This window comes from Thunnus thynnus, chromosome 1 (assembly GCF_963924715.1).
Source record: "Thunnus thynnus chromosome 1, fThuThy2.1, whole genome shotgun sequence".
Lineage (NCBI taxonomy): Eukaryota > Metazoa > Chordata > Actinopteri > Scombriformes > Scombridae > Thunnus > Thunnus thynnus.
In genome coordinates, this window is record NC_089517.1 from 29,920,970 (window position 1) to 29,993,058 (window position 72,089).

General features: G+C 39.4%; 1 protein-coding gene across 1 annotated transcript; it reads left to right on the plus strand.

The window, feature by feature from the left end:
* The first annotated feature begins 2,409 nt into the window (after positions 1–2,409).
* Positions 2,410–46,158, plus strand: tox3 (TOX high mobility group box family member 3). Its single transcript, XM_067594980.1, has 7 exons — positions 2,410–3,287; positions 25,823–25,888; positions 36,006–36,257; positions 42,576–42,839; positions 43,047–43,277; positions 43,457–43,537; positions 43,719–46,158. The coding sequence occupies exons 1-7, from the start codon at positions 3,186–3,188 to the stop codon at positions 44,559–44,561; spliced, it is 1,839 nt and encodes a 612-aa protein (XP_067451081.1). The 5' UTR covers positions 2,410–3,185; the 3' UTR covers positions 44,562–46,158.
* The last annotated feature ends 25,931 nt before the right edge of the window (positions 46,159–72,089 follow it).

Consider the following 72,089-nt stretch of genomic DNA (forward strand, 5'->3'; position numbering starts at 1 on the left):
CAAAAACTCAGCTTTGCTTCATCATGACTGTGTAGGTGTGTTTCGATAAGATTTGACAACCCCACAACTGTAATTTTCATTTAAATTCTGAATCGTGATTGGTCCATAGAAATATGTGACATCACCTTTTTCTGAATCCTGCATACCTCAAACCATTGAGAAGAGCACAGACAAAACAAAAAAATACAGAAGATCTTTCCTGTAAAAATAACCAAAACTGTTCAAACTTTGGCTGAAAATTGTATGTTTATTTAGGATCCCATCATTCACACTAATAAGCTGATTAAGAAAACGGATTTACATGACCTTTAATAATATGTTAACGCTATAGAGCTGGCAGATCAGAAAACACACATAAAAGTCCATTTGGGTTAGTCTGTTAAACTGACAAACTAACATTTTGGTATGAGGACAGTCATCAAGTTCACAAAATAGTTTCATTTCCCAAATAATACAGTCAGAATAACAAGAACAGGATGTATTGTTTCCTCAGTGGCCTCTAAGCACCACTGCCTCCACCCCATCCATTAGCTGTGGTACTTTCGCATATTTTTCTTTTTCCTAATTTTTTCATAATAACCAAATAGCCTATTAAAATTGCATTTAACCATTATTTTTGTATGGAGCCAGGGAACATTTCTAACTGACATCTGGTTTGTGGAGACAGACTGTAACATTAAAACTTCAAGCAGTAGATGGCCGAATCTGAATGATTACATTGTACTACTGTGAATAAAACTATGAACTAGCTATGTATAACTAGTGAAAGTGCAGATACTGTAAATTAAAGAGCAAATGTTGCTGACATTAAGACTAGATAATTAGAGGCAGGAGCCCAGGTGAGGTTTAACATCTTTAAATAAAATAACAGTAGCAATTAGCAAACACCCACAACTCGCCAAATGAAAACACAGATGACTGTCAGTAATAGTGCTAGTGTTACTTGGTAACAGGGATATGTGCAGCTAGAGGCAGAGAAAAGGCAGTGTGGTGCAACTTGGCTTTTTCAGTTTTCTAAAAACAATAATGCAACCAAACTAACAAACAAAAAGCATTGTCTTAGTAATACAATTAAAAACAGGATTTACTGCAGGATCAGTAACTCTAACAAACTGTAGAAACCTTGTTCTTTTTCACTCTTCTTTCAAGTTTTTAGTTAATAATTTGTTTTATCTCTGAAATAAAATTGGCTAACTCTACAATGTGGTAGATACGATCGATCCTCAGATCGCAATCAGAATCAGCTTAACTGGCCAAGTATCTTTTAACTCACAAGGAATTTGTCTCCAGTGGCTCTCAATGTTCTCACATACAAGATACACATACACAAGACATACAGCTAAACAAGTACCGCAGGCTAACAGAAATAAGCAGAAATAAACATATAGCAATTATGTGCAGGCATGTAAGTGGAAAATGAAGAAAAAAATAAATATAAAAAATAAATAAAATAAAAAGCATATACACACACAACAATGAACAACATACATAAAATGTCTATAAACAGGTCAAACTGTCACTGTTAACTATGTATACAGTAGTGCAAATAGTATGGTTAATGTAATAAGTTACATTTGGATATACAGTGAGTTATGAACATTATATACATGTAGATATATACACATTTCCTCTGGTATATACAGTCATTTACAACAGTTTGTACATGTTTATTGCACAGTTTGAAATGTATGGAGATAAGAGAAAGACTGAAGAGAACAACAGAAACAACTGAAGTTTTTTTAGGTCAGAATCTCAGCTGTCATATAAACACATGCAGACACTCTCCCTCCACACATGGTATGTTGGCAGTTTAGCTGTTTGAAGTGAATAAACAGCAAAAACATCCCAGTGGTCAAATTCACATAAAAAAGACAAGGAGAAAATTTGCCTGGTATAGGGTATAATCTGAATTCACTTGAGATGTTGAACACTTGAATTTGAAATGCACATTATTAAACACTGAAACAAACACAGTATGAGTTTCTGTACAATCCCCTTCTGTTTCTCTGGTGAAAAAAATAACATAGGCCAAGCTCATTTTTAGCATGGTAAAGACGAAAAAATCGTAAAAATGGAGTGAAATTTAAATATCCTTTGGCTTTTACCTATTACTGAAAATGGAACAGTCATGATGTGATTGAAAGAACATAGACTGAAACAACCATTTGGCATTGACATGTAGGTTGTAGTATCATTTTTAAGTGCTTACACAGAACATAGAAAGGGATACTGTGGTAACATGTTGATTACAGATGAGGATTATATATAATAAAATACACACAGACATGCAAAATAACTGTATATATAATTTTTAATTACTTACAGAGTAAGGTAATTGCAATTAATTATCATATACCAACAGGTCACATGGACTTAAATGCAGTGCTTTCATGGGAGTGGCTTAGTGTGTTTGGGGAGTGGCTGGCTTGTTCACACATTCTGCCTTGTTCACTACGATAGGCAGAGCCGAGAGCTGAACTGGGATACTCAGTGTAGTACATACATCATATTCACTAATTGCACCATCTGTGGAGTGTTGTTGTGCTTGTTTTACAAACCCTCCAAACGCTGTACAGTATTTAGCAGATGGGCTCATGCGGCCAGTGAGCTACTTCTGACTCAAACTGCTTCACCAGCTAGTTTTCTAAGTTGGAGAAATAAACTTCTCAGACAGAGACGCGCGGCGGAGGATACGGACGCAGAGTAGCGCAGTGTTTTGACGTGCGGACTTACTTTGCGGTTATCATTACCACTTTATTACAGTCTTCATTTTTTTTCTCCTTTTTTCCTGCATCTGAAGGGGGAGGAAAAGGAGGTGGACCCACGCTCAGTCGCCGGTCTCGTGGCTTCTTTGTATACAGCAGCAGCTGTGTGTAAATGCATGGGCACACAGCGCCTGCTGCTCCTTGAGGGACAGCTTATTGGGCTCAGTCCAACCTTCATGTGTGCTTGCTCAGAAATGAAGCGGCTCAACCAGGCGTAGAAGAGGAATATCGAAACTTTACCTAAACCTGTTTTCTTCGCCACCCCAGTATCTCATTCACCCCAACAAAGCCTGGGTCAGTTTCACCGCCTCTCTTTCTCCGTCTCCCTCTGTGCGCTTGGATTGTAAACGGCAGAAACAAATTGAGCTCCGTGCAGAGTAGGCTACAGCTACAGCTGCGCGGCTCCCTCACACACACATCATGGATGTAAGATTTTATCCGACTGCCGGTGGAAATTCTATTCCAGGAGATCCACCAAACCTGGATTTTGCCCACTGTTTGGGCTACTACAACTTCAACAAGGTGAGAAACTCCTCTGTTTTCGCGGTGTAGTCTTGTATGCCCACGTTGGTGCTGAAATCTCACCAGTGCGCCGTAACCCCGGGCTAATCTAGCTTTAATTAATGCAAATCTGTTCAAAATTAAGTACATTTAAAACTAGTGGTATGTTCATTTTAATAGTTGCCTCCACTTGTTTCCTCCCGACTTAAACCACTAATCATTGCTGTCTTTCTGGAGTTGCTTAATTAATCCCCCCCTCCTCCCCTCACACACACACACATACACACACACACACACACACACACACACAGACACACACACAGCAACAAACTTTGCTGTCGTTTATTAGTGATGGAAATGATAGCACAAGTGTAGTGACACTGTGCTACTTTACAGCCTCGTTGCACTGCCAAACTCTCACCAGAGTGATGTGATTCACAGTCATGGGCGCTGTTGGCTATACAGTTTCATGTTCTTGAACATCAGTGGTGGATCATTGCATCAGCACCCTACAATCTTGCATTAGAATGTGATAAAAGTAAGATACAGTGTATCAAGTGTCAAATAAAGCGCTCTGCTGGACTGTGATCATGTTTAATGACTCTCATGATGCAGTCAAATAGCATGTTATAGAAGCACTTGTCTGTCCTTTGGCATGTAGATGTGCTAGTGTGTTATTTTTTATCACAATCACAATGGACAACAACATAAAAGCCATTCTCACAAATTATAGGGTATTTAACTAGCTTCAATACACCAGGATTGCTGTTGATAAGTTCAGTACTTGCAGATATGATTGAAAATGAACACTTATTATCTGGAAACAACTTCACAGCTTACACACACACACACACACACACACACACACACAAAGAGAAATAACGTACATTTAATGTTTAGTATGAATGTGCTCATTATCAGCATTGCGCTGCATTGTGAACTTATCTTATACATGGCAACAGTAAACCTTCAGACTGTCATACTAATTAGTCCCTCCAGGATATCACAGAGTATTTTTTGTGATTGCGGCCAAAAATGCTTGATTTTGCAGTAGCTTTTCTCAAAATTTATTGTGTTTTATGTGCTTTTTTGTGGTACAATTGTGGGAATTAGGAAAAATTGCAAGCAAAGGAAAATAGTGTGGTTTTGGTTTAAAAAAACAAAAAAACCCCAAACAAACAAAAAAAAACTACCAATGAAGAGTCATATGTAATCACTTCTGGCGCGCTGCAATGACGTAAATTACCATGACATGAAATGTGACACTTGGTCCAAGTCACAAGGAGTCTGTTGATATGGCCATTTCATGCGGAAAAGTTGCGGTAATTTAGCAAATTTGCAAGCTCTTGCGTTAATATTTGCAATCACAAAATCACAGTTTTTTGGGGGGGACTATTTAATGTGGAGGAATCGCGGGAATTTAGCAAAATTGCAAGCTGCTGCAAATATTCTGGAGATTGGTTGAATTTGCATATTGCGATCGCAAGATAAACACCACTACAAAAATGAGCTACAATTTGAAATATCAAGAACACTAAAGAACACCATGAAAGTAGATTAACTTTATAAATTAACTTTACATAAATTAACTAAGTGAACAAAAATAAATAAATACATTTTGCTGAGGACCAGTCTACATATTAAGTAAGTAAACAAAATTACTGTATTTAGTAGTGGCTGGGGCCTTTATTTACCTCAACTGCAGAGGGCACCAGGCTTTATTGAAAGCAGGCTTATATTAGAGAGAGGCCTTTATTTCTAATTCCCTCTATTTGATAAGCACATTTGCTCATATTTTAGTATGAAGCCTCCTTGTTTTCTGATCTGCTGCTGTTTGCTCTGTTAAATTTTTGTACAGCTTTACTGGTAATTACAGTAATCCGCACCAGAGACTTCTGCTGGCTTAGCCGGCTAACTTCCGGTTAGCTCTCTGCTAACTTGAATGGGGATAAAATAATTTAATTGTGCGACTCTTCTAGACTTTCCCAAGGTTATTGGACCAAATAGATCAAATTCTGATAGTGAAACAAGTCATTTTGGGGGGTTGTGTGAGTTTTGTTACATTACTAACATAATGAGAGATCAACAGCCTGCGTCTGCAGTGGTGGCATCGGGTTGGTTGGAATGGCGAGGACACAGAAGACGGAACTGTGTCTTGAGACTATGGACATCTGTGTTGCGGTTTTGCTCTCAGTTTCAGAACCTTTACACACCTACTTAATATTGTTTATAAATTGTTTTATTCACTTCCCAGCACTGTTTCTAAGTTGGAAATGTCATTAACATTCTTGAGGTATGACAAGTTTATTAACTCCCTAACGTCATGTAAAACACAGTTGATGGTTTGTGATATGTTGTCAGTGATGTAACACTTGAACTGTTGGACCCCTAGATCCATCAGCAGCTTGACTCCCATTTTCTCCAGTAAGAGGGAATATCACTGTGACAGAAAAAATTACACAACTACTGCATGCTGTTTTTATAAAGTCTAAACAAAGGTACCCACACCCCTCCTCACACACACATACACACGCACAAACTACCCCCTCCCAAATTATTCAGCCTCATAGTGCAGCCCTGTTTGCCCTTGCAATCTGATGCTGCTCAAAACAGTTACCAGGTTTGTCTCACTGTTTCATCAGCTCTTTGTCATGTGGCCAAGTTGTCATATGTGCCCAATTTCATCATGTCTTCATCAGCCTTGAGAAATTTTAACTACATTGCTTTGAATTGGTGTAAGAGTTGAAGTGCGATTTTATTCCTGCTCATAAATTCCCCAGGTCAAGTGAAATTTTCCATCTGTAACAGTAATTGGCCACAATGCAAAAGGAGGCAGGGCGGGAGAAGGAGGGTTGTGAGAAGGTGCTTATCCAGTATCTCTACCAGCTATGTTGGAGAGGGAGTGGGAGAAGGAGGGAGAGCGAGCACAAAGCATGCATTTCATGCTAATTACAATGCCTTTCCGTGGCGAACAAATAGCCTCTTTTGCATGCATCTTTCAAATAAGCCTCCGATTTATTTGAATCAACTCGTTGAAAGGTAGCACAATGGAGAGCAGTTAGTCATCCAAAAGATGCGTCATGCTTACAAGTCAGACAGAACTGAAGTATTACTTCTTTAATCTATTTATAAGCTGTCACAGCATCTTTGCAAACAGCAAAACTTTCACTTGATTCACAGTTTTTATTTGAAACAGGCAATACCCTCTCAAAAAGCTGGCACAGGAAATGTTCAATTTTAATGACAACAGAGGCAGAAGGACCCAGAGGCACTTTGAAACATCAGAGATTCTTTTAAATTTACAGAAAAATCCAAACGAGTGGCACAGACTTAATTAGGTGCTGCAGTCATGACTAATGAAGCTTCCTGTTTTTTGGCACTGAGATGAAGAAGAAACAGTGCTGCTGAAGAGAAACATGCCGCAACCTCACACAGCCGAATAAGGCTTATAAAATATATTAAGCAAGAAAAATTACCTACTATAACCTGGTTCTCCCTTCATCAACACTGTCCTTAAAGATGTATAGGTTTATTACTGTGATATCATTTGTAAACATGTAATGCAGAGTGTTCAGGTGTGTGACAAGGCTGTCACAGCAGGGTCCGTTTCTCTTAAACTACCTTGACTTGAGGTTGAACACGTATCAGCTATGCTCAAGGGCATTAACCTGCCAAGGCCCCTTTTTTTCACTGATTGCTTGTTACTTTGAGAACTGAGCAGTTGTGTTGTTTTCAATTTACCTGTGATAACGACTCTTGCTTTTATTGGCTCTTTGGCTTGTGTTGAGAACACCTGGTTGTAGTCAGTAAAATTTATAAGACCTGCCTTTTTAAAGTTTGGAAAACTTTAAATGAATACATGGGTTTATGTATTTATGCATCTAGTTTTCATTTTTCTAATTTTTCATTTTGGTTATGCCAGTGATGTGAGACATTTAAAGTTATGTGTTTTTTTCTGGGCAAGCTCTTTAGTCATGCACTGTGTTAACCAAAGACAAGGAGCTGTTTGGATTTGTCTGGTTTTGGTATTTGTAAAAGTCAAATGTGATTGACTTTAATGGTTTCATGAAAGGGACCCAGTCTTATTCCCATATTTATGGCCATCTGGTCTTTTTTTGGTCTAAGGTTTAATAATGTTTCAGATACAGTATCTATTTAGTGTAGGCTTTCATTACCTCCAGGCGCAGAGGGACTGAAATTACCAACAGATGTTAATACAAACTCTTTACCTTCACTGGTGCTAACGTTTGAGGTTTATTCGAAAAACTAATTCCAGCACCACCAAGACTCATAATTCTTTGTAGTCAGGAGTTGACCTGACATCAGATTTTTTTAATGGCACTAATGTAGGGCTACAAATAAAATGTCAGAAAATGGTGAAAAATGTTGATCACCATTTCCCAAAGTCCAAGATGCAACCTCAAATTTCTTGTTTTGTCTCGACCAACAGTCCACAAAGATATTCAGTTTACTATCATAGAAGACTAAAGACACCAGAAAATATTCCAATTCAAGAAGCTGGAACCAGAGATTTTTGGCATTTTTTCCTAAAAAAATGACTCAAAACAATTAATCGATCATCAAAACAGTTGGCGATTAATTTTCTGTCGATCAACTAATCATTGCAGCTCTACACTAATGTAGAGACACATGGACAAACATATAGATACATACCTTCATAGCACATGTAGATGAAAATGTGCTAACTAAAATAATCCTGTTGGTGTTGAAAGCTGTAAAGGCAACATACAACTTTTGTGCACTTTTGTGATGCAACAGGCTAGAAGTCATTATTAACTTCTAAACTGACAGCTTCTTTTGACTTTAATACAACAAAAAGGAAAAGTTACTCGATGACAGATCTTCCATTGCTGCACATAATGTACTTTTGAAGCACTCTTTGAGAATGTGTATATACTCTGTATTTTATTATCCACTCACCTTTGATATGAAAGTGTAACTGCTGTAAAGACAGTGATTAGGAAGTTGTTCAGACTGTTCGACTTAACATGATGATGAATGGCTGCAGCTGCAATTATCAGAGGATTTTATTGAGCCTGTAAAATGCACTGTAGGTGAAACAGAAGCCTGCTCATGGTTGATGTGGCTGCTACTGACCCATGTATATGTAAAGAAACCAAAAGTAACAAAGACTGAAGGAACTGAGGGAAGTGAATTACTGTACTTTCTCAGCAGCAAACTCTCTGGGCAATAACCTTTCATTGTGTCCAAACCACAGTGGGCCAGGCTTCTTTTGTCTCTGCCGTCCCTGCTGTTTTACAGGGAGGGAAGGGGTTAACACTCTGCTCAACCAGGGGGCCTTGTGCATCTCTCCAGTGTACACAGCTGGTGCCATTTCATCACACACATTCTAAACATATCCAAACACTACTTTAAATGTGTGTGTGTGTGTGTGTGCGGTGCTGGTGTGTGTTGGGGTGGGGGGAGTGTAACCTCAGAGGTTGTCTGCTTTGTCAAGCTTAACAGTTGATGGATATGACTCCAAGGTACATGTTAAATGTTAAAAATGTCACAAGAAGTGAATAGCTGATGTGTTTTGCTGAGTCTTTTAATTGTAGCTTGTCAGGAGATGTAGTGCAACAGATTTATTAAACACCTAATTTTCCCACTGAGATTAGAGTGTGTTATTTTTAGTCTGCCTGCTCCAAGACACACTATACTTGGAGTTCCTGCCACTAAGAATGACTGCTCTGTCTGACTGTTCTGTGATCTGCCACACTACACGTATGCCTACACAGAGCAGATGTTCACATTTAGTTAATGCATGGCTCTCTACTTCCTGCATGATGTCGTAGCATGGATGTCTGCTGAACAAAACTGATGATTGTTGCTATGATAGTACGAGAGAGTCATATTGCTGGAAACTATATGTTTATGAAAACTTGCTTTTAAGGGATTCACAGTGATTTTTTTTTCTAAAGAAAATATCCACACCAGAGCTGTAACGGCCTCATATTAAACCATGAGCCTGATAGTTTCTGATTGCTGTGGCACCGCATTTTCACAGCTGTCACTCTTTACTTTGTTGATCATGTTGAGACGTTGACATATGGCATGTATGCACGCGCACACACACCAACTAAGTCCCTCAGAATTTGTTTCAACTCATTTCTACTTGTATTACCTGTATAATGTGTTGATTCGAACCAACAGTCTGAACCTGTGGGAGACATAAGACCAGATTGTCTGCTTTGTTTATGAGGTGAATATGACAAAGGCTCTGAAATCTTAGACAGACATAGACCATTACCCAGATCAGCACTCGTAAAGGCCTTCTCTAATCCTGCCATCACTGCTCATAAATCCACTTCATTACATCTCCTCGTGCATTACTCAGTGTGGTTCATTTAAGCAGACCTCACACTCTTAAAACTGTTTCTCATCTGGTGGGCTGTGGACTAAAAGGGCATCATGTGTCATTCTGGCATAGCTGTAGACAAAGTATATATGTATATGTGATCTCATGACCATGTAAAGCCAGTAAAGAATGCTTAGGCTACATGTTGTATGTCTTCATAGAGAAGGCTACCATTTGTGCATACATTATTCTTTTTTCCTTGAGGATAACCTCTGGCAGTGCTATTCCCTACAGAGCTTTACAGGTCCACACTGAACAAAACACCCTGCTTCTTCTTGTAGCTTGTAGCTATTGTTTCAAAAACATCTCTTTCAGTAATACAGAGTTGTAGCATTTAGTGTTGTTATTTAAATGTCCTATAAATGGTTTACTTGAGTTAAAGAGGACTTGAATATCAAAACATAAGTTTTCTTCCAGATTGCTTTAAGAGCTATTTCATCAGATTCACAATAGTGAGTTTATGCAGTACAATGCAATCTGCTACGCAAATGAAAATTACTCCTTCCCCTATTATTTCTTTTCTCCAAAATATGTAATTATTTGCTGCTTCATTACAGTGCAAATGAAACATGACACAGTAATAATTCTAATGTTTAATTTATTTTGATGATGATTAAACCATGTATAACCTCACTCACTTAAATTGAAGTTGTGTAACAGAACAAAAACGTTTTGTTTTGTTTTTTTTCTTTTGTGGGGAGATACACAGTCACAGAAGCTAAGTCATGGTTCCACACAGAAAATGAACTTTCCTATAAGAAAGTTGTTAACCTTACCTGCAGGTCCTTATAAAGGAGGAAAAGTCAGCGAGGGGTTGAGTTTTAGTTTGAGGATTTGATGATCTTTAGATAAGACCGAGATACTACTTGACTCAAGTACCACAAACACTTCAGAAACTAGAGTTTCGCAAAGCTGTATATACTGACATGAAAAATATTAAATCTACTGTGGGTTTGTTTATCTTGTAAGTTCAAAGGTAAAATTAACCTTCTGTAGGCGTTTTGAAGGAGTCTTCTCATTTTTTGGTGAATACTGTGCCCCTTTTGTGCCCCACAAGAGATATTTTTCCACCATGATAAACCGTTTTAATCTGGTTTTGGCTCACTACATCTTTGACAGCCTCAACCTTGCTGACTTATTAAAAGTAAGGGAAAAACTCCCTGTGCCCCCAGAAACTGCTTTTACCGTGAATTAAGCAGTTTTCAAAAGGACCAGTCAATCACTTCTGGTTGGCTGATTCAATAAGTGTTGTGTCCCTATAGTGGTTAGCCTCACCGTTAAGTCACATTCATTTTTAAAGCTTTCCAGAGAGGCAGCCATTCCATGTTTCATAGATCTAATGTCCAATTCTCTTAATGGGCTCACAGACTGTATCAAAACATTCAGCTGTTTTCCTTTTAACCTGACTTGCTTGATTTAAGCCCTCAGCTCTTTTCAAGGAGCATAGGCCACTGACAAATGTCCTCCATCTCACACAGTTATGAGTAATATTTTTAGGCTGGACCAGTTGAATTCACTGCTGCTATCTCTGTATTAGACTTCTTTCCTCCAGCTGTCCCTGCTATTTACTTTAAAGTCAGTTTCCAATCGGGTAAAAGCAGAATATAGCATTTTCAAAATTGAGATATTATTCCTCTAACAGATAAATTACTCCTGTCAACTAAACAGAAATTGTTGGCTGAGTGCAGGATTTCTTTCTAAAGCAGCCTACACATAGAAATATTAGTCACTGTTCCAACAATTGTTCATGTGTCAGGTTGAGTGAGAATTTCTTTCTCATTAAGAGTGTATGGGCGGCAGGTGTGTGTAGTATTACATGTTACGCAGTGTGATTAATCCACCCTCTTTCACCTGCCCCCCTCCCACATCACACATTCCCATAATGCAGTGTGTTACCAGGTTGCACTAAAAGGACTGACTATAGTAGCAGGTGTGCAAATATCCCTCAGACCTGTTGGACAAACAGCTTAAATAATGGAGGTAAATAAAACTTTTGTTTGAATGGTCGAATAGACGGCATGTTGGAACACACTGCTGCAGTGTTCAAAGAAGACTAACTTTAAGTAAAACTTGTTTATCACACAGAATAACATGTTGGCACCACTTTGTCAAATGTTTTAAAATAGTTGAGCCTTTTCTATTCCAATAACAGAAGTACATTTTGACATTTGTGTTTTATTTTTCATCTTTAGCAACAAGGTAACAGAATAAAATGAAATAATGAGAAGATGTTTGGCAAAAGTTTGATTTTTGATTTTAAAAAATAGACTCATGTATTTGCTGCCAAGGTGAAAAAAATAATCTTGGTTACTGTTTTGTCCCCGTTTTGCATGCTTCTGTTCACCCTGGTGAGTTTTCCCATGAGTATCTTCTAGTTGTCACTGATTGTCGAACGCTCCCTCTCAAACATAATGTCTGTTTGTGGCAGCAGGGTAGTATTAACGTCTATCTGAGCAGTTACTGCCATAGCAATAATACTGCTGCCTATAAACCTACTTCACCCTCTAAATGAGATTTAATAGTTGCCTAGAATTGGAAAACTGCCATCTCACCCTGCCACAGTTTGATTGGATCTTTTAAATACGTGCGTTAGACTGGTAAGAATATTCTATTGCATGAATACAGTGTTTTTCCTTTTAAAAATATCCTTTGCCATAATTCATGTTAAGTTTGAATGATATCAAGATATCAAGAGAGTATGCTGATGGAGGGTTGTCTAGCTGTAAATCCATCGTGTTGAACAAGTTTATTTAAAACAATCACTCATTCCCAATTTATGTCTTTTTTTATTTTTTGTTTGTTGTGTCCAATATAAAAAATGTATTGTGTTGATAAAAGAAACACAACCTTGGCAGCATTTGTTTCCTACTATTTGCCAGTGCATATTCGTTGTGTATGAACATATTTTCTAGGAAACAGTGTTTATGATGACTGTGACATCATTCTTACATCATTCTTTGAACTTTAATTGTCCAACAGTTGCCTTCACTTGAATGATCAAAGCTCTCAACATGTCACTGAAATATCACTTTGAGAATTCTTTGTCAGATTTACCGTTTGATGAAAATCCTCCAGTATTCATGAATCTATCCAGCTTTCATTCAGTTACATGATTAAAAGGAACAATGGACATTGCCTCAGTAAAAACTCCAGCCACATAATAAGGGTCCAGTCCCTGAAACCTCAACTGGGATTATGAATAGGGTCCATGAAATTCTTGAGCCGACTTCTGATATTTCAGGAGTTGAAGCTGAGCCTCATTCACAGCATGTCCTTGTTTATTGTGATGTGTGTGTTTCTGCTGGCTTGTGAACTCTCGCATGTGGTCATAGTGTGGGATGGCAGAAGTAGAAACAAGATCAAGGTCTGCAGGCTTCAGCATTGGCAGGGTTTCCCTCACTGGATTGCCACTGACAATTCTTTCAAATGACATTCCTTCCAAGGAAACTGATCTAGTTCCTCGTCTTTGGAGGTTCTGACTCCCGGTGTAACTTTTCAAATACCTGCACAGCCTAGGAAAAGGGATCTCTCTCTCTTTTTTAATAGGCTTCAGTACATTTGTGTCTTACCCGCTGATAAACAAGAAGAGAAGCTGAATGATTACACTGTTTCAAAGGCATTACAGGCAGCTGATTAAAGTGTTAGGCCGGAGTTATCCAAGGTTAACCGTCCATAATGAAACACTTTGAAAATAATGATACGCTGCATGGTTTTATGAAGGCTTGTGGCTGCTCAGCTCAGCAGTGGTGACCTTCAGCAGTTCCACGAGCTAATCGGAGCGATCCCGCGGCACCCCTGTAGATCCGAGACTCCATTAGCTTCTGATATGCATCTAGGAGAGCAGACCTCGTACAAGGTCTTTCTCTGATGCTGTTGTTGTGGCATTAAGGTCGCTGACCATCTTCTATTCCAACTCTCATCATGAGGCATGTCCGCCACCACATGTGGCACCACAGGCCAAAATGAAGTTGTTAGAAAAGAGCGTTTTTTACATTATGATCAATCAGCTGCTTGTCCAGAGAAACTTATAATGAGTTAAAACTAAAAGAAACTTCAGTTCTGAGATCAACAACATAACACAGTAACAGCTATGGTGCATTTGAAACCAGGTTGCGTAACAAAAATAATCATTTGAACAAGGTTACATCACTTGAGAGTTTTTGTGTTATTGCAGGGCATGTGGCCTGTTATCAAAAACAGCTGCGTATTGTAAACCTGGGTAGTCTGGATTACACTCTTGCCAGTTATTAAGCTTCATATTGAAAACTGGCTGCTATCCATGCCATACGATTACTAAGTAATACCTATTTAGAAACAGAAACAACAGTATTAGCTTTGGCTAACAAATGTAATATCTTTGGGGTGTTATAGTACATATTAAACACTGCCTGAAATATATGTTAATCTTTATGAAAAGTGTTTGCCTCTTATTACTAAAGAACAAAAAAGGAGGTTTTGAGATAATGAGACTGTAACACATCTTTTTAGTTTTATTCTTATGAATAAAACAGACATCATATTTCCTCTTACTGGGTTTGTTGATATACTCTCACAGATATACTTCCACAGGTCTGACAGGCATATTGCTAAATGACAAATATGTAAACTTTGGCTCATGGAATTATGTTGGTTTGGTGTTATCAATAATTACTCATTCAACAGTCAGTAAATTGTGTTAAAATACAATCAGTTGTGAAATAGCATTCTTTAGTATTCTAAGTATTTTGCTGAATTGTGTTATTTTCTGCTGTATGGGGGATATGGGGGATGCATGGAACTATATAAATAGATGTATTATCCTGTTGGCATGCTGAACATATTGAGAGAAAATCCTATCAGCTTTAGTTGATTGAGCAGTGAAGTGTCAACAAATTTAGCTGAACATGTTATAAATATGCACCCAGCTTACAGTAAGATTCCCAGTCCGAGCATAGCCACTGGTTTCTGTTTGATTGTTTTGTGGTGGAGAGATGACAAGTAAAGAGACAGCTCTATGTTCGGCTTCAGTATTAGTGTGTATTGATATTTTCAGAAGAATACATGCCTTACAGGAACTAATTAACAAATAAGAATAATTGCCCGGTTCTTTCATTCATCACCACAGTCTCTCATAACAGGCAAGCTTCAAGCAGAAACAACAAAGTAGTACATAAATCAAAGTAGTTTCCTTTGCCAAGCCAGAACCCCCTGGGAGGTACCTTGGTGCTTAATTAAAATCCAGAAGGATCATGTTTTAAGTGTAGGTGAGCGAGCACTGAATAACAATGACAAATCATGCCCCAGAGCATTAGTGGTGTGTTTTGGAAAAGAATAACAGCATATCTTCTTTTTTCTGCGCAATATAAATGAGATTTAATGTGGAAAAAAAAGCTGTTTTCAGAGCATTGTGGCACATGGGCTGTGGTAAATATAGCCTTTCCTGGCTGCAGAACCTGCCAAAACCAGGACTGACATATTAATCTCATAATTACCCATACAGGATTATAATGAAACAGCTCATTATTAGACATTATTTGATGGCTTACCCTTTTCAGTGCACTGTTTATCATCCCCTGTTAAGCCCTGCAATCCCTCACATGTGCCAGCCACAGAATATATCCATACTTTTGAAATATTGTCACAGGTCATCACTTACCAAAATACTGTAGATTTGATGTGACATGTGACATGAAAGCTATACCTCAGGAGAAATGTTCCCTCAGCAATTTAAAATAACAAGACCCCATATGGCGAATGCAAAATAAATTAGCTTTTAAGATAATAGGTTGCTGTGGTTGGCAAAATAACTCTAAAGATAATAACCAAAGATAGAATCCGTAGATTAAAAAGATGCCAAATGATTAAGTTCATAAAATATTTTTGCAAAATGCCAATGTAGCATTATTAAGACTTCATATCTTTTAGAATAAAAGAGGTAGTGGCACACAGACATTCGCATGAACTTTCTCTATATTCTATGTATTGTGGGATGTCAGAGGCCATGGTAGCAGTCCTTAGGGCTATTGTTGTCCCTGATCTTTGAGTTGCTAGATCTGACAACTCTGAAGTGACCAGGCCAACCATCACTGACTGGTCTCTGGGCCACAGCCAGGGATACTGTGCTAAATCATCCGATGAAAAACAACGTGGAATCACATTTTTCAGGGACGGCAATCGAAATATAAACTGTCCTACATACTGCTGTTTCTGCAAGCGTCAAAATTCTGGTGTGCACTGGCTTTTAGGAGAAGCTAAAAAAAGAAAAGTACATTAAAAAGGGAATGTGTGTAGTTATCAGCAGAAAAAAACCTCTCCCAAGTCAAATCCCCTCAATTACAGAGCTCTGGAGAGCTATCCCCAAGCAACCCTTCCATTGGCTAATCAGTCACAGCAAATTGCAGTGGTGAATATTTCAGACTCGACAGATTTGAATAAAGACATCATGATTATTTCACTGTTGTACTATACCCTCGAATAATTTTTAGAGGCCTTCAACTGGAGCCAGCATAAACTGCATAACTCCTGATTTAAGACGGGGAAAAAGTCGAGGGGAAAAAAGCAAACACAGGGGCTGTCAGTCAATGTGGCAAGCTAATTGGGTCGATCTCTTTAGCGAAGATGAATGAAGAGATTAACTCTCCCTATGTGTCCAGTGAATCTCCCCCTCTGGCTCCAGGTAAATTAGCTGATGACAAGTTGACAGTGGGAATTCTGTTTTTCACTCCAACTTAAAGCTGCAGTCAGTATTACCAGCACGGCGCCCCCTGTTGAAATAACTGATTTTCTCATGACAGGCTTTGTTTATCTATTGATTAATTGGATTAGTGACATTTGGGTTTCAGAGTTTATTGACTGAATGCACCTGACTGACATGGGAAAACCTCTTACATGTATTTTAGTCTGTTAAAGGTTACTGTAAAATTAAAACTGTACATCTACATTTACTGCTGTAAATAAACACACATCCCTTAAATCTATTGTCATATAGTATCTACTCAGTTCTTCGCTATGGCTTCTTTTAAATGGTTGATGAGCAGTTCAATCCTCCCCTCTCTGCATATGTACAACAGGGTGCCAGGAGATCTGGGCTATGATACCACATGTTCTGATGCTCTCTGCAGACTGTATATATATATATATATATATATATATATATATATATATATATATATTATACTCACAGAGAATTGAAGAAGCGGGTCAAACATGAGCCTAATGAAGACAAATGAAGAGTGATGGGAGAACATGTGCACAGGAAGGTGTGAGTGCACAGCAGACTGTGCCTTGCTCTCATTTATTTTAGCAAAGAAACTCACAGCATGGTCCTAAAATAGAGGTCAAGGCTCAAATACAGAAAATGTCAGTGACCCCCTTTTTTAGCTGCCTGTACTGGAGTAATGGGAAAAAAGTGCTCTGAAGGGAACTGTGGTCAGAGGAGGAAATCAATACAGCTGTAAAGGGGGCTTGTACAAATACAATGTATCCGATTGTTTTCAATTGTAAAGAGACAGATTCAGGGTTATTTGCTAGTACACTCAAGAACATGTCCACTGTAGCTACATCTACATGACTAATGGTTCTGCAAATTATTTTGATTTATAATCATAAGTTTATTTTTTTTGAAATTTCAGTGTGTATATTCTATGCATGGCAGTGTAAGTTTTGTGTGACAAGCTGAAATTACTTGAATGGATTTTCACTACTTTGTGTGATATGATCAATAGGGAAATTGAGTCTTGGAAAAATGGTCACATTTGATTGGCCATGCACTGACAAGTATCATCAACAAAAGAGAAGAATTTTTGCATAGAGCTGAGTACTTTGCTAACATACCTTGTTCTCTTAAAAAAGCACTGCTTCAACACACAGCAGACCTCCAGGTTTCTGTGTGCCTTTCATCTCCAACCTGTCGTTTTACACAGAGGAGAGGAATCATTTTTTTGCGTTATGACTAAAAGATGTGTAGAGTGTCTTTGTTCTGAATCTCTTTAAATGTCAGTGCAATGATATGGAATCAAAGTTGAAGCTTAGTGTTTGTAATTATTCAAAGCTGGTATCTTAATCTTGCACTGCTTTTGAAGTAGGAAATGTTAAAGTGACATTTTGAGTTTAAATACTGTTAAAAACATTAGCGAGGCACTTAGTCTGATGATTCCTGTCACAAGAAAAACAATGTCTGCGACTCAACAGCCGTCAGGTTTGCTAATGATGTCCTGGTGTGCTGTCAATCTACCAGATGAACGGACAATAGTATGCCAAGGAGAAGAATGCTTGAAATAGCTAATTGCTTCTTAGAGTCTGCTCAACCATTCTGTAACTACTATGTGTTCACAGATGTCTTTTCCAGCTGCTATTTCATTATAGAACTCAAAGACATTACAGAAGCAATGCACTGCTTTCTTTATGAGCCTCTGTTGTTGCACATCAAGTCATAATGATACATTGTTGCAACCACAGTGGGAGGAAAAAAAGGCACGTACAGAAACAGCTCAAAGTAACATCCATATCTGTGCATTTTCATTATTTCACCTAATTTGCCCCAGTCATTCCACTAATCTCCGCCAACTTGTTGATTGTCAGTTTGGAGACACATTTCTGGAGAGGAGCTGGAGAGTATTTGCAGCCGGACCTCTGTCAGTAGCGCCAAGCAACACAGCCACAAATTGGAATGTGGTACAGCTCTGGGAAAGCAGCCAAGATTTAAATTAGACAATAACCTCTGCTCTCTCTATATTGCCTCTCTTTTCCAGCTGCAGGCCTAGCCATTTGTTTAATACAGTCAGCCCTGTAGTATATAATAGACTGATATATGAGTCACCGCTCAGCAGTTTGTGTTTTTCAGATTTATAGAGATTGAACAACTGGTCGGTTTGTGCTCATTGTGGGTTTATGGTAAGAATAACAGAAAAGACACAGGTTGCACACCAACTTGGAAAGTACTGTCACAGCACATACTGAAAGGAAGAGGCAAAGAGACTTTGACGAAACATCCAACTGACTGCATACATAACTACATATGAGAATTTGGCTGTATACTTTTTAAAAAGTATTTTTGTAAAGATAGAAGTAGTTTTGATCATTTCTTGTGTTTTTTCAAATATCTCAGCCCCTAGAAAGAGTATTTTTCATGTTGTAGACTGTTTATTTCTGGAAGTTAATGATAATTTGTTTCAGATACCATTGAACCAAGCTAGCCACTGGGCAACGTTGTTCAAAAGAATGCTTTACTTTGTATTAAGGCTCGTAATGGGCTGAATACCTCAATGTATCTTCTCTTAATGTTGTTGCTTTGAAAACACTGGGCTTTTGTACCTGTACTGTAAATGGGCAACATGCATTGTTTTTACTCATAAAATCCAATATTTACTTCCTGTGCCATTACTTGATAGGAACTAGTGGGTCCATCACTAAAAGCTCTTGACTGTGCACTTTCCCAAAGCCGGTTATAATGAGTGTATTAGCCAGTAACAGCACACTGGGAATAGAAAAATGCATCTGTGCTGCAAGAGCAATAAGAGAGGACTTCACTCCCAGCAGCTTTCAATAGAGCTTTATATGAATCCAAGTCCCAGAGCTCATAGCCATCCATCCGACAAACCAAGAGAAGTAGCACAACCGTCACCATTAGTGCCACCAAAAACAAACCCATTTCCAGTGGCAGAAAGCTGTTTCTCTCCTGTATGACATTTAACCATGTAATTTTTAGTTATTAGCCTCCTTAACCCCACAGCACCCTTCTGCTCTGTAGTGGAAGAATGGCAAGCGCAGCAAAGCGAGCTCGGTTAAAATCCACACCTCTGATACCATCTTGAGTTGGAGTTGCTTCAAAGCTGCTGAGAGTAAACAGCCTTGAGACATGGCTTAGCAGTAAAAGCAAGACAACACCACCAAGCCAAGCCTCTCTCATGTTTCTTCCTCAAGAGCTGTGTGTCCATGCAACAGCAGCCATTGTGAGAAAGCTACACCATGTTTCTGAGGCCCTCTCCATCGCCTAAGCTCCTTTGTGGCTGTGGGCCAATGGCTTTGCACCCCACCAGATCAAAGATGGAACCCCATTTAGCTTGCGCTTTCTTTTAGGATTTGCTCTTGAGAGTACAGAGCAGACTCAACAGCTAGAAAAAAAAACGGGATGTTGGATGTTGACCTGCATAGTGTTGAGACTACTGGGCTCAGGCTATGGGTCCATTATGACAAATGCTTAGATCATCTTTGTCTTGGCAGCATTTGCAAGTCTTAGGCCTCAGAGAAAACAGTAGCTATGGTGAACCTCAGTGTATTTTAGTTTCATTGTGCAACATGGTGGCGTTGGATGTGGCTACTTTATGCTACAAAACTATGGTGTTAATGTGTTAATGAGTTGTCACTGTGTTTACTCTTAGAATCAACACTTACACATAAAACGGGATGATAGAGAAGCCAAGGATGTAGTGTTATTTTACAATGTCAGTTAGTTTTAACAATGCTTTTACATTGGGGGACCCAGTAATATATGGTTGAAGGTCTCAAAAATCATAGAATACTTTAGTTAACACAGTTTAGGCACCATAACATTACTGTTGTCAAGCAGGCGTTGAAGATAGCATTATTTTTTTTTTTTACTTGCTAGTTGTAAAAGATGAGGGGATTCCGATAATACAGTGTGTGCCAGAAGTTTACTTTTCTGTGAACCAATGTGTGAACTAATGCAGTAAACACCACTAATCTCATTCTCAAATACTTTAAAAGAAATGCAGAGATCTTACAAATACTGTTTGCCCTGGTCTGCTTGTGTACACTGCGTCTGTGCTGAATATAAATTTAGCCCCAAGGAATATGCTGAACGCACAAACTATAGCTCGCCTTTTACTGTCTTTCAACACTGCCATAATGACTGGGAAGCTTGAAAAAGCATAATACGTATTTGCTGAGCTGTGAAATCGCTTAAAGTTTTTCCTTTATTTTGATAGTTAAGCTTGTCGTTTTGGTTGGATATGCAAACTTACTTTCATGCCCCGTGACAGACTGGTAATGTTCCTCTACCATGAAGAGTCATTTGAAGAACAGAGGCTCTGTTTTTGGGTTTATTCATGACTACCTACATCTTTAATTTATGATCTAAATTTCAATAGACTCTACTGACAACATCTTCTATAAGTTTAAAGGAGTACAGGCCAGGTTTCGTTTAGTATAGACACTTGAATGTCAAAGGTAGCACTAAATAAAGGGAGTGTAGCAGGGAACATGGTCTTTTATTGCAAGTTAGATATCCCAGCAAGGATTTAAACTGCGCCTCCAGGTCCACATTTACTAAAGCAAAACAAGCTGCGATGACACTAGCTCGGGCCACAGCGGTCAGTGTGGTGTGAGAGAGGAGATAATCAGCACACAGCCTGAACAAAACTGTCATCAGCTTGATTCGGATCCCAGATAAGACCTAGATTTTTTTTCTCACGCTGGACCCACCGCTCTGCTGTGATGGTACTCACACTGAGAGGCAGAGGAAGAATGAGATGCTTACAACGAACTTCCATTCAATGCTACCTTATGTAGTTGAGGACTTGCAGTGCTAATAGTGGAAGACAGTGCTGGGCTGGGGGAGTAATGATTTTAGCTTTAAACTGAATTACCAATCGATTCGGCCTGCAGATCAGAACACAGCTTGGGAGCCGGCTGTGTGGACATGCTGTTTTGTGGAGTCGCTTTACAAATTGACTGCTGCACACATAGGAGGAAATATGTCTATATACAGTATGTCAGCTTGGCACTGCATGCATGATGGCCTGCTGGGTGTGAATAGGCCTTGTGAGCACCAGAGAGGCAGCTGCAGAGTGTTTATGCTGAATTGGGTTGTAAATGAGCATGTATTTGGTGAGGAGGACCTCGGGAATCAGAAGATAACTTTCCCGAGGCTACAACAGGGCCCAACCAAGACTGCAGGAAAGGAAATGGTACTGCTCTTTTGAGTCTCCAATCCCCCGCACTGAATGAGAGGCTCAAACTTGGCGGTATGCCGAGCTTTAGAGGAAATTGAATAAAATAATACATAGCAAATTACCGTGGGTTTCTCTGGATTGGAGATTGAGTTTTAACTGTGGTGTTTTCGCTGTCTTTTATGGAGACCACTGGAGAACATATTAGCACAAGTGTCATGTTCCACAGAACACATGCTAGGCTGTGATTACTGAGCTCAAGCTGAACTGTAAAAATCGCTTGTCAGCAGTTGATATGTTTCTGGAAAAGCCTGGGCTCTTGATTGAATTAGTTTGGTGGTTTTCAGTGGGGAGGAAGAATGTGTCCAATTTGCTTACCTGCTGACAGACAGCACTGATGTTGTGACTTTTTGATTGAACTATAAAAACCGAGGAGCAGACGGCTGAAGCTGATTTGAAAATGCAGATTTAAAGAAAGCTCACTTTTTTGTTCTTGAAGTTTTTTTAAATGGAAAACAGCTGTGCCATGCATCTTTCTCAGTCATTCTTTATTATTCAATGACCATTGACAAAGCCGTATTTGATGTTCAGATGAGAAGGTATTGGCCAGCGCGTGTTTTTCTATTTGTATGCATGCAGAGATGGCAGCTGTGCTATCAGAGGCTCTTCAGGCGTGTATTCTGTGGATCTTGGTTGTCCAGTTCATGTTTACTGATAGGATCTGTGTGGTTACTCCATCATATTGGGGGTGAGATGGGGTCATGTTGGTGCAATATTGTGTTCGCCCCAAGGTTGAAATAATTTTGTTTGCTATAATAGCTGTAAAACACCTTATTTCCCACTGGACATTCTTTCATACAAATATTCCTGCACTGGGATTTAAAAGGTGGGGAAAAAATCAACTGTCAAAATTACACTGGTGTTAGTCCGAAAAATAAAAAGTGTGCAGTATGCATGCTGATGCTTGTGATTTAAATTCTGATTGTAACTGTTTTGTTTGATAATGAATACCTCACTATGACCCAAAGAATATCCTTAAAGTATTATCTTTACTCAGACAGACGAAAAAGAATGGCAGTACTGTGCATTTACAGCAAGAGAGAGAAATTCATATTCATCCCATTCACTGCGAGGTTGCTTGGTTTTCTGTCTGCCTGCGATCATGCAGACAGTGGAGTCTTTTCACGTTAGGATCAGGGTCTATGTAAGCTCTTAATTCTCTCCTGTTAAACAGTTATTGAAGAAATGTGCTGGTGGTGCAGAAGGAGAAATAAAAACACTGAGTGCCCAGTGTTTGCTCTGCCATGTAGCCGTGCCTGACTCATATTACAGAGCACCTTTAACCGCAAATTCACTCTGTTAATAAAAGCCTCCTTCCCCACAGCTATTTTAAAGCACTTTTTTTTTCCTATGGCTTCCCTATGGTTCCCTTCTGCCAGAAGAGGCAAAGCACAAGAAGTACATGGCTGATTTTTTTTTTTGGAAATGCTTTTCTTGAATGCATGTAACATCACTGCCCGGGCTGGTACTAGACCTTCAAAGCAAGTTTATTGTGTTTCAGGAACAATTATTTCACAAAAATCAAGTGATTTCAGTCCCAAACATTTCATTTATGTACATCTCTGTTTTCAATGTGCCTTTCCGTGCACACGCACGGTTGTTTGGTCCCTTTCATGGCCGCCGCAGCTCTCTTCTAGCTCGTCACATCATTTTAATTACAGAGCCTTCATTGTCTGTGCTGACCCATTTTACTGCGGTCCCTTACCGTCAGCTGCGTGGTCCCTCCAATCACACTTAATTTCATCTGGCATTTGACTCAATCGGCACTGCCACGAACATGAACACCAAATGCCCCTTCCCCCCCTCCCACCCAAAAAAATGAATTGGGAATAACAATAACAATCTCCACTCCCTACTCTGGTTGTCCACCGAGGGCTCTGGCCTGGGCTGTGCCGAGACATTGTACTGTTTTAATGGTGAAGATTGATACCGGTGGCTGGGGACATTTCTTGGGATGTTAGTCACAGTTCTCTTTGGAATTGGAACTGCTCTTTAAGGGCCCTGGAAACACAATAAAACGTGACTCACACAGACAGAGCCCAGGGAATTTCACACCACTAATTAGCACTTGGACTTAACTTGATTGTGTTTCCTCTAATGAAGCTAATGTGATCCAGATCAATGTCTGTGCTTACAGTATGTAATTCAACCATACCTCTCAGTGTGATGTTTGTTTTAATGACACATGGCTTCCTGACGTATAAACAATTACATGCTTGTGAAATTGTCATGCACATTAACCAGTGGTGCGTAATGTGGCAAGTAATTGAGTTGAAAATGTGTGACTATTAATGCCACCAAGACATTTGCACGGAATCTGACACAAAGCTACGCCGCTTACAGAAACCTTTCTCAGTGTGCTTCCTCCCATGCAACAGGCTGAAAAGTATATTAAAAGTAGATTTAAGATTTCAGATCCGTCTGTATTCTCAGGGAACTATTTACAATGAAGTGCAATTGTATGCTCACTCTTGAAAATCGTATTCATATCCGGGGAGACACGGGGATAGAAGAAACAGAGACAGCACTGCTCTATCTCCCCCCACAATCAGAACAATGTTCCTAGTGCTTGAATAGAGAGGGATATCTCTGAGACTTCAATTTGTTATCTAAAAGAAGAAGAGGGAAGGAGTAACACTTCCAAGATAAGCCCAGCATAAGGTTAATTATCAGCCGAGTGGCTGACGTAACCAAGCCATGTCATGTCTCAAAGTTACACACAGCTGGGAAGTGAAGAAGTACTACCTATTGACAGATGTTTCTCACTTGAGGGCCATGTGGGCCTTTGTGTGTATGGGTCTTATAAGCAAACATGTAAATCCCGTTGCTCGAGTCAGATATAGTTTAGTGGGACAGCTCCAGGTAAGATGGCACTGGAGGCCTAGAGAGTGCAAACCACCTGCTTCAGCAACTGCTAGCAGAGCTTGTGGCTCCCTTTCTCATTGGTGCGTAACACTGTTAACATTGCTGCTGATTCCCCACTCTCTCTCCAGGGCATAGACTAATTAATGGATACCATTCGCAGTTGATTAGCAGCAGTTCTTTCGGTAATTACATTCGCATACTAACCACTCAGAAGAATAGGAGAAGAGAAAAAAACACAAAGGGCTAGAAAATATATTAATGCACTTCTCAGTTCGCTCTGATCTTAATTTGTTTCCACTATTGTTTGGCCTCTGCTAAGATAAGAAGCTATTTCTCTCTCTCTCTCTCCTTCCCCATGTCTATTGGAGTTCTTCATCACTCATAATGTTTTAAGAGAGTGACTTTGTAATAAACACACAAAAGAGATTACTGCAGAGCTTTGTTGAAAATAGGGAGAGTGTTCTCAGTGGAACCTCATGAAAACACAACGCGCTGTGCTTCTTTCTCCTCCAAGCCGTGTAGGCTGGGTCTGCACTCCTCACTCACAGTGAGGTGCATTGTGCTCCTGGGCCCAGCTGCTGGCCCATAATTCTTCATTCTATGTCCTATTGTTCCTACCTGTCAGCATGGTTGTGTCTCCGAAGAAAGGAAGTGGCTGCCATTTTGCCAGCAGGCTATGTGTGGGTTGGGAGAGGCGGGGGATGTTGTGAAAACATGTTATTTCTTACCAAAGTACAGGGTTTTAATAGCTTATCAACTGTCTTAAACACTAATGTGTCTTCACAGTGTGGCACTTATTTCACCACCATCATTACTCTGAGACCAACTCTGATATTAACCAATAAAGGCTATGATCGCAAATCAGATTATGGATGCATGGATACATATAAAAAAAAATATGCTGATGGAATAAATTGTTTAAACCAGCTCCCATTAACCAAAAATGTACTCCACCCATATTAAAAACACTCTCCACCTCCTTATTTCCCCTCAGTATCACCACTCTCCCATAGGTTATTTAAAGTTGATAACCTGCTACTGCATCTTGATACTTGGCTTTGTGATGCAAACATATCCTTAATTGCCATCCCATAAGAGCTGAATAGCCAGACCAGATTCTCATTACCCTGGTTTGAATTGGCCTGGGCCTCTCACATGCCTCTCGTCATGTCACAATAATGGCAAAGTGGCAGAATGCACTTGTGCAAGTAGAGAAAGGGGTTAACCCAGTGTGTAAACATTCAGTGCCAAGTGTGACAATCTGTCTGAGTGACAGGTGTCCATTATGAAAGGGAGAGCTCGAGTAACACTGGATGTTATCTTGACACTAGCAAGCTGATAGTGTTTTTTGTCTTCATTCGCAGTTCCAGAATAACAACAACTACATGAACATGGCGGAGGCCAATGGTGCCCTGCTTGCTGCTGGTGATGTGAGTATTTCTTTACTTTTTCCATATTAAAATCCCCCTTTGAACATAGAAAATTAAAGTAATGAAGAGTACTTTTCAATACACATGCAGTCAAGTACAGTGAGTAAATGTGTCTTTATTGGTATCTTACTTGTTAATACCTAAATATAGTTTTCATTTAGTTAGGCCTTTTCATAGGTGTCATTGTATAAATAATATTGCTCTTTTTTAATATTTCTCTGTGGCTCCTGATTCACTATTCAAGGAAATAGACCGATATCATAAAGCATAAGCCCAATATTTCATAAAGCCCTCCACAATATCTACAATGATGAATTTCAGTTTCTCCATCTCTGTCACAGGTAACATTACTTTTATTGCCTGAAATGTTGCCTGCTCATTTTTTGTCCTGAGACCCACATAAGACACTAAGCCTACAGAAAGATGAGTTAGGCTCATCCTATATTGTCTTATAGTAACTTCTGAAGCTGACGCTCATCTGATCTGACTGTCTTTACCAGTAACAGCACCCAGTAACATTAAGTGATATCCCAGAAAGGTGAAGATATAACCCCCTGGTTTCGTCCTCTTTTCAAAGACATAATGAAGGAGCCCAAAGAGATTCTGTAGTCCTGTCGCTCTCACAGCCACTTTATCTGCTGACACTTATAAAAAGTGAAATGTCACCGGCAATCTGAGTCTGTGGAGCTGCTGGAATAACTCTGTGTACTGTACTGTCACGTTTAAAAGGAAGAAGGGGATAGTTTTTTTTCACTGGAGGTATATAACCGCCTCTCTGAGCCATAGTAGTCCTAACAGTGTGCTAAATTTACCCGCTTTATTCCCCCTCCACCCACTCTGCTGCCCTGTCATTAGAGAAAAGTGCACCAAAAATACCCGTCATCCTCTGTGGTTCAAACGGTCCAATCTCATCCAGTTTAGCAGGGGAGATTGATCTTGCTCCAAAACCCACAGCAAAGCGTCATTACACAGCTCCAAAATACTGAGATACATATCATTGTTAACCTTATTGTTTTCATTCATGTCAGAAGGGCAGTGGGGATGCAACTGTGACATTCAAGCTCAGGCAGCTACACAGAAGTGTTTGGAGCGTGTGGCCTCATGTTCATAAAGTGGTGGCCTCACAAAGGCACAGAGAATTCTGGAAGAAGTTTAATTTTCCCCCACATTTACGCTGAGTGGGCGCATCCTCTGTATCCACGGGCTGCTGAGGCTCACTGCAGCGGGGACCACGCCGACACAAGCTGCTTGGAGAGCGTTCAGCCCCCAGCTGTGAGGGCCCACTGTGGCAGTCAGGGAAGGGGGAAGGGGTGGGCTGAGGGGGACTCCTTGATAAAAAACAGCCTAGCTCATTTGCATTTTATCAAAAGGAACAACTGTTTCCAGTGTTAGGGCACAGATGGTATTGTGCTTAGAAAGAGAGAGAGAGACAAGAAGAAGTCTTAAGCATAGATTTTTCCTTTCAAGCAATGGAGTGTCCAAAGTATTTGTTTGTAGCAACCTGAGAAAAAGTGAGATTAAAGTGACTTCTACTTTGAATTGTGAGATTTCACACTATCTCTTCTGTAATGTTACTAATCTACTTTATTTATCAGCTTTGGGCTGAGGGTACAGTGGGAAGTCTCCCATATGAGGGCTTCATGATTTTGACAGCTAAGCTTATGTCAACACATTTGATTAGCTCTTGTTTTCAGATCAAACCAGAGGGTATTGTATAAAAAGAGGCACCCTTTATGTAATTTACAAGGTAGAGCCCGGCCAATATATTGGTCAGCTGATATTATTGGCTGATATTGGCCTATCACAGATATATTGGTATCGGTGTATATGTTGTCCAATATGCGCTGATGTATTTTTTTGTTTTGCAGCATTTTATGTATATTTGATCCTTTTTGTTAATTCAAGTTTACTATATATGTATATAGTTATTTATAATTATTAAATTCTCAGTGAAGTTTACTGTTTCAGTGCACCGATGCCATTTTATACAATTAAGTTTATTGTTAAACTGTAAAATATCATGTCTTTATCACATATCTTTGTCACAAGTGTTTGATAACCACATTTGAGGGATTGTTGCAAAAAATGTGTGTTTACGGCCGATATATAGAAATTGGAAGTTTTTTACTCCCTAATATTGGTATCGGCATCAACCCCAAAAATCCAGTATTGGTTGGGGCCCCTTATGAAGATACACTCCCTCTTTTCTATGGAGTTACACCTCTTTCTCAAATTAGGTCTGGAAAAAATATCATTAGAAGATGTAAAAAAAATAAATAGTAGGGGACAAAGGCATTGTATGGCTTGGCTTTGAATTATCAATTGGATTTATACACATTTTTATTGCCTTCATAGAAAGATTCAACTAGCCTAGCTACAATGCTACAGCATGTCCTCTCTTGTACCTTGCTCCATATCCTTTCTGGATCCTGTTGCTTTAACTCTTATTTAATATACAGTATGCATATACAATAGTTATTTTTGTGCAAAAGGTCCTAAAGCTAAATGTCCATCTGTTTATATCAGGCTACTATTGGTCTGCATAACACATACTGTATAGTTAAATTGTGCATGTTTTGTGTAAGAGGCAGAATGCTTTTGCATCAGAACAGCAGACCTGCTTTGCTGTTTAAATGTCCGGTGTATCATTTACCTTATGCACTTAGAGGATGAGATAAGATGACCTTGGTGCGCCTGGTAAAGCATACATCCTAGCAGGGAAAGCTTGACTGCTTCCCTCAGGGAAAAGGATACTGTACACTGAGATTGTGTTCCACTCAGATGTATCACTTTACTCTCCCAATCAAATTAGAGACGTGTAATGAACTATAAATATGTAGAAATGGACTACAAATGATCCAAATTTGAAATAATGTTGATTAGGGGTGCCATGGTTGATGTTGTCATTTGAGTAGCTGCACTCTGCCTGTCTAGATATTTGAAACAGGATCCTCAATCCTGCCTCTATTGATTCTGAGGCCTATTATATGCAGTAATTGCATGCTGCTGCCTTTAACATGTCTTGGTTATTGCATCTGTGAATTGCATTACTACGTTTATTGAAGGACTGGGAATATTGCCTGAAAAGCTTTTTCTTGCTCTTTGTCCTGATATTGAAAGAGCACCGTGGCAGCACAGGGACATAACATCGTAAGAGAAAATTCACTGATAAACATCTTCTAGTCATCTCCCTGTGTGTGTATTGTTGTAAACATTGTTGTGGGGTTTCATTTATTATATATGGAGTTAAACAATGTGCATACTGTATATAAACAAACAGATACTATTTACCACAGAGATAAAGTTCTGTTGTCCTTTTACTATTTTCCCAGTATTTTGTCTTTACATCAGTAACAGTGCATTTTATTGTGCATTAACTGTACTTAATGTACTACTGTACACAAACAAGTCATTATTAGATATTATCCGTAATCCTACAATATACTTATTTGCAAACTAAGCTCAGTATAGGGAGTATGTGGATGTCATTAAAGCATATTTTTTTTAATATGATTGACTTATCTGATTTTATATACTTATCTGGAAGTAGATAAACCCCACACTTTAATTTTAATTTGATTTCTCAGTTTGCAGTGCAGTATAGTTGATCCAGGTTTACCACTTCCAATCAGCACTGAGGACTGCAGATTTCCCAAACACCTGCTCAGGATGCTCGTGCTGGTTACATCAGACCTCTCTGTAACAAGCCCTGCTCTGCCCTCATACCACTGAACCCAGTGGCTGCCAATGGAAACACACACACACACACACACACACACACACACACACACACACACACACACACACACTACTCTCACTCTCTCTCTGTTGTGTCTCTCTGTCCCTTGCCCACCCCTTAACATGTACATGCCTGCACATCCCAAGCCAGCATCTGGCTTGGCACTTGGCTCTGCTGAGCCTTTCAGAACAATTCAAATGGATAATCAGGCTGGTGATGCGAAGAAAGTGGATTGTGCATCTCTTAATCTCCAATCAGAGCCCCCTAAGCTGCTCCTGGTGCAGAATTAGACTGGCTTTATGTGAAATGACACCAGACAGTGTGCAACACTGTAACACTCTGTGGGTTCCAGTAGGATCTGGCACCTCTTCCCCGGGGAGACAGCCTTTCTTCGTGGACAGCTGACATCTTCCATACCCCCTACAAATGAGACACTAACGCCATGTCTCCATTATCAGTGCCCCTGGTGCAGATGTTAATTTGTATCATCATTAACAAAAAGAGGCAATGTACACAAGCCTAGTCTTTGATACTGATCTTGCACCATCTTCCCTCCCCCACTGTAATTTTTTTTTCTTTCTCTCTCCTCCACTTCTATGCTGTTGAACAGACACTAAACACAAGCATTCCTGCTCCCCATGTACATGTCTGGTGTTCACTTAAAGGTCACGGTGATGTTTGTACTGCTCTCTTACAAAAGTGGAGTTCACCTCAGCCAACCTTCTACCTTGACGTTTGTCTTGAGTCTCTTGGTTGGCTCTGTAATTCATGTCACAATGCACCAGCCTATAGGATACAATGGCCTATACAATCTCGGAACCCATCGACTATCTTCTGACCACGATTTAGCCTCTGAGGGCAACAGCCAATGTTTCAGGGCTTCTGGTGTAGCTGCTGGCTAAACCGGATATCTGGGCCAAGACTTCCTCTTCCATGCACTGATCATTGTTTACAGTCCAATTAGCATCCTGAGATGTGAGAATGGACTGTACTACAACTGTACTTTTTCACAAGTAGCCAGTTTACACTCAGTGTAACAGTTTGCATTAAACGTTAACTTGCTTGCTGACAGAGTTTGGCAAAAGTCTGATATACCAGGTATGACCAATGACATGTTCGCTGCTAGCCAAACAAAATCCCAAGCAATGGCCAGAGGATGCCATTGTCCTGGTGATCAGTCCACTTGTCCCTATAATGGAAGAGTGGGTCAAAATCCTGAATAACATGGGCATACCTGCCGCATGTGCATCGAAGAACCAAAATAAAGATGAAGACATTGCCAAGGGACTCTTGTCCATCGTTCGGCAAATGATAAGTGGAGAAAGATTTTGCAAATTGATTTTTGCAAACATCTTGTGGGGATGGCTGTGGATGAGGTCCATACTGTCGTTCAGTGGTAAGTCTCATCGTCATTATTCTCTTACGTTTATTTAGCCTCCTTTAAGAGACCCAGCTAGAAATAGCCATAATTTCAACAGCCAGGCTAGATATAGCCCTGATTTAGTCCAATTCTAGACAAACTTGTCTTCAAACTTAAATTGGTTCAATGTAGTTTTTGCCTACACAGCTTGTGAGATTCATGATATCATGTAAGCAAAGTAAACAATAAATACACAGTGTTGGTATCATTTCATTTGATTAGACATCTACTAAACTTTCACTTTCAGCCCAAATTTAGCCATGTTTTAGCCTAGCTGACAGGTCTATGTATAGACAACTATCAAATATCTTGTAAATGCAAAATTGCTTGCTGGGGAGAAGCATTCACATCAAATGTGTGCTAAAAGTTCCTGTCTAAGTTTAATAACACTGGCATTTTATTGTCCTCCATCCCCACATTTAGCCTGCTTCACATGTTGCATCACCTGATGACTCCTGGCCAGTGGTTTTCAAACTGGGGTCCAGGGACAGACAGGTCCTTGAGAGGGTTGTAGGAGGTCCCCAGCAAAAGGGGTAATAGAATATTTTAACTTTTATGCCATTTTTTGAAATTTGGAACAACAAAGAAACAAATAAAGATATTGAAGTTTTATCATTGACTTACTGTAAAGACTTCTTTTTTATCTTCACACCTAACAATAAAAATTTGATCAGAAGGGTTTCCTTAAGACAAAATCCTCTCTAATAGAGGTCCGTGGTCTATTATGCATCTATTGTGGGGGTCCTTGACATGAAACAGTTTGGGAACCCCTGGTCTAGGCAATGAAGTGGTTTATACACCTTTACTAATTCTACTCAAAACAAAGGGGTGTTATAGAATAGTCAATTAACTTTTTTGACACTGTTTGCCAATATTGACATTTATCATTGGTAGTATTTTGTTACAGTGCTCCTTTCCGTGGATGTGTGGCAGAACTACGCTCCATACTTACAGCAGCATTCCCTATATTGGCAATCACAGCGACAGCATCTCTGGCTTGTGGACATGTACTATTCTGAAACAGACAGTGAAATCAAGCAACACATCACAAATTCCCTCACTGATCCCTAATCTATCCTATGCGTTGTCATCGCTACCTCTGCTCTTGGGATGGGTGTGTCCACCACATTGTGAACTATGGCCCTCCTAAAGATCTTGAGGCATTGACTGTATGCAGGCCTATGGCAGAGCAGGGACAGATAATGCACAAACACATTCCCTTATTCTCTTCCATGGTTTACAGGTGCTGGGGATCTCTGCAAAGATGAAGCAGAATGTCACCAATACAACTGAATGCAGGAGGGTCACATTGTTGGATCTGTTTGATGCAGAGAAACTGGACCCTGGCTCCCCTGCACATTCATGTTGTGACATATGTGCACAATGTTGCAACTGTAACCCTTGCTGTGATGGCAATGCAAGTGAAATTGACAACATGCCTATTGTCATCAGACAAAGGGAGTTCAGTAATGAGCAGAGGAGAGCCATCCACATTCTGTTGGAGAACAAGAGAGAACTGCTAACACATGACGAAGTCTATGGAAAACTGAGTATTTACTGCACCTCCACTGAAAATAGGAACATCACAACAGAAATAATCCTAGAAGTGACAGGAGCAAGTCACATTCTATTCACAGTGGAGGATATTCTCTGTAACGTACAAGTAGAGAGTCATGAAGAAGCACATGTTATTTTTGATGTTTTATCTGAGGTGTTTCAGAGCAGTGAATCTGACCGGGAGGAGGATGATGAAGCATTTTTCCAACTCAAGGCATTTGGAGACCTTGCCCTCTGACTCAGCAAACAAACAAACACAAGGTTCAATGTAAAGAGACAAGTGGAATGACACAGTGTCCTAAACCAGTGCAGTATCACTTACTTGACCACAGAGATGAGCATCTCAGGAAGATTGGCACTTTAATTATTTGCTTTTTAACAAATATAACACATTGAAGGACAAAAAAATCAGAAAACTTGCCTAATGTAACCCTGTAGGCCTAGTGCAGTATATTTGATGTGAGGTAGCTTTGTTTCAATGTGCAATATAATGACAGAGTGCATGTTTATTAGTGCAAGTTATTTGGATTGACTAAAGCGTTATTTAGGCTACTTCTTAATTTAAACATCTTAAAAGTTGCTGCAGCATTAATGTGAAATAGTTTAATGTGCAATATATGTCTGAACTGCAGTCAAACTTTTTTTTTGTTAATTTTGAATGTAAAAACTTTTCACTTTCAATAAATGACACCTTTGTTGTAAATCAGATGGTACTTCCTCTTGTTTCTGTTAATCCAGTTCACAAAATCATCCAATTTGATCCTGTGAAGGGGTTGATCTGCTGTTTTGGGAAATGTGTGTTGAATCTCACTTACTTGTGAGAGAACATTTGTTGCTCATATAGAAACCAAACCATAATCATAATGTCATTCTGCCGATATACAGCTTTGTGTCTCTGTGACACACTAACTCTAACAGATCTATTATTAGATCTGCCCTGATTCACCCTTTCACAATGTTACACCACAGGAAATCTACTTACTGGTACCTCAGCAAATAGTATCTATAGCAGAGCAAGAGCAAAAAAATTGTAAGTGAAGTGTTTCCTTCCTAAAAAAGCATCGTTGCAAAGGCTTATGTGGATAAATGTAGCAAACGTATTCCGGACTGTGCTGTGTATTTGACTGTACTGGACAAGGCTGAGATTTTCTGTCACAGAAGTTATAATAGTGTGCCAGATTTTTCAGATTGCTGCATGATATGATACAGATGAGACCGAGACCACAAGGTTTAGGTCTCAAGGCTGGTTTGTAGATTGACCCTGCCCCACAGGGGAAGTTGGAAAAGATAAATGAACCCTGTGAAGATGGAGGACCTGTGGTCCTGTCTGTGTGCTACTGGAACTTTTCGTCCATGACTCATGACAGTTTTGTTTTATTAACTTTCTAAACACGTTGTGTTTTGATTCACATGCTGCTGAACAGGCATTATTGTGAACTAAGTTCCAGAGGTTTTTGAGTGGACTGAAGCATAATATGACAGCAGAGGACTCATAGTAAATGGTTCCTACTGAAGGTGCTCATGATTTATTCTGTACTCTGCAAGCCAGGGGCCAGGGCTGTGATGAATATGACCTTAGCTCCTTCTGAAAGGAGAACTGATTCTCTAGCTGTGAAACAAGCATTGAAAAGTGAAACAGTGGTAGGGAGCAGGAAGAGAGAAAGAAAGGCGGGGATGAAAACTCTATTAGCTGCCTCTGCCAGTGGAATTCATCAGTGCTTGTCAAGACAGCTGCCCTGAGTAGGCAATGAATTAGTTTCAAGTGTCTGTGTGCTAAAGCAAGCAAGGGGAACATTAATACTCCCTAATCAAGGGCTATGTTGGCATATTCCCTCCGTTGTCTCCCGTCTGTTATTCCATCCCCTACTGGAGACAGAGAGACAGAGCCAAGCAAGACGGGGAAGACAAGCTTGATTAGCTCTGTTGTTGTTGTAGGTAGCTCTACTGGAAGGTCATGCAACTCTTAATATCAGGTTTATAGGTTTGAGGTTAGTACAACTTCACCTCTATTCAGCTTAGGAGTTCAATTCCTATTGGACAAGCCATGCTGAAACTGCATGGTACAGTATGATGTTTTACATGTGACTAAACGCTGTAATGTTGTCACATTTTGTTAAGAATGAGCAAGCGAAGAGTGTGAGAAAAACCAGCTCCCCTTTCAAAGAAGCTGGGTTTATCTCAAAAAGTGATGCAGGATCATCTCCAGGACTCAACAATCCCTCTGAAAATGAAATGCAGGTGTGTGAAAAGGTGAATCGACATGCAGGAGACTCATCGGTGCCTTGCTCGAATTGGTTTAAATGCCTATTTACCCTCATTTTGTCCTCTGGGCCAATTATTTTCATGCCAGGATTGCTTGAGAATTTTCAGGTAGTGGAGGCAGCTCTTAAACAGTGCTGTAAAAGTGACGCATGGCAAAGAAAGTAGTGTTTGAGATCGACCTCTGAAGCACTTAGTTTTTGTATTTTCCAATAGTCTCTCAATGCAGAGCCAGCTTTGTTTTAATCTTTATTTCCAATAGAAAAGACATGCTGTTAAACATTTCTTATAGTGCTAGGAGTTTAACATGATTTTGCACTATGCTATTATGCCTTCAGGCACCCAAGTGCTAGAAGTTAAAATAATTTCATTTTTGGTAAGAGATCCATGCTTTGAAGAGGTTTTCAGTAATTTAACAGCAGCAAGCCAAGTCTAGCACCTTAGATATCGTGGTGTTTGGCCCTGTGTTCAGCTTCATTTATGTGGACCTGCAGTGTGGTCATTGTGAGGATATGAATATATTGGCTTTCCAGAGAGTAGCTTAATGCAATGTGCGGATGAAAACAAGACCCAAGTAGGTGAACAGTCCCATCTCCAAGAAGGCACATAAGCAAATTAAGTGTGACCAAAAGCTTTAATTCGAAAGGCAGAAGGATTAGGCTGTTTGATGAGCAGATTTAAGGGTGCAGGCAAGGGGAACAAAAAGAAACACTTCTGGCCAAGCGTAATAATCTTTGAAAATGTTCTTTAAACCCATCTCCCTGTGACGTGTATTTTCACTGCACTTCAACCCAACATCTTCCATCCCTAAGATTAAGGGCTTTTATCATGTATCCTCTCTCTCCCATGATTGCTGCTTGATATTTTTGCTTTTGACGTCTTTTTCTGCACTTGCCTTTTTTTTCCTTCTTTTCCTCAAAGTGGACTTTAATAGGTTTAGGAAATGTTACATCTTAGTGCACTTACAGACAAGTGTATTACCACTCTACTAAAACACTCCCTCTCTTAAACAAAGTTGTCTGATTTAATCCCTGAAGGTTTCCTTCCTGCATGTAAGATAAAGCCCACCTCTGTGAATGCTTCCTGGCTGTTTTGTGTTGCTGGATTTCATGGCTTTCCTCTTCTTCCCTTTTTTTTTATAGACATTTCATACGCCAAGCTTGGGCGACGAGGAATTTGAGATTCCTCCCATCACACCTCCACCTGAGACGGAATCTGGCCTGGGCCTATCGGAAGTGGATTCACCTTTCCCAGCAATGCCAGAGCCTCCAGCCCAGCACAGGGGTCATTTAATCCCTCAGTTCCCCCCTCAGAGCCTGGATCTGCCCTCTATTACCATCTCACGCAACATGATGGACCAGGAAGGGATGTCTGTCAACAATGGCCAACCTGTGGTGAGTACTGCTATGCATACGCACCTTTTAATAACAAAGTCTATTTATTTTCTGCCATGTGAGCTGATCACGGCCGCTTCTTATCCTCATTTGTCAACACAAAGAAATCCTACACTAGCACCGCCACAGTTGTAGCGGCAACTCCAGATGTGGTTTCTGAGGGTGTAGCCGCTGTAAGAGATATGATTTAGTAATATATACTACTGGATACTCCTGATATCAGAAGCGTACAGTTCTTAAATGAGCTCTTTTACTGAACCATAATGTCACCTTCACAGTTTTTGTAAGCCTCCTGTTGTCAGTGCATCTGGCACAGCATCTGGCCTTGTTTACCACACAGGAGGTATATGATCACATTGAGTAAATGTCATGATATTATGTTACTTACTGTGAGGATTTTTTTTTTTTTTTAAAAAAAGCACACAGACCGTGGATGATCCCCTCTGTAAGGTGAGCAGATGTGAATAGATCACAGGTGTCAGAGTACAAAGCGCATTCAGCCCCAGAAGGACAGTGAAAATGGGACCCAAAAGTGCCACAGTTTCACATGCTCATATATAATTCATGTTGCCTCTAGAAACCTTTTTTTTCTACTGTAAATGCTGATCCATGCTTCTGTCCAGTGTCACACGAGGTCTTGAAAAAAAGAAACGGTGCTTTGTTTGGAGTTGAAGTTCAGCTCTGTGTGTGTGCAGAAAACCTTTGTGATTGAGAATTATAGTGAGAACATGATGAACATAGTTTTAGCTTAATCCTCCTTTCCTCTGATATGGATGGTCAAACATGCAACAGTAGACTGAGTAATCACTCTCTTTATGTTTATACTGTTATGTGCTATAGATTGTGAGATTGTTGTCTCGGGGTGGAAAGGCATTTTCAAATGCCACAATCATAGAAGCATTGAGGAGGAAAAATGGAAATGTCACTGGCTGACTAGTTGTCTTACAGACCTATTACAAAAATGGAAGATTCATTTAGGAGAAAAGAAATGAAAGGACAAAGGCATGAGCGGAGAGATGATGATATTGATGCTGAATTTGCTTCGTGAACCACAAAACACATTGCGCTGAGAAGAGGTGCCATGACCATTTTAACTGTGTGAATAAATGAAATGTGTTTTAGACTCCCCCCACCCCCCACCCTCCTTCTCTCCAACACATTTGTTGAATCACACCGATATTACAGATATTTATTTACATTCCATATGTGAAGGGGCTATAAAATTTTACAGCTCTCTTTCCTGCTTCCATGCTTCTGGCATGTAAAATAATTGCAGCTTTTAAAATATATCTGCTGCATACAGTAAGTGAGCCCCAGAAGGCTTTTGCCTAAAGAATTTTCATTTCATGGTCAGTTAAGCTTTCTACATCTGGAAGAAACGGAACCTTGACACAATTACATTCCTGACTGTTCTCACGACTTGCTGGAGGATTAGATTTGATTCTCAAACATTATTCCTCTTTAACACCATTTGCATGGCTCATGTCTCTGATTGTGTGGAGACTCTATTAAAAACTGAGGGGAGAATGTGGGTTTCTGCTCCTTGCCTCGTGGCATTGTCGTCAGCACACTACTCACTTGTTATCAGTCATCACACATTGTACTGCAGGACGGCTTGTGGTGGCCCTTCATTTTTCCTGTAAATGGGATTGATCCCCAAAAGTCTAGTGACAATGCCTATAGAAATTCTATTCATCTACGGTTTTATCACAGCCTTGAAAAGAGAACGCAACTTTAAATGAGATAAGTAACAGTGCTGTTCTCAGTGCATTCTATATACAGAGACAATGATTTACGAAGGCCCTAAGAGGGGTGTTTTGTCATTTTTGTCAGCACACTGATAAAGGAATGACAACCTTATATACATGATTACATTCTGTGTTATTTGTTATGGCTGCAGGGGCAAACAAATAAACCGTGCACTATTGCAATTACATTTTTCATCAAGCCACCATGCTCATATTTCCCAAACACTTGTCTTGGTTTTCTTCCTCCATACTAGCTTACTGGTGGAGAATATTTAGTGTCTGCAAAAGCCTGTCCCTTATCAGAACTTAATGAGAAACCCAACCAGTGAATATACCTGAGCTATTTTCAAAAGCTTCTTCCATGTCATTGCATTGCCAAGTGTTCTGCTAATTCTTCTCCCATAATGTTCAGCGTATGTCTTGCAAATTGGCCACAGATGCCGGGCTTCTACAAAGAGAAATACATTTTCTCAGCTGCAATGTGCCTGGCAAGCCCTGAATCTGAAGTCATTATTTATTTAATCTGCTCTCCTAACAAGCTTCTGACTCTCATTTTTGTCTCCCAGCATGTGTCCTCCTGATTTGTGATTGAGTCTCAATAGTGCCAAATAGTACTGGAGTTAGAGCTGCCAGTATTGCTTTATTCACAATTTCTTCTCGATTTTCTCCCTGCCGCACAGCAAGGGTCTTTGGGTTCTATTTCAAAAAACACCTGGTGCCTTCACCACGTTTTAGGTTTTTCTTGACACATGCAAGCATGTACTGAAATGGGCTCTGTGTCCTCCATGATTGAATTCGAAACCGACAGTAGTAAACTTGTTGTATTAGATGTTAGAATCAATATTTAGGAGATATGAGGCCTGCCGTCTTATTACATTTACCACTATGTGGTGATGTATTTTAAATTTTTCATTACCAGCTAGCTGTTTCACATGCCATTAGCTTTACAGCAGCAAAGATATGCTAATATCCAATATAAAATAGTGTGTTTAGATCATGCAAGATGAAACTGAGGCTGAAAAAGCCATTTGTAGTTTGTTGTTCACATGATTTGATATGCCTTGATATTGTGTAGATTGCCAGTGAATATAATACCCTTGGTTTTGACTGGTCAAAAACCACTATATCCTGAATCAAATGGAAAATGTGAGCACTGTTGCAGAAAGCATGTTTTTCTACACTTCCCTCTTATCTACCTTCCAAGCCAAGAAGCACTGACATGAGTTGTACATCAATTTAAGAGAGTGGATTTTTTTTTCGCTCCGTTTCTTTTTTCTTCTCTCCCTCGACAGACAGCTATTGTGACATATTGGGTCAGTCAGAAATGAAAGATATTCATGCAGGCATGCAATACTTGTAATGAAGTCTCAGCTTGACCTTCTGCATGATTGATTCTGTAATTTACTTTTCTCAGGCAGCTCTCAAAATGAAGTGATGTCATGTTGGACAAGTTTTAAATACCCATAATGCATCAGGAGAAATGGTGGAGGGGGGTATGGGTCAGTGGCCGTACTGGACCAAGGGGAGGGAACCTAGTGGCCCCTCGGTCTGAGGTGTGGAGGAGAGAGAGAGAGAGATTTGTTTTTAAGTGGGGGTTAGAGGTTGGGAAGATAGATGGACTGAGTTTGCACACCACAGAGAGAGAAAGAGAGAGAAGTGTGTTTGACTGAGACAGGGCAGGGGAAAGAAAACAATTTATCTTCATGCTATTATAGCCTTTACCGGCATTCAAAATTCCATTTTTCTCATTTGGCTTAAGCACAGACTTCAGCAGCTTGCTGAAAATGGAGGAAAAAAATAAAACGATGTACCCGTTTAGAAGCCGAGTAAAGGAATATGTGCAGAGCACTGATAAACTATCTTTAATAGGACTGACCTTTCATGCTGGCGAAAGTTACTGGGGGATTCATCCTTATAATTACCATATAGATGATTTTACCCCTCTCCTGCCATGGAACATTTCCAAGAGCTCTGGCATTGATTGAATGGAAATTGAACTTGTTAACATTCTTTTCAGCCTGTTACAGCTTAGTACATGGTGCCACTGTTCATAAATTCTCCCCAAATTCTGATTTTCAGTATCTTAAAGAACAGACTCGAGCTTGCTTTCATTGACATCAGTGTTGAGATTTTTATCACCGCACTTGGTGAATGCATAATGTTGCATTTTGAGTCCAGCTGCTGTGTTTATTGGCCAATGTTTATTGTGGAAAGGGTTTCACACATTGTCAATCGTGTTTGGTTTTTTTTCCATCTGCTAGTTTTCAGACTGCTTAATGTGGCTCTGTTTGGAGTGTTTGCGGTGTTAAAAGCGGATGAGGCCAACAACAATGTACAAAACAAGCTATTTTTTTTTTCCTTTTTGCAGCATATTGTTGACAGCATTATGTTGTGGCCAGCTTTTTCAGCTTTCACATTAAAAGCAATACAATAGGGAATACTACAGACTGAATTTACATTAAAAAACCCTTTATTGATTATGGAGTAGATTTCAGCTTGTTAGTGTTTGATGTGCAAACACATGCACAGACAGACAACACACCTACACACACACACAGAAACCTGACTAAGGAGGGCACATCTGGCCACTGTGTACTCAAGATAAGGACTTATTTGCAGATTTACGATGACTATCAAAATATCTAGTTAGATGTCTGCTGTGACTGCTGACAATACTGCAATCAAAATGCAAATGAGAAGGCAGAGGGAATAAATAAACATTCCAGTAACAGATTTATATTCACAATCAAGGCAACTGTTACTTAAGATGATTTCTTTTGCTAGTGTGTTATTAGCTGTTATCTTTCAAATTAGACATGTACTAAAGCTGGTGTTTCTCTGATGCAAAGAGAAAAATACTATTGCTACAATGTCTGGTAAAATAAGACATTTAGCAGACTGTTGAATGTGATATGATTAAGTGTTGGATATTTAACTGTGGTCATCAGTGCCTGTTTTTTTTTTTTAAATGCACAACATCCAAAGGCCATTTTGAAGAAATCACCATATTCCAAACAAATGGCAGAACGGGCCATTGCTCTAAGTCAAAACTGCATCATTGGGATTGAGCAAAAGTGTTATTATACAGATGGCCACGACTAATGAGCTCAGTGTGTGCATCTTTGATGTTCGCAGCGAGCAGAGAGCAAACTGCGAGCCATCGTGTTCTCAGTAATGAAGATGACAATAGCACTTGGAACATGGTGGGTTGCAGATATGTAAATCACAGTCATTTGGTCACGGGCTTGTTTATTTCAGCTTTTATTTCAGAGAAAACTGAGAGCTTCCATATTTGAAGAATCGTCACAATACGTCTTCAATTTCTTCCCCCACCTTTGCTTCACCTTTGCAGAATCTTCCTTGCACATGTAAATATAAATCCGCTCGCACTTCATAGATTGTATTTATGATAAGCAGTAGACATGGCATATGAGAAAGAAATGGATTGTAGATCCAATATGTTTCTGTCTGAAATGGTGTTACAATATTGTTTTTGAAGACAGGCATTCATAAGGTTCTTTCAATAAAGCCAGGTGCGTGGGTTTATGATGTGTTGATGTTGGGAGAGATTGAGTTTGTGCTGCTGAATACCAGATGGATGTACCGAGGGAGAACAAATCACCTTTTCTGTTGTGTTCACGTCCCCTTCTCTGTTCCATGTCAGCTCTGCTGGCTCTCTGATCAGTCTTCCCTCTAGGGAGCTGGCAGTCCTTGTAATTTCATCCTCGCCACAATCAATGCAAACATGTTGCTTGCACCTTCTCTAAGACTCTTTCAAGAACCTAATGTTTTACCAGGAAAAGTAAAAGAGATTTTGAAAATGTTATTACATTATACCCTGGATGGTAGAGGGGAGGGGACCTGTCCAAAGCTCTTAAGCTTCATACCTTCAGCCAGTTGATTTATGGAGTTGATTATAGAGAAGTATTTTTTTCCACTCTTTGGCAGTCAAACATGATCTATGAAAGGCGCCTCTTTCACAGAGTTATAACCTTAAAGTTACATTACATCAAAATGTATAGAGCTCCTCAGGCTGCTGGGCCCCTCAAACTAAACTGACATGAAGGTGCATGCATACAAACTGCGACTTGAACAGTCTTTTTATTGTGGCATTTGAAGTTATGTACCACAGTGCAGGGAACTGAGTCCACTGTTACCCTCCAGGGACTGGGCAGTCAAAAGCTGTGTCACAGATTTCCATACAATAGAGTTTTGAAATGAATCAAGTGAGCTGTGTAGCCATCTATTACTGGCTTATAAAGTTAGGTCCTCGGGTGTCAAGATAATTTATCATGGCCTGTAACCAAGACATTTAAGACCCAGGACATCATGACATGTGATCTGCCACATAACAATCCACAGAATCCAATGACCCGATTTTCTCTCTAGTAAAAGGATACAGCTTCATAAGCTTCATACACTGGACAGCAGGGTGTCACAGTGAGCGCAGAGACAGATCTTTCAACTGGAAAAATCAGGTGCAAATCTGTGCAGCTCGCCCTACTGAAGTTATTGTATTATTATTTTATTACTATCATAACAACCCCTCACTTTTATGTCATTTTTATAGAATGTTGGACCGGGCCATCTTCGCCAGTACCCATCCAACCCAGCCATGGTGATGAAGTCCATCATCAGCATGAACAGCCCCAATGGGATGCTATCACGGAATCAGCTGACCACCATCAACCAGTCCCAACTCAACGCACAGTTGAGCCTAAACATGGCAGGACCCAACATCGCCCATACTTCCCCATCACCACCTGCCAGCAAGTCCGCCACTCCCTCTCCCTCCAGCTCCATCAACGAAGACGACCAGGACGATGGCAACAGGGTGAGCAAAGAGTTAGAAATGATTTGGATGCAGTGCAAGCCATATGGTGGACATTTTTATTAGAAGCACCTCGCTTTACAGTGAACAGCTGTGCCTACATTTACAACAAATGTATTCACTGATTAATGATTCAGGGGATTAACTGCTCATGTGAGGGACATTTTTGTAAATTTCTTTATCTTAGTGAGATTATTGCAATCATTGCAGGTCATTGGAGAGAAGCGACCAGCCCCAATAGATGCCACAAAGAAGCCCAAGACTCCTAAGAAGAAGAAGAAGAAGGATCCCAATGAGCCTCAGAAGCCGGTATCAGCTTATGCCCTGTTCTTCAGAGACACACAGGCCGCTATCAAGGGTCAGAACCCCAACGCCACCTTTGGAGAAGTGTCCAAGATTGTGGCATCCATGTGGGACGGCCTTGGAGAGGAGCAGAAGCAGGTACAGCAAAATTTGATTATTTAAACTGTAGATTCATTCAGCTGCAGCTATATTCTGGCAAGAAACTAACACATAAAACATAGGTGTATATAATGTATTCTGGCTTATGTGATAAAAATTGTTGCTATTTAAAAATAAGCTTTATTTGTACATTCACGAATACCTTTGTGTCATCACAGGTTTACAAAAGCAAAACAGAAGCTGCTAAGAAAGATTATTTAAAGGCCCTTGCCGCATACCGTGCTAGCCTGGTTTCCAAGGTGAGAAACTGTTTCTCCTCTTTACCTGAAAAATGTGTGAATATGAATGAAACATGAATTAAATGACTAAGAATTCTTTGTATTATATGACACACTGTGAAGTTATAGACAGCTCTGTTGTAAATATAAAATAACCAAAGCAATTCGAGGTCTAACTTTAAAATACATTTTCTCCATCCAGGCTGCAGCAGAATCAGCTGAGGCCCAGACTATCCGCTCAGTACAGCAGACCTTGGCCTCCACCAGCCTGTCCCCAGGCCTGGTTCTGCCTTCACCCCTCAACCAGCACCCTTCCATGCCATCAGCTGCCCAGGCTCTCCAACAAGCCCTGCCACGGGCCATTGCCCCAAAACCTCTGCAGATGAGACTAGGAGGCAGTCAGATCGTGACCTCGGTTACAGTTTCCCACCAAAACATGCCCTCCGGGATGCCTCCACAGCTGCTTGGCCAGATGGGCGCTGGAGGCGCCATGGTTGCAGGTGCCCAGTCCACAGCGGTGTCTCAGATGAGCCCACCCATGCAGCCAGTGCAGCAGCATGCAATGCAGCAGCTCCAGCAGCAGCAACAGCAGCAGCAAATGCAACAGCACCTCCAGCACCATCAGATGCAGCAGCAGCAGATGCATCACCAGCAGATCCAGCAGCAGATGCAGCATCAGCATTTCCAGCACCATCTCCAGCAACAGCTGCAGCAGCACCACATGCAGCAGCAGCAGCAGCAGCAGCAGCAACAGCAGCAGCAGCAGATGCAGCTGCAACATATGCAGATGCAGCATCAGCTGCATCAGCAGCAAATCCAACATCTCCAGCAGCAACAACAGCAGCAGCAGCAGCAGCAGCAGCAGCAGCAGCAGCAGCAGCAGCACCAATCCCAGTGTTCCCCACCCCAGCACTCTCCTGGTACACCCCATTCAGTGGGAGGCTCTGCATCGCTCGGTAGCCCCCAGCCGGCTCCACAGCAGCAACCACACCCCTCCCAAATCCAGGCCCATGCCCAGGTCCTGTCCCAGGTCAGCATTTACTGAGCCAAATGGAAATCCTATCTCAAAGAACAGGAATAGAATAAAAGCATCATTCCACGTTGCTTTTCTAAGTTGCACTTAAGAAGTGTGTAAGATTTAGAATGTTATACAAAGAACTTGTCCATTGTTATAGACGGATATGCACTCGGGTGTACAGGGGGTAAACATGTTTGCTGGGTTTTTGTCTATAAAATAGGCTGAGCTATGACAGAAGCCTGTTAGCAGGAGCGCCCAGTGATTGTTTATTTGTTTGTTTGTGAGGTCTTTCAATTGTCAATTTAAACTGACTGGGCACACAATATGTTGAAAGACGTGTGTCTTTCACTGTTTTATTTAACAATAAAGCTTTATTTATGAGGCCAGAGTTGTCAGTTCAGCGCAGCGAAAGAACATTTTGAATGCATTTCAACAAAAGGATTTTTATCAGCTCTCGCCTGGACTGAATGACTCACAGGATCCTTGCTGGAAACCAGTAACCCACACATCAGTCTTTGTTCCCACACTGGCCAGTATATAGCAAGACTTTCTTTCCTCCAACCTTTCTCTTTCACCCATCATTCTCTCAGATTTAACTGTTCAACAATGCCGTTGGGGAAATCGTTGATCAAATCATCACACGTTGGAAGCCGAGTGATATTTGAACACATTTAAACCATGTCACAAATGCAGACAATGTCTTGAAGAGTAAGGGGAACTGAAAGTAAAAGGTCTTGGGACGCAGATCTCTGGATGAATGACTGAACAGACTGAGACAGAAACTGCCATAAATCATTTATGTCATCACATCATCATCAAACTGTAGCTGTAATCTGCTGTACATGATTTGTAGAGTGGGGAGAGATGAGACCTCCTTTATCCAGTAATCTACCCTCCAGATGATTTGCCCAAAAGCGTGTAACTGGCACCCCCAAAAATGATTCTTTAATCTATTTGTTTTTACTTCAGATGTTTAACAATTAAATTATGTTTTTATTTTGTGTAACAAAGGGGATATTTTATGGTAAATACAAATTTCAGGATCAAGGCAGATGGTCTGGGGATTGATGTATTTTTACTCTGCTCCTTGATACCGTCATTGTTTTAAAAAAGGAAAAAGAAAAACTAGCAGAGCCAGTTTGTTGCACTGCCAAAGCCAACAGAAAAGGCATCGGAGGTATTTTTGCCAGCTGTACAGAAGTCCCTGAAAAAAAAAAGAAAATGTTGTACATTTTTCATATCACCTGTTGTAAAGTTTTAATATGTGAGGCTTTAATTAAAACATTGTTAAACGACCTGTGGATTGCTATATCACATAGTGCATTTCTGCTCTTTTATACTTTTTTATGAGTTACAATAGCAGCGATTAATTTTGTTTGTATTTTGCTTACAAACCCACTGCTTTTGAAAACTGTCCATAGAATAAATGCATATCGGTATGGAGTTCTTGAAAAGTTGTTTTCAGCTCACAATAGGAACCGTGATTTAATGTTTGAGTTTTGCTCGGCCATGAAGACGAATCCAGAGACATTCCATCACTAATATGATAGTAGCCATAATTTTGTATGAAGTATTATATATTTCTTTGTGTCTCTGTTCAGAATTAAACTATCAATCACAAATATTTATTTGAAGGAACTGGTTTATTTCAAGTTATGTCAGCCATAATTTCTATGAGGTATTTCTTCACCTTGTTAGCTATTGATCATAAACCACTGATAAATATTAATAGAACTCAGTTCTTTACAAGATATAAGAAATAAATTTGTATGTTTTCTATGGAGTAATTCTATAAGAGAAAAAAGATACTTTGCAGGGATATAAGACCATTCATGTTGGCATTATTATAGTGTGTGCTGTTTCTCAATGATTTGAATGGAAATCCATTGTAACTGTGTGTAAAGACAGTGTTGATACTGGACAAGGTCAGCATGTAACTGGTACTTGTCTCAATAACAGTCCCCTTCTCACACACCAGTGCATTGGATTCTGCCTCTTTCTTACTCCCTTCAAAATCGCTTCATTTCCAAGACATCCCCAGGGGTTTGCTGAGCTCCCTTGAATAATATGGTGAGCGGGGGAGGGAAGGCAGGCAAACAATAATTATCATATCTTCACAATAGGCTGTGAATCCACTAGCCCAGAGAAGGGCCTTTTTTTCCAAAGGCAGCTGAGACATTTTAAACATGGGCTAACGTTAGTTACAAATTAGGAGAGTGAATCCGTTCCTGTGCTTCTGTGATAGCAGTTTGATAGAATTTTCAAATTTTGGTTTGTTTTCAATTAGTTAGTTTTAGGAGAGCATTTGTAATTTGGGCCGAGGCTTGCCGCTGCTGGTGCTGCGGTGATTGGCTCTTCAGCTCGGTATGGAAACGATGCCCATTTCTCTGCCGTGATTAATTGCAGCATCTGTCCTGTCAGAAGCCTGAGTGAAGAGGTCTGCAGGAAAACTGCAAATAAGCACTGGCAACAGTCTTAAAGTGCTTATGATGAAATGAAAATTAAAAACAGCAAGTGCTGTGCATGACCTGAATCTCAATACAGGGGGAGAAGAAGAGAATGTGAGAGCGGGTGTCCATGGATACCAAACACATGCTTTAAAAACACACAGTAATGAGGCTCTGGGAAATCGCTGTTATTATTCTGAACAGATTCACAGCAGAGCCCATTAATAATGCATGGAGCTCCTTGTTATTCCATAACCCCTCAGTACTGCGGTCACTGTGTGTACAAATATCTCACAGCCAGGGTTGGAGTTATGGGACTCTGCAATAAAAAGGTTACAGATATTTTCAAAACACTGCTATACACACACACATAATTTACAAGGATAATACACTACTCCTCCCATAATGGGGATTGGTTTAATTTGAATAGGTGAATAAATAAATATCACCTGCTTAATGCGGTATGCTCTGCAGTATCTGCTTGATAAATATATTTTTTCACAGTGTGACATGATATGATCATAGAAGCATGAAGCAATCAATAGCCGTGCTCGTCTTTCTTTCTGTCCTCATCATTAACTAACACTGATGAAATGCATTAAGGGCACTGTGACATTAATATGTCATTTGAGTAATGCAATCATGAGGTGACCTAATTGTCCTCCTCCTCCCCACTGAGGTCAGTTGCTCGGCAGTATGCCAAAGATGACTAAGGAGTCAGATGTGGAAGCTAAGGGATTCTGTATTTTAATGATTTATTTGGTTCTTTTGTTGTTTTCCCGTTCAGCGCACAGATACAATGTGAGCATAACAAAGGCCCTGCTGACACTGACCATCTGACCATCAGACCAACGCTGCAGCCAATCTCACAGTCTGGACTCAGGTCGCAGATGCAGGACCTGCCTCTCTGCTCTGACAATAAACTTTGTCTCCTTAAGAAAAAGGAAAAAAAAAACCTCTCTGCTGATAAGACCTGGTCCAGGGGAGTGCAGAGACAGTTGACCCTACAAGTCCAATGCCAAGCCTTGCTTATAGGGAAGAATTAGGCCTCCAGTCAAATGTCTGACCACGTTTCAGGAATTCTTGACCTTGCAATGAAGAACTTCTCGGAGAACTATTGACCTCTGAGATGAATAGTGAACTTTGTTTGGGGGCTGTTGGCTGACTGGTCTGTTGACATCCCTGACCAATGGTAACGTTTGTTTAGAGAACTTTTGACCTGTCAGACCAAAGCAGCGCCACAGACGATGCCTCCAAGCAAAGTTAATTGTATATTCAGGGGGGGCTAGTATAAATATTATGATACCCTAGCACAACCCTTTTGATAATCTTATCTAAATCTTTGAATTATGACGTTATCTCTTAACTCTTAATAAAAACAAAAACACTGATCATTTTTCTGAATTATAAAATTGCTCTGCTAAATTCCCTACAATAAATATAAATTATCTGTGCTGCAGAAAATACAAGCTCAAACACAAATAATCACATATGCACTCTCTTGCTTTATCTCCCTCTAACCTTCTCTCTGTCTTTCAGAATCACATGCATGCACACACAACGTGCAAACTCACACATACACATATATATTCCATCCTTGGATTTCTCTGAAATGATGTTGCCTTGGTGACACAGTGATTCAGCCTTTAGGTTTATCCCCCCTTTTGCTGAATTATGTTACATTGAGGCTGATCTGCCAGTCTTTTGACCTCGGTTAGTCAGTGCACTGGCTCCACTATCATAATTCTGATACAGCTTTGCTAATGTACAGCAAATCGGTGATCTGTGAACGTATACTTCAATGATTGATACTCCAGTTAGATCTTTCATATCGCCGGAGGAAGTGGTGCTGCTGTTTATAGCTGCAAATAATCATCTTTCCTCAAAGTAATTAATGATTAACAGTATGTAATCATAATCAATGTAGCACTGAAATAGCTAACGTTAAAACACACTTTTGAATCTTGCAACCCACTCAGTGAACGAAACAAGATCTGATGTTGAGATTAACCAACCTGCCTTATAATGATTTAAAAAAATCTTGATTTAAAATCTTGCATGAGTCTTACATACTTGCAATCAGGAATTCAAATGATATTATATTTCATGCTTATACCATTGCCCTTTAAATATATAATATATTTGAGCATGTATTGTGCAGATGAACACACGCTAGACTGAGTGCAGATAAGGAAACCACTATTATCCTGCTGTCAGCGTCATAAAGGTCATGGAATAAACATCTAAAGCCCAAAGAAAAACTGTTTATTGGAAGCAGTTGTCACCATAACAATAACATGAGTGAGCATATGAGGAGCTGGTTTGTTTCAGATTATTATGGTTAGCTCAGTATTTTATTGTGCATTGTCAGTATTTAGCAGACCAAATGCATCTGGAGCATTTATTCTCCATTGAGTTATATAGTCGCTCTAAAAAAATTGCGCAGCAAGCTGTCAGTGATTTGAGAAAGCTTTCTTTATTGTGACAGATCATCATGCCCCAGAGGTTGACAGATGTCCCTGTGTTGCATGGAAACGATAGCAGTTTCTTTTTATTTGGACTTATTTGGTTTAAGAATTTAAAATCCAGCATGCTCTCCCCCCACTGCCACTTTCCGATTTATTTCATCAGTATTATATAGGCTTTGTGTTCAGCAGAGGATCCCAACTCTGAAATTGCCTTTTATTGCAACTTACTTAGCCTGTTAATATAGGCTATTACAGAGCCAACATGTTTCTATGGCAACAAAACTGATAAAGTGTACCAGGAGACTAGAGTGATAGATTACACGTGCACGCTGTGTCACATCCAATTAACTCAAACTGACTGTACACCACATTATGCCACGACTTGCAGGAAAATCAATAAATATGGACGGTACCCAACAAGGTTCCCCCTCTGTTTCTTTCTTTCATCCCTCACGATGGCAGCGAAGCCAAGACAGATCATGCCACTAGGATGTCCCTGCTGCTACAAGAGGCAGGTGCTGTGTAGACACCATTCAAAACTTGGCCTATTCAGTCCAACTCCTCTAACGCTCCATTCATGCATAGCAAAACACCATCTGCTCCTGTTTTGCCCGGAGCAATCACAGCTGACCAAAAAAAAAAAAAAGAAAAAAAAGAAAAAGAAATCCATGATAACAGCTGTTGCCAAACAAAAGCCAAACAAAGGGGGTAGGAAAAGGTTAGAGACAAGTTAGACACCAAAAATTACTCATTGGAAAGGGCGAAGGAAAACATTTACTCTTGGTAATAGTCAGGGAAGTGGGATGCCATCCAGCAGGGTGATGGGGAAGGGGTTAAATGTGAGGCACTCAATCTGTGTGTCTGGCAGACTTAAAACAGTACAGGATCAGGTGATAATAGATTCAAGCTGAGGATGATTCTTTTCACAGTCAATTCTCAGGGTGCAAGAGCAGAGGCAAATGAGCCATAGAGTCTCCTCACAGTATATGACTGCTGACTGAAGTGCATACAGATGCAGGAAGATACTGTACATAGAGGCCATCCAGGAACAGTGTACTGTTACTGCTCTTTATATTGTGCCTATTGGTATTATATTTTCTTATTAATTGTTAGAAAATAGAAAAAGCCCAATGTGACTGATTCATTTTCCTATCATATACAACTAACAAAACCAGCAATGATTTACTTCTGAGAGATTATTTTTGCTTGAACAATTAATCAATTATGACAACTGTTGCTGATTATTTTCTATCAATCGACTAATCAACGATTAGCTGCGAACAATCAACGAACAGCTGCACTGTTTTAGTCTGTTGACAGCAGACTGTTGAAGACAATGCAAAGTAGGTCAAACTTGGTATAGAAATATGTTCTTTATCTAACTTATAATAGGTTTTGAATGCATATACGTAATTAAAGGGCAGATTATACAGAAAATTTGAAATAATAATTCACAAACAGAAATTTTTTAATGACAATAATTTATGATACATGCTGTATTGGGGAACAAATAATACTAATACCAGCCAGTGATAAAAATTAACATGGGTTGAAGTAAAGGGCAAAATGCATGTGCTGTTGCTTCAGTGAGGCTTATAGTTTCTGCTCTCCCTTGCAACACACTGCATTGTGGTGTGATTGGCACCGGTTCCTCGACAATGTGAGGCCTAGCTTGATCTAATGTATGGCCGCTGACCTGGGGGAGGGGCCGCAAGCGAAGGTGAAAGACCGAACAGCTTGCATGCCTCCAGACCTCAGCTGCCCATACAGACGGCGAGCTATAAAACCACTGTTTGAGCAACACAGAAGTGTCACGGCAGCCGTATACAACGCTGACAGGAGCTCAAAGGCACCCAATACAGGATACAGTGGTTGAGCAGTGGCCTGAGGGGGAGCAAAGTTAAACTGGAGGAAGGAGAAGAAGCAGAGGAGGGGTGGTATCGGTAAATGATGATGATCTTACCCATTGTCCCCATGGGGATAATTAAGTTTTATCTTATCGTACCTTATGCTGACTATGAACAGACCTGGATCTAATTGCATTTTCACATAATTCATAACATTTAAATAATTCCTCAACTTCACAGTACCAGATGGTCGGGTGTGTTTTCTGCCCATAAAACAAGAGAATATGTGCAAGAAGCTTCAGACAATCATAGGAAACCACTTGAAATGAGTAGAAAATAATGAGTGAAATGAGTCGAGTATGTTTCTGTGATGTGATTTATAACTTGTAGCTGACATTACCTGAATTTCCAGATGCTATGGAACTCTGGGAAGAAGCATAATAAATGCTGGAAATGATTTGCAAATGTATTTTTAACCAATTTGACTACGAAACATGCAAATCTTGGTTGGACCTTGATGCAGCGAGAGATGTCATAGGCGGAGCTTTATTTATAAACAGAAGCTCATGTGGCAGTTGATCAGTCAATTTGCCTAACAAATGACTCACCAACACATCTTCAGCTGGCTGCACACGATGGCCTCTTTGTTTGTAACACGATTTTAAGCAACCTGGAACCAAAACAAAAATGAACTAAATGTAAAAATGAGCGACACATAATGCCTGGGGAAAGAGCAGACAGCTGCTCTTTAAGGTCACGTCCTGAGCTATGAACCTGGCTGAGCAGTTTACACGACAGCATGGATGCCTGGACAGTGTACAGTAGACTTGTAATGAAGAGGGGAGAGACAGGACAGAAGACAGGCTCCAGCCTCATGCCATTAGAGGTGATTTGTCTGCCAAACTGATTCCAGTCCCAGTAGTTTTATCAGTTTAATGCCCAGGCAGCGTTCATTATTTCTTTGCCGGGAGGGTCAGCCTCTCTTCAGCAGAACAAGTGTGGGTTGTGTTTCTGTCAAAGAGGGAGGGGGGTTAGTGCTTGACCCGCAAAGCCATTCAGCTCTCAGAGTGATCCATTGTTTGGGTCCTCTCTTTGTTCAATGCCTGCAGAGAGAGAAGGGGCCGGCTACAGGGGAGGGAAGGAGCAGAGCTGGGGTCTCGCTGGGTGCCAGGGGTCTGCACTTACCCTCAACACATTCTCACCTACAGTCCTTTCAGTCCTAAAAGGCCACACAGCCTAATGTTTATGATGTGTATCAGTGTTTTGGCATACACACACACACACACACACACACACACACACACACACTGTACACACACTAAAGACACTGTACTTCAGACCTACACCACATGTCAGAAATTTCTTTTTGCAGCTGAAATATTTAAAATATTATTTCTGAGCATTCAAGCAGGCAAGATAATGAGGTCAAGTCAGTGTTTTTCTCACCGTGAGACCACTTAAAGGGCATTAAAGTGCTTGGAAAAGCAGATTGATCTCACTGATGTACAAGCTTTGTATAAAAAACTGGAAGGTTCTGTGTAAGTTAAGAACATTAGTATCCGATTGCAAGCAAATTGCAAAGACATTAACACGGAGGAACTATGGAAAGGAGAGGGAGGGTCAGACCTTTTGGTTGGTCCAAATCTACTGTAGTCAGGTTTCGGACTGACAGTGATCCAAACAGTTGGTTTCAATATTTTACTGTCATGTCTGTCACTGCAGAGTTGAATTTGACTCCTTTTTTGGTGATGCCTGTAGTGCTGAGTACACATTGTTGTTGTGTTTCTGCTGTCAATCATTCAACAAAGGGGCAAATTAATAGATGGATGCAAATGGATAATAAATTACAATTAAAGCAGTCAGTGGGCTGAGTGTTGTATTATTGAGGAGTGGTAATCAGACTAGTACTGATCATTCAGCCATTTGTGGCCACATTTTAAAGATTATGTTCTGCAGCCACTGGAAAAAAAATAGTGTCAGGTAGTCAAGTTTACAGTTCCTCCTGTGGTGTGAATCTCGGGTGAGACATTACCATCATTTTTATCTCCATTTGCTAGACCCCAATAAAGCTTTAGGTTCAGTCTAATACTACTTAGCTATTTAGTTTGATATAAAAACACCATAAACAATTTAAGTACAAGCCAAAAGACATCACTCTGCATTTAGACATTGATCACACAATCATGCCAGGTGCTATTATGACAAACCACAATGGTTTGCATTACATTCATTTGGAAGAGGCTGACAATTGTTAATAAACACTACTAGCATATAATTACAAATACATATAAATGTTTGGCAGTGTTTTTATTAATAGTAGTAGTAGTAGTAAGAGTCTGGGATTTCTAAATCAGTTTGCATTCTACAGTTAATTATTGATGACAGAAACAAGTGAGTCAATTTCAGAAGTTTCCCATTTACAGCCTCATCTCAGCCAATGTCAATGCCAGATATGTGTATGCAGCCTATTATCCTCTTTTGCACACTGAAGTAGCACTATCTCCTCTCATATAACCTCCTCAGTGTTTGTTTTCAAGGCACTGTGTCTCGAGCAAGTTCACTGCAGCTGTATTGATGACAACAGATCAGACAGACTGCTGAACTTGTTATATCAGACAAACTTCAGTTGTTGTGGCTCATTAAAAGATGGAGGTTAATAGCAGCAGACAGAGCTACACAAAGTCACATCACTGTGTAGCTTTTTAGGACTGCACAAAAAAAGGATGAATTGATTATTGCTGTTATTTTAAGAGATGTGCAGGGGACATACATGGGCTGAACCAAGCTGTAAAGTGTGAATCCCCAGCCAATACTGAGTAACTAGATTAAATTTTATTTTATTTAAGAAGACAAGTTGTTTAGTTAAAACTATTATACTACCAGCACTGTCCTGTCTTAATTATCTTTATTGTTAAATTAAAGTTATTGAGATTAAGATTTTCATGAAATCAAATGCTATTTTTGATAGTAGCTATGGTCAGTAATTACATTCTGTAATTACCATAATAGTTTTTATTGTTAGTGGCAGAGTCTGCTATTCCTGCAAGGGATTCAAATTACCCACCTACGCACAAGGGATTGACAGGAAACAATGCAGCATGTAATCCAGTGTAATTTTATCTTTTGAATATCAACCTGACTGGTTACTGTTCACTTTCTACAGCCATATCAGTGCCATATTGAGTTACTGCTAATGTAAACCAAACATTTCCTATTTCTGCTGCTTCACATTAAAGCACTTACAGGAAAACCAATGTATATGTCACCATTATTGCACTGACAGTGATCATCAAAAATGTGTCTACAACACAAGACAATGGTCATTTTTGCCATTTTGTCAACAACACATCAGTTTTAAATATTGCAGGGAGTGATAGAACAAGAAGGAACAGCCATGAGCTGGTAGATGAAGATGAAGCATTGCAGGTGACAGGCTGCACACCTCCAACTCCTCACCAAGGTCACCAGCTCCTTTTAACTGTGCTCTGCTGCTGTGTGGAAAACTACTTGCCCTGTGTGCAGCATGAAATTAGAACAAGTTTGCTCATGGCATGATGGAAAAAGGCAAATTATTGATTGACTTCTTTATTCAAACAATGTGAATTTGTTTGGCTGCGCTGTAAACACATACACGAGTTGCTCTTCTGTTGTATTTCTGACAAAGTAGTTGCTGAAGGAGTGTTTGCTGTAGTGTTAAACCGCACTTCCTGTTGCCAGCAGATACCACGGGTGTCACCATATCAACCAGGACTGAAAGTCTGTGTAAAGGAAAATCAGGGATTTCTTTTTAAACACATTATACATGTTAGAAAATAATACTGTGAACTATGTAGTACTGAATTGTGGAATTAGAGTGTTAAACTATCTTTCACCATTTCTGTGTTCAGGATTTTTTGGGTGGGCCTGAAGTGGTGGCTCGATGACGTTGAGGGGTTACTAGGATGACCCCTCCCCTACTGTATAAACACTAGATACTCATAGTTACTATTTTTACACTGGGTAGTATTACAAACTTTCATTTGAGACAACTGGGGTTCACTTTGGATAATCCGCTGTTACTGGGGAATGGGGCCATTTTTGGTCAACGTTAACACTCAAGGAGTTATTTTAAACGCAGCTGAAGTGTCAGTTGACAGGCAATTTTATATACTTGGTGATTTTTTTAATCATTCAAATTTGGCTGGGTGGTTAATTGCACATTTTTCTGTGGTGTGACATACTCAGAACACATTCATTATTGCTTTACACGGACTTTAAGGATTCTGACTTCCCTAGCCATCCCTCTTAAACAGGTGTTTTTAATTAACCTGACTGATTAGACCTCTGATGAGGGCAGGGTTGTAAAAGAGAATGACCTGAAGTCACTAAACCCCATGTACAAATAAAAATGATAAAAGTTGTCCTGCCTTAACAAGAATGTAGCAAACCTCACAGAGTAGTAAAGGAGATGTCATGTTTGTCCATGGCCACACAGTCCAGAGAAGATATTTAATCAGTGAAAAAACCTGTGTGGGTGAACCGTGGCTGCACAGGAGCTTTAAGCACTATAAATCAACTTGTGAGATAAGTTGGTCTTTTCTCTCACCAACTCAGCAACACCATGGTCAATTAGCTTACAGTGATGTTGTATGTATTAAGTCTATCCTCATCTTTAGGCTCCATTGTTGACTGACTTGACACTGTGGACAGTTTGGGTAACCATGACGAGCTGAGCTAGAGGTTCTATGCAAACACATGCTGGCCAGCTGAAATCAGCTTAAGCTGTGGGTGCAGTCAATTTGTCTAGCTGCTCTTTGAGGTGATTTGGGGGCTGGCTAGTGGTTGGTCTATTTATCATACAACTCCTAATGTGCTAATTCTGTGTTCATAATCTGAGGCAGCATCATCGATCAACATCGGTTTGACAGGCCCCACCCCCTGCCTCCCCTCTGAGAGGCTGTTCACCAGCATAAGGGGGTCATTTCATCACAATGTCCTAAATTCAGAATTTCACTCCATAACAATACAAACGAGCTTGCTCTGCCATTGTTGATTAATGGAAAATCAAATCCCCTCATTCTTTTTTGGTTATTAAAGGAACACCTGTGTTTTGGATGAATGGGGTTTGTACAAGAGATGCAACACTGCAGTTCAATTATATCTACTTTTTTAACACTAAAATAAATGGTGGGTGATACAGAATACTTAATATTTGTGTGCCACATTCATGGTTGTATTCCTTTTATCACAGCTAAAGCTTTTTAATTATTTTAGCAAAATACCACCTACTAATAAATTAATTATTATTAATTATTAAAAAATAATAAAGAATATATAATATATATTGAGCAGCTCAATTCAGGGGACAGGGAGAGCCTACATAATTATTAAATTAAGATATTTGAGTTTATTTTTGCCCTCATACTTTAATTTTCATATATAGAGCGCAATCTCTATATTTGATACAGCATGAATACTGAACACATGCTACAGTCAAATGAGACCTGGCAGAGAGGTGAGATCTGATTCTGGAGAAATTAAAGGTGACACAGCTAATTCAGCAGGCAGACATCAGACATGAGTGCTTGCTTTGACCTTTTCTATGACTATGAGAACAGAATAACTCACAAGGGGAACTGTATTAGAAAATAAATGAAAGGTCTTGGTGGAAAGGTCAGGACACATGTTTCTGTGATGTGGAATAAAGTCTGTTTATAGTAAGGTTTGGCCGACTGCACCTCAATACAAAGAATCCTCAACAAATCAAGTCTTATTGAGTCTTGAGTCAAATGCTTTCTGTGTACTGTATGATCATGTCTTAGGAATTTGTTAAAACATCCAGTGGTTGACAAGTTAAGGCTGAAGCTATTGACTTACATAACTGAACTATTTTAATCATTGTTTTATATTTCATCAGACAGTGGATTCATAACAAGCAACGTTGACAGAATGGCTGTGATCCTGCACCTGTTTTTAGCTTTACAGTTTACATTTCACTTACCATTGGTTGTTTGGTTGATCTTAAGGGTTGAGATGAGATGAGATGAGACTAATTTCAAGGTTGTAAGTATCCCCATAGACAACAATTAGAGGAGACCAGCTAAGACCAGATGTTATCCCAGTAAGGCTGTAATATGGTGTAGAGAACATATCTCAAGGCAGTACAGACTGGCCAGCATGTCTTTGCAGAAGTCTCTGCAAAACACATACCAAGTTAGTATGTAGTAGTAGTGACATTATACAGTGCACATTAAGTGCAGATTCTGCACAGTCCAATACAACAATCAGGGCATTTCATTTCATAATTAGCCAACTGACATAGTTACCAGACAAACCTTTAAAGGAAAAGCTGTGGTCAAGTTTAAGACAGGTTTGTAAATTGTGACCAGACACATGTTTTTTGTGTATGTTGTATTTTTGCAGTGTTCATATTATTACGTAAAGCACGGCTCAGTAAACAGTAAAAGTGATTTGTTGGTATGAATTGTAATTATATATATAGGCACCCATAGCAATGGGTCTGACTAACCTGATTTTAACCTGAGAGAATGTATTCACGGGAGGATAGTGCTGACACTTTCCCGAGTGGAGAAAAGCCTGATTCTTTTAACTTCTGTAACTCAGACAGAACTAAATTGATCCAGGACTGGCTCATTTGATTCATCTTTGTATAAATGTCAATTTTGCTGCCAACAGCCAACTCTAAGGGCAGAATCTCCACAGAATAAGTGGAATAACAGTGTGCTTCAAGTGTTTTTATATCTTTTTAATACAGTAAAACACCTAAATAATTTCTATTTTCTCCCAGTAAAAATAATTATCTAGCCTAATATTGTACAGTCTGACAATGTGTGTACAGTCAGGTGAACCTTTTCGATACTGTGTCTAATCAGCACCAATGCGAGAAATGATTTAATCTTTATTTAATCATATCAAAATTATTACACTTTTTTAAAAACATTTTTTAAATTGTAACACCTACTTTTTCACAGGGATTAATTTAATATTAAAAAATATTTTTAACAATAGTAACTAACTTAAACTTGAATTAAATGTTTTTTTTGCCATCTGGGGGCAATACAACAAGTTGTAAACACAATAACATATAGCTTATAGTGAATGTGTTAGCAAACAGTGGCTAACACATAACACAGAGCAACATCAGCAACATTAGCATTTATTTGGAGCTGTGTTTGTGTCCTCTCTGCTTTGTTCTCCACCAACAAATATTTAGCTCTTTAGATGCTAATTGCTCCACATGTTCAGCTAGTCTTATTGCTAAAAATAGCCACCTGTTGGTGGCAACAACAATATAAAACCAAAACAATGAGCTAAAATCTGAGAAACGCTCTGTGAAGCTGAGGGGAACTGCAGAATTGGGTGATAATTTTCTTTGGGCTGGTCACTATGGGAGTACACCAGGTTAATTGTTCCATTGTTAATAGAAAAATATATGATTAGAACAGCTTTAAAGTAAGAATCTTGACGATTTTCATTTGAATGCCTATCGCCAAATGGGGTAAAACAATGGTAACTGAGCCTAAGGCCCACTGATGAAAGCCCTTGCATTTGCAGTATTACGAGCTGGGTGTTGATGGCGACATTCCCGGGAAAAATCGCAAGCGGTGCAAAGTTAATGACGCTTTTTCCATCACCCAAGATATACTTAAAAACGACCAAGATCTAAAAAGTGAAAATGTAGCTGAAAACTGAAGAAAAGTCAATTTATGACAGAGTTTCTGGCGGACAACTACAACGCAAGGATGTATTATCTTGTACTTGTATACTCTTTGGTTGACGCCATTGTGGCAGACAACCAGTGCACAAGATGATCATGGCATGTATACTTTTTGGTAGGGGGTATGACGCCATTGACAGGCGACCAAATGAAATGGACTGTTACCTTGATTTAAATTACGGATTTCTTTAAGGTTTGAAAATTGTTGGAAACATTTGGGATAATGTAAATACACAACTGAAAAAAACATATAACACAGATCTAGTCATTTTTACACATTTTAATGCAGAATAGTTACATATTATAGCTTTAAGCTCCACTGTTGAACTGTGTACTGTGAACGAAACTTGGCATTTACATTCAAGACTTACTGCAGGATGTCTCAGATACATTTTGAATGGGCACTGCAGTTCATCTAACTAAAAAGCAAGGAATCTGTCTGTCTGTCTGTCTGTCTGTATGTGTTTCCTTTGCAGATCTCGAGGGTTGTTCATCCAATCAACTTCACACTTGGTGGGTGTATTGCTGGGTACCCAAGGACGTGCAGTGTTGAATTTGTTGCAATTTGGACACGCAACACATTTAATATGAATAAACTTTGAATAAACAAGCAAACAGCAAGCAGCTCAGCTCCGTGTCAGACTGCAGTGGGGTCTGTTTGATATAAATACCGTCACATCACAGTGGGGTGGGGCCTGTGGGCTCTGACTGGCTGAGTGGGACAAAGGCACGTGCCCCACTCAGTTAAACTGCCTGAGAGAGAAGAACGAGCGCACACAGGAGAAAAACACAGAGGCAGAGGCAGTAAAACTGGCCAATAGGAGTGCCGACACATTTAATTGGCAGCAGAATCAAACAATGGAAGGCCGTAAACTGCCTCTAGGGTTCAACCTCAGTTTAGTCTTACTGATGAAGTTTCTGTCTGGATTTAAACCATTTAATTTATTAATTCCTTATTGTTTTAATTCCTTATTGTTTTAATTGATATAATTGTCAATTGATACATATATATGTATGGTTGCTTCTACGGTCCAACCTCAGTTCAGTCTCACTGGTGAAGTTTCTGTCTGGATTAAAACTATTTATTAATTCCTTATTGTTTTAATTGATACATTTGTCAATTGATGCATTTATCTATGTATGTATACATATATATATGGTTCTTGAGAAATAATAAGCAATCGGTCCATTCCTCACAGGCACGTTTAGAATGGGCACTGCACTAGTGCTTTAAAAACTAGTATTATACTGTGTTACCATTCAGAAGTAAAACCCAATATTCATTTAGTTACTTAAACCTCACGCACCTACTGAAAACAATTCACTGACCTACTGTACCTTATGCCAAATTAGAAACATGATGGACGACTGCATAGCAACAAATCTCTGGAGAAGGAAAGGTCATGTGGGCTATAAATCCATCCAATGCCTCAGTAAAATGAGATGGATTCCTTCAATTGTTGTCCAGTCTTTAATATTTTTTCTCCCCCCCTCTCTTTCTCTCTCTCAGTCATAAATAGTGATTCACAGCTCTGATTCTGACCAAGCTGATGATTTTAATTTTCTGTTTTCAGAGTAATAAACACTGACATGAGAATGAGCCTCAGGCAGACTTCTAATGAGAAAATGAAATTAGTTTTTCAGCTGACTGATCAGAAACATTTCATACATTATAATCAAGCATTTATTTGACGTGATTTGTTTTGTGTGTGCGTGTGTGTGTTTGCACGCACGTGTATGTGGGCATATGTGCATGTGTGTGCACATGTAAATACATTATTCATGCTTCTGTTTGCTATGCTACTGCTTGTTATTGCTACACCAAGACGCAGCTTATGACATTTTCCAACCTTTTGTACCAGAACTAGCTGGCTGGCTGTCTCAGTATATGTAATTTTATGCCTCATCTTTCACTGTTGCATCCATCACAGTCCATCTCAGATAAACTACGCTGGTCAAATAACCAATTACATCTGGCTCTCCTGTTACAGGGACTAGGGTGGGAGGCAGGGATGGTCAATTCACTATCATAATGGACAAAACTCTGACACTTGACATCATATTAAGCCAACAAGGTGGGTAAATAAGAAACAATCTATTCCCCTGTACGATTCTCTGATTAAAATGCATTATTTTTAACATCCAATTGATATGATGATGCTATATTTTCTATTCATTTCTCAATGCTATAGATAAAATATCATGCAGTGATCATTAGAACTCCATTAGATTATGTCCTTAATGGAAATTCATTGGAAAAACATCGTTGACAGAGTGCTTGAAAGCTGAAGAGACCCAGTTCTTAATTTTCATTTAGTCTGTATTCACTGATTGACCCCTAAAGCATAATTGCTTGCAGGAATACTACTCCATATTTACTACAAATTATAGAAAAGCCTCTAAAAATTAACATTTGTATTGGATCATTGTAATATAAAAAAGCTCCACACATACACACAGTTTATTTTTTGGTAATACTAACCAGGCCAAGTATGAATCATCATCAGTATAGTATTTTCAGTGTTCATCCTTGCTCGTGTGGATATTTTCTCTTCCTTACTTGCCTTTAAATTGTTTTAATCCTGTTGCCAGAGGCCTGTACTAGAACATCATGTTCATTAGCATCTGTTTGCTGTTCCTGCAGAGTTCAAAGTGTTTCCTTTCCCCTCCTTATATGTGGATAAGAGCTTGAATTACTGCAACCCACCTCTATTCTTGCCCGGTGCCATTTGACAAAAGTAGGGCAGCAAAAAAAAAAAAACAAAGACTGGGCAATGTCTTTATTGTCATGTTACATCACTCATTTGATCATTTGCAAGAATTTTCTGTTGTGACCTGGTTAGTGTGATGAAAGCTTAGCTCAGCTCTGCAGGCCTGTGGAGAGACATCCAGTTAAAAAAGACAAACAAGATACCAATTTACATGTAGACAGTATTGTAGGACATCCTGGCATTTCCTATTAAAATGTGCATTTTATCAACTAGATATCCCCCTGTTGATTAGTTTTGTTATCTGTACATCTTTGCACACAAATGATGATAGCTACTTAAAACAGTTTGATCTGATCTTTGATTAAAGTGATTGATTAACACATTAGAACCAGATGCAACATTTGCATCTATATATGAAAAAGTCATAATCCATATTTTGAAAATAAATCCCACATCTCAAATGTAACTGTGATGCAACTGTCTATCACTGAAAACACCCTCACTGTTTACTGTTCACTCTCCCAACACTGTTACTGTTAATGCAAACCCAACATTTCCTCCTGCATCACAATAAAAAAAAATCAGCCTTCTTTATTACAGAAATATGAATTTGTTTGGCTGCACTGTAAATAGATACACCAGTTGCTCTTCTGTTGTATGTCAGATAAAGGAGATGCTCAAGGAGTGTTTGCTTTAGTATATAGTATAGTTACTGTACTTGCTGTTACCATCAGTAACCACAGGTTTTGCCAAATCAACCAGGACTAAAATCTTAAGACTCAAATCTGAATATTTGGCAGAATAGGGGCTACTTAGAAGGAAAGAGTGGTTACACAGTGTAACCTCTGGTCTATGAATATCTGCAGAGATCTCTCACAGGGATACATTTTGATTATTCTCATCCAATTTTATGTCATTCAGTCTAACCTCCTCTGATTTAATCATGTCATCTATCTTAGTCTCAATACATCTCATTTTATCTCATTTTATGCCATTCAGTCTAACCATCTCACATAATTTAATCTCATCTAATTATATCTCATCTCTTACTCGCACACTCTCATCTTACACTACAACAATTTTCATGTATATGCTCAGGTCAATGTGTTATAACCATAGACTGTAAAAAAAAATAATGGGCATAGCCACCGTGACATCACCCACTGGTTTGTGGACTCATGTTTTGAAGCCTTGAGTTTGCATTTTGACTGTCACCATCTTTGATTTTTGGAGCCAGAAGTGACCATATTTGGATGAGAAGGTGGAACTGACCCTAACGCTAGCTGCTAGCTGCTAGCTGCTAGCTGCTACTTTGATTAGCATGTTGCATTTATAATCTATGGTTAACTAGTGATAATGCTAATGCTAATTTTGACAAGCAAAAAACAGGCTTAAAACAAAATATACTTATTGGAAAAACTGAACAGCTGACTCCTTAGAGTTTCTTTTATTACAACGAAATGCTGAACAAGAATTTTTTAGACGACCAAAATGTTATAATTCACTTTCATGAACTGAAAACACACTAAAATAGCAACAGCTACGGCTATACTCCTATTCTAATCAGGGGTTAAGATACGTAATGTGCATAACTAGCATTGTCGCTGTGGTAGCCACTTTTCAATCACAAGGTAGCCACGCCCTAAAGTTTACCCTGCTTCATCATCTATTTTACTCTAAATGGAACCTTAATTTGCAAAATGAACATCATGCTGTATTGAAGAAGACTTGAAACTAGCGATTGAGATCATAAACTCATTGGGAAAATGTTTACTGAGGTGATAAGGTGAGAAGTAGGGTTATTTTCTCATAGACTTCTATACAATCGGACTTCTTTTTGCAACCAGTGGAGTTGCCCCCTGCTGACCATTAGAAAGAATGCAGGTTTAAGGCACTTCAGCATTGGCGTCACTTTTCAGACCCAGAGCTTGCTGCTTGGTTACAAAAAGCTAAAGTTGGCACAATACTGAAGAAAGGTGAAGGTCACAAAGGTAGTCTTACATAGTAAGGTCACACTGAAGAACTACATGAAAAGCAAGCTCATCCCAACAAAAAAAGACAAAAAGAAAATGTAAACAGTCATAAATGCCGTAATAAATGCACAAATAGTTGCCTCATGAGCCGGGATTCCATTACAAGCTGAGCCATGGTGATAAAACTTTTTTTGTGTAGAGAACAAATGCAAGCCTTGTTGTTCTAACACAGAAGCTTTGGGTAAAATGCTGAAAGAGCAAGACTGCACATCTGGAGCAGAGAATAGCTGAACACGTGCTGAACCTGAGCCCTTTCTGCTTGCTCTCTGCTCCTCTTTCTCTCTGCTGCATGTTGTACTGTATCATGAGACCTGCCTCCTGCATGCTTCACTGGTTCTCTGTGGGCCCACTGTCCATCTGCTGCAGGGAAATGGCAGAACTTAGAGAAAGGACAGGTTACTGTAGCTTTGGGGGAGCTGCCAAGACTCCAAGTGACTATTTGTTGATATTAATAAACTTATATACTAACTTTACACTCTAAAAGTTAAGGGTTAGTAACTGATGGTGTAGTACATGAATTTGTTTGGCTGGGCCACATAAGATAGCTAAGAAAAAGGATGGGTCTAACATAATAAAAACTGAGCATTACATTATGAGTTATTTCTAAAGTGTATATATTATTTGGCAGTTTTCTCATATCAGTACATTATCCCATTTATCTGCCAACAGATGACAGTAGTTTTAGGGCTCTAAGCTCACAGCGTACACCTCTAAACACCATGCACAAACCTTCCTTCTTCTTCTACATGGCTAATTGTAACCAGTGTTTAAGGAAAAGCTCATTTCCATTGCTTCACCAGCCCCTGCTTTTTCTCTTCACTTCCCTGTAAATGAATAGATGCTTTTTCTTTGAGGATAAAACCTCTGTGTCTAATAAATACATTTCAAAAATAATGATCTTTATTTATATTGCACGACATTTCCCTGCATCTCTACATGAGTAAAAGGTTGTTTATTATTTGCTGTAAATCATACTGTACAAGGTCTTATGACTGCAGTGTCACTGATCTTTTTTGAATGAACTGATGATTCATTGTTTTTGTCAGCCCATGCATAGTTCAACTAAAATGCACTTGTTCTAGTCAACTGAGCTTAGTCAACATGGAGCACTGTCTGGTCTCATTGCTCCATAACTGTGAATCTAAAATCAAATGTTTAGTCTTTAGACTGCTGAGAGAGAATTATCAATTATCCTGAGAAGTAATCTCTTTCACTCAACCTGTCTCCCAGTAATTATATTTCCATACACAACAGCAAATACATTTTTAGAGACATGTCATCCAGATGACATTTTATCAACATAATAACGAAATTTTTTCAATTAACATATCTGCCAAGTTACAAAATGTATCTGAAAAACAATCATGGACAATAAGATCCTGGTATAGCAACTAAAGCATGATTAAACTTTTTATGGTTATGTTTAGGCACTAACAGCCCTTGGTTAAAGTTAGGGGAAAACCATAATCTTATTCTAACATTGAAAAAGTCAGCGGCTGGAAGCATGACAGAGGGCGTATTTACGTCATTAACATTTACCAAAACCACCATCTTTTACCAGTCTGGACCAAAGTGCTATCATTGGCTAAACCTTACCACATGTAGTACTCAGGATTCCAAACCCAGACTCTGGTGTCAAAGTCAAGTGCTTTGTATGCACACCATCCACCGCAGCCACCTCCCTACAAGTTACATGTGGCACAAAATTGTACACAAAAGAAAAGAGGCAGATAAATAACTCAATCTTAACAACAAACTGAACTGAAAGCTAAAAAAAAACAGGCTTTAAATGTATACAGTTATATTGTTGTACATGTTTACTGCAAGGACCTGCACCTCTGTTCCAGGTAGTATATGATTTAGGTTTTCAATCTCCCCATGTAGTTATCCATATAGTAATTATTAGTTTCCTGCGCTTGATATTTGGCATAACATATTTGGTTACAATATACAGCAGATTATTACTCATGGTTTTATCCAGCTTTTCCCCTGTGTGGTATGAGTATGTGCATGAATTACACGGTGAAACAGGATGTTTTTTCCTGTCTTGGGTTATTTTCAGCTGCAGTTCCTACAGTATGCAATTATGTAAAATTCTGGCAAAAATATAACTTGATCCTATCTGACAACAGAAGCACTAAATATTGCAGTATTATTATGTTGGCTATCCACTGAATGTCTGTGTACTGTGAATTTTAATAGAATATAAAGCAGTGTGTTGTTACATTCCTGTCACATGTGAATGGAAAACCAAATTGTTGGCCTCTTTGTCTTTACCTTTTGAATCCAGAAAGTAACTAATTCATTCATTCAGCTTATCTGCCATAGTGACTCTCAATACTGTTGAACTGTGTAGGGTGCTTAATGTCACTACACTGTGTATCATGATTTGCCCAGGCTGTTACTTTGCAAGGCTAACTCTGAGGACTTCACTGCATGAAAAGCAGGTTGAACTTGAACTTGTGTTTTCACACAAGGCTTATCTGTGTTTTATGTAGATGGTTAATTATGTCTAGATTGGAAAAAAGCAGCACAAATCATTTTCATTAGGTCCTGACCCTGTCTCTGATTTTTTCATGGGTCTCTGTAACAATCACAGTTGGTCAAATTAGATTTACTGGGACCAGTGAAGAACGGAACACAAACACTTAATTAAAGTGTAGCACATAACTTCAGGTTGCTAGACCTGTTTTTTTTTTTTTTTTTTTTACACATCTAAAGGACCAGTGTGTAAGATTTATCTGGCAGAATCTGGACTTGGCAGAAATGGAATATAATATTCACAAGTATGTTTTAATCACTTTATAATCCCATGAAAATAAGAATTGTTGTGTTTTTGTTACTTAAGAATGAGCCCTTCATACCTGCATAAGGAGGAGGTCTGCAATGTTGCACTGCCATGTTTCTACAGTAGCCCAGAATGGACAAACCAAATGCTGGCTCTAGAAAGGGCCTTTCACATTTCTCACGATTTTCGTGGCCACCGTAGGTTCTCTTACATGCTTAGAAGGGGAGGGGAAGGAGAGGGGTATTGAGTTGGTTGCAATCTGCAACCACACCGTTAGATGTCAGTAAATCACACACTGTTCCTTTTAAAATGCCTTACATTTTTTCAGAACACGCTGTATTTGTGTTTATGTTACCTTATGCATTGGATAGCAAAAATTGACTGAGAGAACATTTTTTCTGCAGTTGAACATTAAAAGCAAATTTTGTGTTGCCTGAGGTGTAAACAGAGAGAAGAGCACACTACATAACAGACCATTTGCAATACATTTTGTTCTGCCTGCTATGCTTAAGGAAAATAACTTCAGGATATAGCACTGAGCTGATGTAATGCTAAACAAGTCCCTCCATTTGTAATAGTCTGTCTGGGTATGCTTAAATCCACTGATACATTTGTCTGTTGCCTGGCAACACAGACAATGTTTGTTTGGACTTTAAGGGCCAGACTTGATGCTCTTTAACAGTTGAAAAAGCTTCATACACTGCAGAGCATTAAGCAACCAACAGCAACAACGTCAGCAGTCAAAAGCGCAACAAACCCACCATTAGATTACATAGTCATGTCAGTGATTACAAAATAATTACTGGATAGTTCACATTCTGGCTGTATATGTAGTTTATTCACATCCTTAGCATACCCTGTAGGATCTGGTAAAATATATGTCCTGCCTGCAACAGGACTTATCATGACTTCGACTCCAATCACAGTTACCAATATGCAGAAACGCACCAGTGACAGACTACCAGTGCTAGTCTGCTTTACCATTACATTGAGTGAAAAATGAAAAGGTTTCATCCTCTGGGGAATGGGTTCACTAAATATCATAGCAATCTGGCCATTAGATTTGGATATTTCTTGTTTAAAGGTGGAACCTTTGGCCTAGAGGAGAGGTCACAGGATCACTATAATCATCAGGATTCATTCCCTGAACCATGAATATCTACAACAAATTTTATGGGAATCCAGTTTTTAGTTGTGTTAGTGTTAGCCAAGGGGACATTTTGACCTGACAGTGGTTTTACATAAAAGGTCATTAGGGTCACGGAAAATATTCATAATTATCCTCTGGAGAACATGAATATCCAGACTGATGTGATGGATATTCTGGCCAGCAGTCCCAAGATATCTTGTTTAGACCATTGGACCAACCAATTTTTTGTCAACCTCACCAAACTATGCATGATCCATAAGATATTCTGTAGCTCCCCCTATATAGTGAATCTGCATCTGATCACCAATGTTCAGTTCTTTCTACTGGTTTTCAATGCATTTGCGCAGCTTCTGAACTTTGCTTCATGTTGTAGCTTAATGTAGCCCCCTCCCATATTAGCAGTCCCCCCTGCAAGGAACACACAAAACAAAGTGATTTGGTATAAATGAATATCAAATACACAAATAAGCATGTTGATTGTCATCCCAGTGGTAATTTTCTAAACCTGTAAATTCAAACTCTGCAGTGCTGTTACCATGGAGGATTGTTAATATGCCCTTTATCTTTGGTTTTGACATAATTGTGTGGTGCAGAATTGAAGTGCTACTTTCTCCTTAGCCTGTTGCAAAAGCTATTTCTTGATGTTTGGTGCCAAGTACAGACTACACAGTATACCTCAACAGGGATTACAGCCCCAACATACCAGTGTTAGTGTAGATAAACAGTAGACTACTGGACCCTCTGGTTTCTGGTAATAGCGTCTTTGTGCAGTGTTTTATTGTGTGTCATAATTATACTGTATGTGTGTGTTACAGTGTTCTAGCCAACCATTCCGTTTTTGCACCTGTTCCAGACAGAGCCATGAAACAAAATCCCCAAAGGCGTTTTGGGAGTGAGACAGAAGTGAACCTGTGACCCTGGCCAAGACAAAAGTAGGCTTCAACAGGCACACTCAGTGTTGCATCTGGTCTGCCTTGCAACAACATGTTTACCAGAAAAGAAGTAATTTCATTGACTGAACAATCCAATGTCCAACAAATTACATTCCTATGAAACTATTTGGCATTAGTAATTATGTTACCCCTAGACATTTCTGCAAAACATGATTGCTAATGCAAAAGAGTTGCAAATGAATGTGAAGTCATTTGTTAGAGATGTGGTTGTGTGGAGATGCAAGTGTAATAATTGGTAATTGCGCTTATTTACAGTAGCACAGTTATTGTAAAGGAGAACTTTGATCACTATTCCATTATTTATTGTGTAAGATAGTGCTGCAGGCCAGGTTGATACAGGGAAACTGTGCACCATAGGAAACTGAGTGAGAGAGTACAGTATGGTTATATAATTTATTACCACAAAAATGCAATAGGATCCTGCAAAGCCAACACTGCTTCACATTTGACATGTTTCAGATAACTCACTAACACAGAATTCCCATGATAAATTCCAAATCAAAATACAAAAACTGTGAACTGATAAATCCACTGAATGCTTCAGAGAACTGTAGCTATCCAAAGAGCATTTTGTTTCCATTTATTGCTTAATGCTTTTAAACATGTTCAGAATTCAGCTAGCTGCTCTACATTACCTACTTTCACAACACAGTCAAGTTGTTGCCAGCCTGTCTCCTTCACCACTGAGGGGAAAGTGATTGAATTTTGTCTGCTTTACACAGGCAGCTTGGACTGAATAAAGATCTGCACTGCTTGAGGTTATAGCAGTGGTGAATGACGCTCCATAATGGCACTTAAAAGAGAAACTTGCATCATTAATCATCCTTTCCTTTCATACCCTTGACATGTGAAACAAGGAAATCCATGTCTATCTGAGCACAGACAATAAATATGAATGTTTCCCAGATTAGTCCCTAAAGAACAGAATGGACTCTTTAAGGGTACATTTTCCAGTCATCACTCAACTCACACTCAACTAAAATGAGCCAATTATTTCTTATACAACAGCATACCAATTAGAGAAATGTCTGCTCTGCTGCATTCATGATATTGCCATGTGGATTGCTGAAGGTACAGCCAGACAACATCTTTCCCAGTCCAAAGCCATTTATACAAGATTTGGTGAGTGGGAGCATAGTCTGTCACTGTTTGACACCAGTGTCAGGGAAGACCATTTAATCTGTTGTATATGAAGTGAGCTGTAGCACACAGAGTAATAACAGCTAAGTAATAATGTTAGATGAAATAAAATAAAAGCATTTAACTTTTATATGTATAAGCGCTGCTTTCATAATGATCTGTTTTTTATAGTACACCCTTGATTTTTTCGCCTATACAGTTTAATGATACACTGTTAGACATTTCAAAGTGTTATTGTAGTAATTTGATTTCCGAATTACAAGACCATTTACTGCCAAAATGAGTCTTTTTGCTAACTTTTCAGCAAAAGAGAGAACCACATGCAGCATGGATCATAGATTGTGTTCTAAAATTTCACATTCAAATGTGATATCTGTATTTTTACAACTAAATGTTCCCTTCTAAATTCTGAATGAAATGCTGGCACATTTTAGGTAGCTAATGGCCGTCTTCCTAAATTACCAAGATTTACCAACAGTAAAGTAATTAGAATTAGCTACCTACCTCCTTGCCATAGAGTAAAGTGAACTTAATTTGCTTTCAAACAGCTAGCTAAGGTCGTTAAACAATATGTACAAATTACTCATGACCCTTGTGAGTAATGTTCACATAAGATGTTGACTGTATTTTTAGTATTACCTTGGCTTGCTAGTTACTTCTGTGGAAAAATCCTCTTCATTGACGCCACTGTGGTTTAATCATGGATATATATTCTGTATAAGCTGGATCCCAGGCAGATCTGTGGCTATGTGAGTAACACCTAAGGCCTCTTCCCATTCCTATTGTACTTTTTTCCAATCTAAACCATCATGTTGATTATCAATTCTAATCAGTCAGAAGAAACTAAAAAGGAAATGACCTTTAGTTTAAAGGAAAGACTGTGTAACAGCTTTTGGTGCCAAAAGAGTCCTTTTGGAAAATACAGTAAATGCAGCAAATTAAAAACAGTTAGTCTCAGTAATTAGCTGCTAACATCATCTGAAATTCCCAATGATGTAATGGGAACACTAACATTTACTGAGAAGATGATTTATAGTATTGTATTAGGTGAAATAAAAAAGTAACTGTATAAATGAGAGAAACATTGTATTCAGACAGCAGTGCTGCTCTTGGTTTACAAGGCAGCAGGTGCTGAATTTTCCCTCTTGAAACTGACTCAGCATGGGCATAATTACCCAGGACCATTTTCTTATCTGTGCCTCTTGTGTAACTGAGACAGGGCTAGCCATCTTTTATTTCTGTTATGAACTAAAGAGGGTAGTAAAAAGGAGTTCAGCTGAATAGGGTACATTTCGTTATAGGGACTGCATTGTTTTCTTTCACTTACCGACACAGTTTGTATGATTTTCTCTAATTTACATTTGTTTAACAAAGAATGATTTAAATATGTTCTGATTTAAATGAGCAAATAGTGTCTGTTTTGTCATTACACTTTAAATTACAGTTTAAAATTACAAAAATCTTTGATTGAATAGTTCAGTATCATCATTAACATCATTACTAGAGAAGTAAGCATCTGTTATGTTGTTTTGCTTTCTTAGACATGTTTGAGTCCATTGGCCACGCCTTCATCAATCTGCTTTTATCTTGAGCATTTTTTCCATTGATGACATGTAACAATCATCCTACAAACAAGCATCTTAAAATTAACTGCTTCGGTACATTTCTTCCTTCAGGTGGCACATTGAGCCAGATTTTTTAAAGTAAATACCAGCACACATATGATTAACTATTGTAAAAAATGACTAGTATTGTTTTTTTTTCTATATATGACAAATAATAAGAATTTTACTATTCACATAAATGTTATTTGGGTGTAGTTACTCACCCAACATGGCCATGTATTTCCTAATTGCTGCATCTTTGTGGTCTGACTGTCAGGGTATGAAAACTAGCCACTGTGAACACTCCTGGTTGGTGCTCCAGTAACAGGTCGAAGCGAAAGCACTGTTCAGGGGAAAGGCTTGGTTTTCTGTTCTGTCAAAAGAACTCAGAACAAAAACACCTCGGTCCCTACACAGCAATGATTTGGGATTAATATAATAAAAATGCCACACGTGATGAACAGTAGAGATTTGGGGCTTTGCTAAAAACATTTGGTGGTAAAGCCCCATAGCCCACTGGTGCCGCCTATGTTCAGGACTACTGTATATGGCCAAAAGCCTAAAACATTTCTGTGGTTCTTATTTTTACCACACTGTGCTCAGTGGTTCATGGTTCTGCCAGACAATATGTTTTCTATTTCTATGAAGTTCTTTATGAGATCTGGAGAGGAGAGCTAGAGAGGAGAGTGCTCTATCA

What these genes read in the sequence shown, in the direction of transcription:
- tox3 (XM_067594980.1), top strand. Translation starts at nt 3,186, where the DNA reads ATGGATGTAAGATTTTATCCGACTGCCGGTGGAAATTCTATTCCAGGA. An exon ending in TCAACAATGGCCAACCTGTG is followed by an intron (nt 36,258 to 42,575) that starts GTGAGTACTGCT and finishes TCATTTTTATAG; the next exon opens with AATGTTGGACCGGGCCATCT. An exon ending in ACCAGGACGATGGCAACAGG is followed by an intron (nt 42,840 to 43,046) that starts GTGAGCAAAGAG and finishes CAATCATTGCAG; the next exon opens with GTCATTGGAGAGAAGCGACC.